Below are 71,628 nucleotides of genomic sequence, written 5' to 3'. Positions count from 1 at the left end.
ACAAAGTGTTCTAACACAATCATGTCAGATAGGACAAAACAGGTGGGACACAATTAGCCTGGGTACAGCATTAGGGTTAGAAGTCACAAGTTCTCAAAGTAGTACTGCTAAAGTTTGAACAGGATTTGGCTCCCAAACTCAAAGAAGGTGAAAAATGAATGTAGTTATGGTTTTTAAGACATGGACTGGTGGAAGGTCCTAAGATTATTGATGGAGTGCCCTTGGAACACACACAAGGGGATTGATTTAGGGCCTGACACAATGGCACAATTGGCTAATTGTCCACCTTGCAACAGGATTCCATATGGACTCCGGTTCTAATCCCAGCTGCTCCACTTCCCATCCAGCTCCCTGCTTATGGCCTGGAAAGTCAGTTGAGTACAGCCCAAAGTGTTGGGTTCCTGTACCCACATGGGAGACTCCTGGCTTTGATTGGCTCAGCTCCAGCCATTGTGGCCACTTGGGGAGGGAATCATCAGATGGAAGATTTTCTTCTCTGACTTTCCTTCTCTCTGTAGATCTGCCTTTCTAATAAAAATGAATATATATATATATATTTCTTTTTTTAAAAAGGCAGATTTACAGAGAGAAGGAGATAAAGAGAAAAAGAGAGAGATTCCTTTGGCTAGCTCATTATCAAAATGGGTGCAATGGCCAGGCCTGGCTGAAGCCAAGAGTATAGAGCTTCATCCAAGTCTCCAATGTGGGAAGCAGCAGCCCAAGTACTTGGGCCATCTTCTGCTGCCTCTCCATGCATTAGCAGGGATCTTGATTGGAAGTAGAACAGTCAGGATTCAAACCAGCGCTCTTATGAAATGCCAGTAATCTGTGGAACCACAACGCCAGCCCCCAATAATTTCTAGTTTAATAACAGAAACAACAGTTTTTATTTTCATTTTGTAACACAAACTCCTCCTTTCTAAGTTGTTAGCATTAAAGATCTTCTATCTTGGAGTTCTGTATAAGACTCAGTTGTTCATTTCAGCTTGTGTTGCCTGAAGGGAATTAAGATACCATTCTATGCAAAGAAAAATGTAAAAAGATTAATGCGTAGGATAAACTGTGATCTTGGCCTGGAAGATAAATTTGAAGGAAAATAAACAGGTTGGGAGTTGTGAACTGACAGATCTCCCTTTTTTTCAGTTTGGATTTCTCTGGTTTTTGTCATTGGGTATTCCAGTGAACTTGCCAATGACTCCCATAGCAGGTGTCAGAAACGTCCCTTACACGTGATGGTTTCTGGAGTTTAACTCTAAAAATGAAATCATCCAGTATTAACTGCAGCACTTAAGAAAAAGGGAAATTGTAGTTTTTAAGGATTCAATGCAGTTTACAGCAATACAATAAATTTCCTAAGAAAATAACAGTAGTAGAGTTGATAGTGGGTAATGTTGCATTTACTACTGAAATACAACTTCAGTTACCCTTATCTTGACCAAAAATAATCTCAGTAAGGCTAATTTTTCTTTTTGTAAAGCTAATTTTCATTTCATTCAATTCGGTTTGACTATTTATATAATGCAACAAGTATGGAAATCTTATGCATGTTTCAAACATCATACTTTAGTAATATCAGATAAGTTTCCTCTGCTTTTATCAGCCAAACTTAGCTTTTTCAAAGCTACCTGATAATGAGAAATTGCAAATCAGACTTAAAAAAAAAATTTATTTATTTTTATTGGAAAAGCAGATTTACAAAGAGAAGGAAAGACAGAAAGATCTCCCATCCACTGGCTCACTCCCAGAATGGCTGCATTGGCCAGAGCTGAGCTGATCCAGAGGCCAGAAGCCAGGAGCTTTTTTTCACGTTTCTCACATTATTGCAGGATTCCAAAACTTTTGACCATCTTTCACTGCTTTCCCTGGCCACAATCAGGGAGCTAGATGGGAAGTGGAGCAGCTGGGACACGAATCAGCGCCCATACAGGATCTTGGCGCTTGTAAGTCAAGGATTTAGCCACTGAGCCATCATGACAGGCCCTCAAATCAGACTTCTAAAAACCTCTCCAGGCCAAGGAGCCAAGCCAAAGCCTTGCCCAGTTCTATAGCAAGGAAAATTATTTCTATGGAACCCATGCAAATACCCATTTTACCTATAAGAATATTTGGTAAGAATTTTCAAGTTCTAAAGTAACAAAGGAGAAGGAAAAGAATCATTTGGGTTCAGGAAATTACATTTTATCAAATTACAATAAATTACATACAGCCTAAGAGAAAAAAGAAAGAAAGCTCCCAGAAATCCAGAAGGTATTAAAGAAACAGTACAGCCTCCAATAAAAATTTGTAAAATTATAATTATTCTCATTAGTTAATTCGGCTCCATACGATCCATTTTTGATTTGCTTGATACTTTCATGACTTCCTAAGTGTTCCATGAGAGTTTCGGAAAATTTGATCCAGCATAATAGTTTGACATCAAATTTATCAGAATCCTATATTTGCCGATCTTTTTTCAGTGTTGCAATTTTGTATCATAGCTTTTCTCAAAAGCATTCAGAACATGTCAATAAAACCATAACTGTTTGTAGGCGCCACAAAGCCTTAAAATGAACATAAAGAGCTTATGACAGTTCATTGTAATGCAACTGATAAGGAAATTGATAAAGTGATTTTTGTGGCATGTGGAAAGAATTGCCATTATGACATGACATTGCACTCTTCCTTTTGCATAGCCACAGCAGAACACTGGAGCCTGAAGATTGATTCTGTCGCCTGGTTCCAGAAGAAAGAAACCCAGCAGCATGACACCTGTCTCTGTTTGGGGACCCTGTGCTGTATTTTGTATTGACTTCAGGAAATATATCAGGATATGCCCCATAATTTCCTATGTCCCTTGTCTTTGAATATTTCCTTTATCATGGGAATTTTCTGCTTCTTGGAAGACTTTCTTGGAAGTTTCCATGGGGCCAATAGTGTGACACGGTGAGTTGTCACTGCTTGTGATGCCACTATCCCATAGCGGAGCACCAAGAGACCTGACTGCTTTGCTTCCAGTTCTGCTTCCTGCAAATGAGTGAGGGAAGGCAACACAGATGGTCCAAATGCGTGGGCTCCTGCCGCTTACCTGAGACTTGGATAAGGCTCCTGGCTTTGGCCTGGCTCAGATGTGGCTATTTCAGGAATTCTGGAGTGAGCCAACAAATAGAAGAGCTGTGTTGCACACCCACCCTTTCACATTAAAAAAAAAAATCTTTTATAAAACAAAAAAGAGCCATATAGATAGATAGATATAGAAATATATAGATATAGATATATAATGGAATCCAGAATTTTTTTTATGGAGGCAATAATCAGCCTTTCTTTCATTGTGTTACTTTGCTTAGGTTACCTCTTTCTTGAATCAAGCTTGGCCATTACATTTTACGAGGGCATCAAATCCTTCATAAGGATTTCCAAATGTGTTAGCACTGAGTTGCACACAGACGTTTAAAATGGCCTTATCTGTAGTCTTATTCCGGGCTCCATATAGTGGAGAGATTTAATATGACAAAATCTGAAGTCCAAAGGATGTGGGCCCAAGTCGTGGTGTTAGTACCTACTGCCACATGGCTTTAATTCAGCTGCCTTCTGGGAGCCTGCTTCCTGCACTGCAGAAAAGGTAGGACCGAGTTACTGGTAGAGCACAGACCCTAGCAGGTGAACCAGAGCCGGTGGTTGCTTAGCGCAGTGCCTGGCATACAGGACATTCTAAATGTGGTCTGGTTCTCTGTATTTAAGACAGAGTATTTCACCTCCCTCCGCTACCCTACTTTATTATATAGTGAAATGTTGGCTATTTGATTCTTGTTTTTGATCCAAGACCATGTATTTCATCTATTTTCCCAATTCATTTTTTTGTATTTTCTTTTTCATGATTTCCTTCAATGCCAGAGTCCAGCTCCAGCTAAGATCGGAGGCATAGAAAGGAAATGGACCACTACAATTTCATGATCATAATGGACAATGCAAGAAAGCTGTCCCCTTTATACAGAAGCAGTCACAAGTTCTGGTCAGTAACACATTCCTACTACAATCCTCATTCTACAGCTTAGTCTTGAATCAGTTAAGGAAGGAAGTGCATCACAGAAGGAGGGGGCTAAAGATCAAGGAAAGAAGAGATTCCCACTACACCTACGGACTTACCACCCTTGATTAGCATATGTTCAATGGGAGCAGCAGAGACAGCTTGAATAGCAAAAGGCCCGTTTGCTAAGACGTTATCTGCAGCAGCAACTTCCAAGCTCACATTGATAAAGGCCAACTTCCGTGGCAGACAATACCTAAATAGATTACAGAAATCTCAGCGGGTTGTCCGTTGTCCAAGCAAAGGAAGGTGGAACTGCCTTCAGGTGGATGCAGAGACATCTGCTGGGCCTTACCATGCAGCAGGATATTCCTTGCAGCTCTGCCTACTATGGAACAGTTCTCTTCACACCTTCGTGTCCTCCACACCCACCACACAGACCCCAGCACTTCAAACTACTTCATTTTCTAAGTCTGTAATTTTAATGTTTAGCCTTGTTTCTTTCATTTCTGCTTTTTTGATAATAAAAGCATTCGTTACTTTGAACTTACTTCCAATTACAGCTGTGTCAGGGTCTCATAGTATCGCAATCTATTGAGACCTCTGGCCATGGGCCCCATCTTTCATGAAAAAGTTATTTTATTTAGGAGAGAATTCCTATATTTTTAAGGGTTGGGTGTTTTTGTTGATGCTAGTCATATTAACAGCAGTTAGAAAAATTTCTGTGTTGAACCATATCTAATTAATTGTATTGTGATCTATATCAGAAAAGCCTGATTTTACGTTTAAAGAAGATGAAATCAGCCAATATCTATTTACTTGGCCTATTAATTCAGTCATTCAGATCTTCTATATCAGCGATGGTAAAAATTAACCGTGAGACACATATGTAACTTCCTAGGAACCACACTTTAAAAGTTAAAGGAGGGACTGGCTTTGTGGGACAGTGGGTTGAGCTGCTGTCTGCAGTACTGGCACCAATTTGAGTCCTGAGTCATCTACTTTCAATCCATCTCCGGGCTAATGCAACTGGGAGAATAGTGGATGACAACTTAAGAACTTAGACCCCTGAAATGCACATGGAGACTGGATGGAGTTCCTGACTCCAAGCTTTGCTCTAGACCAGCTTCTGCTGCAGCATCCATTGCAATGAACCAGAGGATGGAAGCCCTCTCTCACTTCCTCTCCTGGCTCTCTGTCTCTCTGCCAGTCAAATAAATAAATGAGAAGTGAAAGGAAACAGGTAAAATTGATTATAATTAAAATATTTATATACCCAAATATATCAAAAAATTAATTGTTTTACACATAGCCGATCTAAAATACACTGATGAAATGTTGCATTCGATTTTGCACATATGAGTTCTTCAAAATCCGTTGTACCATATCTCAGTTCAGATGCTAAATTGTCACTAGAAATACTTGATATTCATTTCGATTTCATAAAATTGACAGTGGAGAAAGTAAATGGTATTAAATATTCTTTGAAATGTCGCTATCAAATCCAGCATCATTTAAAGATCACATTTAAATGGATAGAAAGCAAATGAAATAAAAAATTCAGCTTCTCATTTACATGGGCCACACTTCAAGTGCTCAGCAGCCATGGGTGCTGCGTGCTGGATAAATTCTGCATCTTTGTTTTCATGTGCTAGATTTGTTCCACAAAGACATACTAAAATTTCCAGCTGCTTAAAAAATATATATGTATATATATATTTTCCTTGAAAGTCAGCTATAGAGAGACAAGGCGAAACCGAGAGGCCATCCCTCTGCTGGTTCATGCCCCAAGTGGTTGTGACAACCAGAGTCAGGTCAATCTGAATCTGGGAGCCAGGAGCCATAATGGGTCTCCCACTGGGTGCCATGGACAAAGACCATGCTGAGCTGCTTCCCAGATCATAGCAGGAAGCTTATTGGAAGTGGAGCAGTCAGGACATGAAGCAGCACCACAGATGGAGGATTATGGTGCTATGCTACTGTTAGTTATTTAAAAAGGTGTTAGAGTTCTAGTTCTAGTTCGTAGGATATTACGGTACTTTACGCCCAGCTAATTCCCGCAACCTGGTTCTTTACCGTGAGCTGAAAACACCAGACACAACGAGATATCTTAGGAGATTTATTCCAGCGGGAGAGGAACAGGGGAAGGGGAAGGGAGGAAGGGGGCCAGAAGGAGGAGAGAGGGGAAGAGCAAGGAAGAGGAAGAGCCGCACCTGGGGGGCCTTTTTTGTCTGCCAGGTGTGGGGGGTGGAGATTCGGAGGGATTGAGGTCAAGGCCCCAGGAGATTGGTGCCTGCAGGTGAATGCCTGGGGATGATTGGCGAGTAGGCAGGGTTGGGGAAGGGGGTGGGAGATGGGGGTGGGATTCTCAGATGGAATGCCAGGTCTGATTGGTGGATGGCTGGACCGGCGCGGATTTCGTGAGCTGTGAGGAAGAAGAAATGGCGCAGGGTCCAGGGTGGGATATTGGAATAAGCCCTTACAGCTACCATGTTAGCCCTTTCAACTGCTTTTAAGAAATTACCGATGCATTTTTAAAGAAGCGATCATGATATTGTATTTTGGAAGCATTCTTGTCCTTTAAAGTGTTTTTCATTGAAATTCATTGAGCTTGATTTCCAAACAACATGAGAGGGAAGGAGAAAGCGAAGGAATAGTTGAAAAGACTCTGCCTCTCATTTAGCCCGGTGGTAAAGATTGCAGCTGAGTTGCCTGGGTCTCAGCTCAGAATGCCCAACCCCGGCTCCAGACTCCAGCCTCCTGCTGATTAGACCCCAGGAGACAGGGACTGCCCAAGTGATGGAGTTCCTGCTGCACACTGAGGAGCTTGAAATTGAGTTCTTGGCTCCTGGTTCGGGCCCGGCCAGACCCTGACTACCAAGGACTTCAGGGTATGCAGGAGCAGATGGCAGAGCTCTTTCTCTCTCTCAATCTCTATCCCTCAAACAAATTCAGAAAATTTTTAAGACCCCACAGGCTCTGAATTAGTAATCTGTAAAACTTAGCGAGGGCCCAGCACAATAGCCTAGTGGCTGAAGTCCTCGCCTTGCATGCACAGAGATCCTTTACGGGTGCTGGCTCGTGTCCCGGCTACTCCACTTCCCTTTCAGTTCTCTGCTCCGTGCCTGGGAAAGCAGTGAGCATGGTCCAAAGCCTTGGGACCCTGCTCCTGTGTGGGAGACCCAGAACAAGCTCCTGGCTCCTGATCAGCTCAGCTCCAGCTGTTACGGCCACTTGGGGAGTGAATCAGTGGATGGAAGATCATTCTGTCTGTCTCTCCTGCTTAATTCTGACTTTCCAATAAAAAATAATAAATAAAAACTCAGTGAAGAGTTTGTGGGAATTCATTATACCGCTCTGTTCACTTTCAAATATGCTGGAAATTTTTCATAGTCAAAAGATAAAAAGTGAAAATGAAAATGGAATTGGTTTTTTTTCATATATGAATTGCTTTCTGTCGGATTTAGCCTAGATTTTGCTTTAGATGTTTTTAATATTTTGCCTTTTTTGTCATTATAATTTTCAACAGAGCTGAAAAAATTTAATGCAGTCAGCATGCTGTCTCTGTTGTTCTTACATTCATAATTCCAACCAACTGCAGGTAGAAAATGCTAGAAAATGTTGCCTCTGTGTTGAATCTGTACCAACAACTTTTCTTGTCCTTATTCCCTGAACAACAGACTTGCATCTATTCATAGAGCCTAAAATTTCTCAGTGGAAAATCTTTTCTTCTGATTACTCTTAGATTAAGAAGCATTTGCTCCACTTAGAGTCAGGCACCCCGTGTGTTGGAGCACAGGTGCCCACCGACTCTTCACCATCCTCTCTGGGGAGGAGAGCAGTCAATTGCTCTTCCTCTCCAGTTGGGCCTGACCTTGTCTTGCCCAGTAGAATGCGGCAACAGCACTGCTGTAGAACTCCCAAATCCAGATTTTTAAGGAGCCACATCAACTTTCTTTGTGCTCTTGGAACGTCTGCTGTTTGAACCCAACGGCCATGTGGTGTGAAGTCCCGGCCACCTGTAGATCATACAGCAGAGAACAAAAGTCCTGTGGTTGATGCCCCAGTGGAGGTCCCAGTCAACTATCCCATGAGTGCGAAGGTGCCATCTTGGCATACCTTGGCTGTCAGAGGGGCTTGGGGCACTTCTCAGACACAACCTGTGTCTCTGGTGCAAATTCCCAGCTACAGAGACCTCTACCTGGAGGATGGCATCCAAGGATGCCACTGTAGCCGCCTCACTGCATTTGGCAAAGGTAGAGGCACCTGCCCTACCAACAGCTAGGCCTGCTCTGTCCTACCATCGTCCTGCTTTGTCTAAAACATCCGGTAAAACGTCTCCCCTCCCCTGCATCTAGATTTCTTCATATATTTCCTACTTGCTTAGGGAGCAGGAGGGGCATAATAGAAAGATCAAAGAAGTATTACATTATTTTGGCAAACAACAGTTCTTGAATTAGCCATTGTCAAATCAGAAGTGGCTCAGGGCTCTGCCGGAGGGACATGAGGGGAACTTCTGTAGGGTGGAATATAGGGAGATGACTGGATTTAAGTCTGAGTAACTGCTTTATTTAGAAAAAAACAGGAGGAAGTTTTAAAATATACATATTTTTAAAGATTTGCTTAGTTTTTATTGGAAAGGCAGATATACAAAGAGGAGAGACAGACAGAAAGATCTTCTGTCCACTGATTCACTCCCAAAGCGGCTGCAATGGCCAGAGCCAAGCTGACCCAAAGTCAGGAGCCAGGAGCTTCTTGTAGGTCTCCTACACGGGCGCGGGTATCAAGGCTTTGGGCCACCCTCAACTGCTTTCCTAGGCCACAAGCAGGAGCTGGAAGGGAAGCGGAGCAACCAGGATACAAACCAGCACCCATACAGGATCCCCGGTACATGCAAGGAAGGATTTAGCCATTAGGTTACCATGCCGGGCCCTCACAGAGGGATGTTTGAAATGGTGCCACCAAAGCCCAGTTAGCCACCTGGGCTTCCCATGGCTCCCTCTACAACAGCCAGTCTCCTGGTTCTCACTTGATTCCCTCTACTGAGCTACTTGGCAAGTGACTCACCTGCACGAACCCATGATGCATTCTACCTAATGAAGAGCAAAGGCCCTGCTCACAGGGAAGCTGGCCTTGGGAGCTGCTGCAAAGAGGGCGTCCGGCAAGCATTGTTTGTGGTATGTAAGACTTGGGGCTCATGCCCCTTCTCGCCTCTATTGGACTGTCCTGCCTCTTCTGTCCATGGGTGCCATGGGTGTTCTCTCCTGTCCGGGTGTCATAGCACTGCAGCTCCCAGACCTCTGTCCTGCTCTCTAACCTTGGAAGCCTTGAGGCCCATGAGTCTCAAGGCAGCAACGTCCAGTGATCAGGTCATTGGGTTCTGGAGTCTAATTCCATTACCCTAGAACTGTCAGCTCAATTTTCAGAACCCAGTGTTGCTTCATTTGTTCCGTGGCAATAACTCTTGCCTTGTCCAGCAGGATGAGTCAATGCTGGGATGCGTGCTAGGGGAATCCAAGGCGATGCCAAGTAGAATGCCACAGGGGACCTCAGGCTGGGCCTCCCTGGGGTCTGATTGCAACTGAGAGAAGAGGAGAGTGTACTCAACTTTGGAATCAGCTTATGCATGGGCATATTTATGCAGGGCGTTTGTGTAACTCCCAGGGCACACTCTACTCCCATGAAAGAAGCCTGTAGCTTTGTTTTCAGTGAGAAAAATGGTTAAACCCAAGGGCAAAGTATTAGAAACCATCTTGTCATCCCTTGCACAAATCTAAAAGCTGCTCATTACAATCAACTTCTTCTGTAATAAAATAGATGACTTCATCTCCAACCCCCCATCTTCTGCCATATCATAGTTCTTTGTTGATGCCAAGTTGTATAGAGTAAAAAAGGAACATTTTGGACCGACTTCCAGAACACTGCTAGAGAATGCAAAATGACAACCTCAGCCCCAACAGGCAGGTGTTGGAACCCCTTTGGATCTTCTGTAATTACCCAGAGCCAAACGAGAAGGCGTAATTTTATTTTATGGTAGCCTAATATATGCTGTACTCATAGTCTGAACATTAGCCATGCCTACAGAGGGTGATTTATTTAGCGAGTATGACACATCAATGACATTAAGGCTGAAGCTAATGATTACATGATATAACCTAGCGAATCTGTGGATCTGCTCTGCCACTCCAGGCCAGAGCTAGCAGGCTGATTCTCTGAATGAATTAAGCCAACAGAGCCTCGGAAGGACAGAGGTAATGGAAATATGTCTGACTTAAACCATAGTATACACTTAGGAGAGTCAAGTTCTATATCATTTATCTCATGCTATGTAACAAGTGACCCCAGAACTTAGTGCTCAACAATAATCACCACATTGTTAGCTTGCTCTGTGATTAGCCACTCGGGATGGGAGATTCTATGCTGCTCCACTGGTCTCAGCAGAAAGGAGCTGAATGAATTAAGATTCAATCACATCTCTGGTCATGGCCTTCTTCCCATCAAAATCTTACCTTCCTAAGATTCTAGAAGACAGGATGATAACATCTGCCATACACCAAAGTAGTGGTTTTCAAGTGTTGATCAAAAGTTTGAGGATAAACTACATATCCTCATATACCTATCCTCAAAAATTTATTTCCTTTGCACCTTTTCTTGGATAGTCAAGATAGACTAGAGAATACAGAAAGTTTTTTAAATCCAGCAATATGAAATTGAGAAAGCAGCTGATCAAGCTTCGAAGAGTGGCAAAACCCAAGATGACATTTGCTTGAAAAGCTAAGAAAACCACCAGTGGATACTGGTGCATAGCAAGGGAAAGGAAGGGGAAGGGAAGGGAAGGGGAGGGGAGGGGAGGGGAGGGGAGGGGAGGGGAGGGGAGGGGAGGGGAGGGGAGGGGAGGGGAGGGGAGGGGAGGGGAGGGGAGGGGAGGGGAGGGGAGGGGAGGGGAGGGGAGGGGAGGGGAGGGGAGGGGAGGGGAGGGGAGGGAAGGGAAGGGAAGGGAAGGGAAGGGAAGGGAAGGGAAGGGAAGGGAAGGGAAGGGAAGGGAAGGGAAGGGAAGGGAAGGGAAGGGAAGGGAAGGGAAGGGAAGGGAAGGGAAGGGAAGGGAAGGGAAGGGAAGGGAAGGGAAGGGAAGGGAAGGGAAGGGAAGGGAAGGGAAGGGAAGGGAAGGGAAGGGAAGGGAAGGGAAGGGAAGGGAAGGGAAGGGAAGGGAAGGGAAGGGAAGGGAAGGGAAGGGAAGGGAAGGGAAGGGAAGGGAAGGGAAGGGAAGGGAAGGGAAGGAAGGGAAGGGAAGGGAAAGGAAGGGAAGGGGAGGGGAGGGAAGGGAAGGGAAGGGAAGGGAAGGGAAGGGAAGGGAAGGGAAGGGAAGGGAAGGGAAGGGAAGGGAAGGGAAGGGAAGGGAAGGGAAGGGATCTAAAAGGTTGGAAAACACTTCGGAGCCATTAGAAAACAAAATGGTGTTATTATTGTGTGTACAAAAGCACTCACAAAGATTTAGGAAAATAACACCAGGGTAGAATGCTGGTTTTGTGATTTATCATATTTCCCTAGCGATAAAAACGTAAATGTTGACTGCCTGGTTTGGAGAATGAGTATGCGATATGAAGAAGGTAGGAAAGGCTAAATTCCATCTGCCAAAAACCAGGGCTCTGGATGCATGGATCAAAAGTCATTCTGATCTCAAGTTAATTTTGGAACAAAATACTGGAAGAAAGCTCTAGAAGAGGTAGGAAGTGTGGCATCCACAGTGCTGGACAAGATTATGAGCAACGAAAGACAGCGTCATTTGCTGTAAACTCTCCAGGACTACTTGATTTTCAGCTTGGACAAAAATCATGTGAAACTTTTTCCAAGCACCACGCCCCACTGCCCCTGTCTGTCTGGAGGCGGAGTCCCAGCAGAGGACAGACAGCACCCTGACTTGTGCTCCATGCACTCTGCCCTCTGGTGGCTTCTCAACCCTGTCCTCAGACTCACCCCAGGCTACGACACCCTTGTTCAGCTTAGCCCAATAAAAAAAAATCAAAAATGAAATAAAGTTTAAGAAACCCTCCAAGGCCAGATTTCCCTTCCATTTCTTGGCCTTCTTGATTTGGCATTTCACTTGGAAAATACAGATACTTTTAGAGTTATAATAGGCTTATGTTGCAATAAACTAGTGAGTTGAAAAGATTCCAAGCCAAATATGCACTGACTACTCCCAGCCTGCGGATCTTCCTAGCTCAGCAGCAACACAGTCATCCATAAAGTCAGTGGTTGGGCCTGGCAAGATGGTTTTATTGGCTAATCCTCAGCCTGCAGGCACCGGCATACCAATTGGGCGCTGGTTTGTGTCCAAGCTGCTCCATTTCCCATACAACTCCCTGCCTGTAGCCTGAGGAAGCAGTGGAAGCTGGCCCAGGCCCTTGGGCCCTTGCACCCTTTGGGAAACCCAGAAGAAGCTCCAGGCTCCCAGCTTCAGATCAGCTTAGCTTTGGTCACTGTGGGCCTTCAAGGATGAATCAACAGATGCAATCTCTTTGTCTCTATACATCTGTTTTTCCAATAAAAATAAATTTATCTTTAAAAAATCAGTGGCTTGTTCTGATGATCGCATGACTGCTGGGAGCTGCCACTGCTGCCCCTGCCCAGGTTCCAAGGGCGGTTAGCACCGCACGTTGCCAGCCATGGAAAAAGTCAAAACGCAAAACTAGAAGTCATGTTTCTCCTGAAAGTGTGCCACTTTTACACTATTGTAAAATAAAAGTGACCTGCTATATAAAGGAGTATACCTTAAATACCTGCTGTGAGTGCCAGCTGAGGCATGACCATATGCCAAAGCAATCGCAGTAAACCAATGCTGGGCTAAATGTTTATACACATTGCTTCATTTTAAGAACAAATGGAGGGGCCCAATGCAATAGCGTAGTGGTTAAAGGTCCTCGCCTTGAACGCACTGGGATCCCATATGGTTGCTGGTTCTAATCCCGGAGAACCTGTTTCCCTGTGGCCTGGGAAAGCAGTAGAGGATGGCCTAGAGCCTTGGGACCCTGCACCTGCTCTTGGCTTCGGATTGGCTCAGCTCTAGCTGTTGTGGCCATTTGGGGAGTGAGCCATTGGACGGAAGATTTTCCTCTCTGTCTCTCCTCCTCTCTGTATATTTGCCTTTCCAAAACAATAATAATAATAATAATAATGATAATAATAATAAATCTTTTTTTAAAAAAGAGCCAATGGAAGCCAAGTATGACTGCCTTGTTTTCCAGAGGAAATAGACACTGAGAAAGTAAATATCAGAGCCTGGAGTAGAATCCAGCTCTCCAGGTCACCGCAAGCTCATCTTCAACATCACTGGGTGATGCTGATCCAGCCACAAGCACAGGCATCAGTTGCTCTAAAAACAGGTGCTCCGGATGTATACTGTCCCCGCACATTTTTAACTGAAATCAACTGCTCTGCTCTAACACTTAACTAGTTTGGCTGTCACCAAGTCATCAGAGTGACAGCACCAAAAACACACCCTTTCAACAGGACTTGGAATCCAGCACAAAGGTGACAGTATTCCTAAAAATGCAAAAGACTGAGCAAGCAGCCTTTCTTCTGTTTGTTAGTCAACCAACGAAGCTAAAGATGATGACATAGACAGCGTTGAAGGAAGGCACATGAGGAGAAGTTAAATCAAGACAATTTAGCCTTGCCTGGTGCCCCCACTGTCTTCATAGCAACACCTTTATGTCACCAGCTGCAGGGTCTGCATTGTGTATTTTAGTCACTCCACATAAGTCAAAATCCCCTTATGTTTGCTTTTAAAAGCAGAGCACGATAAAGAGATGACTCATAAAATAATTTGAATCTTATTTTTGTATTTATCAATTTTTAAAGATTTATTTTACTTTTATTAGAAAGGCAGATATACAGAGAGAAGGAGAGACAGAGAGGAAGATCTTCTGTCTGATGATGGTTCACTCCCCAAGCAGCTGCAATGGCTGGGGCTGAGCTAAACCAAAGCCAGGAACTTCTTCTGGGTCTTCTACATAGATGTAGGGTCCCAAGGCTTTTGGGCCATCCTCAACTGTTTTTCCAGGCCATAGCAGGGAGCTGGATGGGAGGTGGAGTAGCTGGGATTAGAACCGGCGCCTATAAGGGATCCCAGGGCATTCAAGGCTAGGACTTTAGCCATTATGCTACAGTGCTGGGTCTAATAATTTGAATCTTAAATGTTCTACTTAGACCGGTAATTCATAGCAAGTCTTCATGACAGTTTAGGAGAGACCCCAGGGAGGGAAAGAAAGGTTTATTGTTCTGGTAGCTATAAGGGAACTTGCTGTTACAAACTGTGTAGCCAATACCATGTCAACTAATTTCATTACGTTATAAATTGTTACTGATGTAATGTCAGGGGTTTTTAATTGATTGGGATGATACTCTGTCGACTCTACCTTTAGACTAGAGATGGTCTCCCCAAGAAACTGTTGAATTTATCTGGACAATAAGATGCTGGACTCTATGCTCCTAGATGCAAGGAAAGAATCTCAACTGAATTTGAACTGTAGTAATGCAATAAGAATCCACCATGGGAGGGGGGCGAGAAATTGTGTAGCTGTCCCTGCTGGTGGGTGCTAGGGAGAGATGATGCACAGTGAGGGACCACTCAGCCCCTCACCTCTGCCCTAGGAAGACTCCTGTAGCTCTGTAAATGAAAACCACACCACTTCTTGGGGTTTGATTGTCTTTTATTCCTTCCTTCCCACAACCAGTAAAAAAAAGAAGAAAAGAAAAAATGCAATCAACACAGGTACAAGCATCCAATCAGAGCGCAAAGTCGGCCTGAGCCGCTGTCTAGTTTAGCTACATATTTACAGAGGGTGTAGCATGTGCAGGGCTGCAAGAGCACACTCAGAAGGTAGTGTGTAACAAAATATACAAAGGTAGCCTTTTCTTTACATGTCATAGAAAGAACCCTTCCTCATTTCTGAAGGAGAGCACTACAACACACAAAACCACAGGTGCTATTTACTGTATAACTTATGAAAAATGCTGTACATGGTGCACGGCTATAAATATAAAGATCTCTGTTGGGAACTACTATCTATACAAGGGTGTCTGGGGAGGGCTCAGCAGTGTCCTAACCTATGAGGCTGGGAATAGGAGCAGGGTGGGCCACAGGACCTTGGCATGCACCTGCACCAACTCTCTGTCCTAGAGAAGCTGAAACTTGCCTAGGAGCACTGGACAGGGAGGAAGAGCAGCAGTGTGACTCACACAGGAAGAGAATCTAGGATGAGCAATGAGCACAGGTGGGCCCCACCATCCTGGGCCCCAGCCCTGAGGACACCCCAGCCATGCCTTGGGTTCCTCGCCCCGGGAGAAAATTGTGGAGCTTTGCATTCACAGAGAGAAGGCAGGGAAACAAAGCTCACTGGCTCACTGGAAAATGGTAGGAAAAATGTCCCAGTGGATGGATGGCTGGGAGCAAAGATGGCCCAGGAAGTAAAGAAGAGGCAGAGAGAAAGTGGAAGCTGTTGACACACAACACTTCCTGAAGTTCAAGGTGGACAATGGAGGAGGAAGGGGGCTTCCAGAATTCAATTCTTATAAGATTTGACAGGGGTGATTGTTATCTGACCAAGAGAAGGGCATCAGGTGACAGCTGCAATGTGTCTTCTAAATTAGCCCAGTGAAGAACCTGGGGCCCCTCCTTGGCAAATAAACAGCAACCCTGCCAAATGCTGCCCATCCCATACTGTCACCTTGCATCATAGACCTGGCTCGGGAACAGGACTCCCTTGTGCTCGGGAAGGTGGGAATCACAGGTGGGTAGTAACCTGAACCCCCCTTGGACTGCAGGTGCGACTGCCTTCCAAGAAACCTGGGGACTAGGACAGCACAGGTAAACTGCTTGGGCTAGCCATACCTGCCCAGGTGAGGAAGCCCTAGCAGGGGATTTGGGGAGCACTCAATGTGGCCAAGTCTCCCATATGGACTTCTCCAGGTCTCCAAGCCATTACATTCACTCTCTGGACCTGGGCCAAGACAGAAGGATGCCAGGAGGAGGCTGGGGGGGTTGGGAAGAGACAGATGCCAGGGTTGTCAGAGTGAAGGATGTTTGCACACACAGAACATTCACAATGACCTCTGCACCCAAGAGAAGCTCTGTAACCATCCCCAACATCAGATCCCCCTTTCCTTCCCTGGAGGGCAGTAGGAGTGGGCACGCAGATCCTAGGGCAGCTGCCATGTGGAAGGAGAGGTACCAGCTATCTAGCCAGGTGCCACGCGGATGTCCTTCTTTGTGGGGGAAGACGCAGAGAACAGGGCTGACAGCCTGGGCCCCAGAGGTGAGCGTCAGGTCCGAGGTGCACATGCTACCTGTGGGAACCACAGCCCCAGGAGTTGGAAGAGGGGGTTACTGAGAAGCAAAGGGGGCAGAGCACATCCCATGTGATGACCTCTGGAGCCTGGATTGGGTCCCTTAGAAAGCCGTGCTCTTTGTGACCAGGGTATCGATGGGGAGCTTGGTCTCGCCCTGGGCCTCCTTGCTCGTGACCGTGTCCTGGGAGGCCTTGATGGGGATGTCCTGGCTCTCGTGGCCCTCCTCCAAGTCCTCACAGCACTTGCTGCAGCGGCAGCACTTACAGCCACACAGCAGGCAGCACAGGCGGCAGCACACGCGACAGCAGCAGCAGCAGCGCTTCTGGCAGCAGCCGGTGAGCAGCGTGACGAGGTGGTCCCAAGGCTTCAGCGAGCGCATCCACAGGGGCAGGAAGCTCCAGTTCTGGAGCTTCTTGGGCAGGACGTGTGGACAGCGGAACTGCAGGAGCCGGAGGCACAAGACCAGGAGCAGCACCAGGATGACGGGCACCCCCACCCCCACCAGCACTGGCCAGCCGGCCAGCGAGAGGCCGAATACTATCAATGGGATCAGGAAGAAAAAGAAGACGATGTACACGATGGCGAACCAGCGATACTTGGCTGAGGTGTTGCCTAGCCACTTGGCCAGGCGGATGGGCAGGCGGGTGAACGGGATTGGGTACCACAACAGGATGCCAGAGACGTTGAAGAAGAAGTGGCACAGGGCGATCTACGAGACAGGAGGGGGACAGGTGAGTGGCCATGGGAGGCCGGCATAGGGCTTCCTTGTTTCTCCATCTCAGCACACAGTGGGACCTACATATTCCCCAAGGCCCTACTATGCATCTGGGGAGACTGGAGGAGGCACAATCCCAAATCAACTTTCAGGCCATGAAGACCATTAGGCACCAACAGTGGCTTTGCCTACTGTCACCCCAACATGCCTTATCCCTACTGCCTTCCTCTGGCAAGCAGAAGGGAAGTTCACTGGATCCTTGGATTTCTGTGTTCAATGGTTCATTCTCAGTCAGCACTGGGAGGGGGAGGAAGGGATGGCTAGAGTCAGGAAAAACACCACAACAACAGCAACCAATGAGGACACAGGCTATGGGCACCTCACCCAGATAAACACAGTTCTCCATGACACCTGTCAAGTGGCAGCCATTATTACAGATGGAGGAGGAGAACTTGGCCACTTTCCCATGCTCAGGGCTCTACTGGAACCTTGTCCAGTAGAGTAGCCACCAGCCACAAGTGGGACTATTATGCCCCCTTGGGATGTGCTAGCAGGTGGATTTGGAAGACAGCCATAATTCCTGGATCTCATCATGAAAGAAATATATATCTAATATATATGCATATATATATATTTATTGCATGTTGACATGATGATGGATTCATTATTAAAATGAGTCTCCTCATATGATGCTATACCCTCATGAAATGTCAGTTCAAACCCTAGCAGGCTTCAAATCCTAGCTCTTCTGTTTCAGATCCAGCTTCCTGCTAATGCACACACCCTGACAGGCAGCAGTGATGGCTTAAATACCATGTCCCTGTCATGCACATCAAACCTGGAGTAAGTCAGGCTCCTGGCTCTGGCCTGGCTCAGTCCTGTTTTCTTTAGGCATTTGGGAATGAACCAGCAAATCGAAGATAACTCTGTCTCTCTGTCATGCATTAAAATAAGATAAAAGTTTCCTTTTCTTTTTTCTTTTCTGGATAACTACATCAGTACCCTGAGGCAACCAGTGAGAGACCAGTGAGATAAGGTTGAAATCTGCCCATAACCACAGAGTCCCCTGACCCATGCCATGCTCTGACCTGGAGCGAGCTCTTCAACGTATTGCCCGGGCTGGCCAAGGCAGCCAGGATGGCGGTGGTGGTGGTGCCGATGTTGGCACCTAGCGTGAGTGGGTAGGCCCTATCAATGCTTATGACTCCGATACCTGGGGAAGAAACACAGAACCACACGATGTTCACCCTTGCATCCAACAGGACATGGCAAGTAGCCAAAGTGAGATGCCAGTGAGGAACTTACCGATCAGCGGGGTCATGGCAGACGTGAACACGGAGCTGCTCTGCACGATGAAGGTCATGCCTGCCCCGACGAGGATGGCCAGGTAGCCAGTCAGCCAGGAAAAGGGGAAAGGGAAATCTGCAAGAGAGAAGGACAGGAGATCATTCACAAGCCCACAGGGAAAGCCAGGTGGCTGCAGACTGGTGCTCAGCACCCTGGGGGCAGAGGCTGGCCTGGGCATGGGGTCATCCAGGTACTCACCCACCCTGCTGCTCACCCCAGCCAAGGTCTGAGACTGCTAGAGACTAGATTGCTAAAAACCAGTCTCCTTCGCTGTTGTCTTTCATCTTGCACATATAGAGGGTGAAGTCAAGGACACAGGGGAGTATTAGGAAGACATAAACATTCACTGGAGGCCAGGTGAGAGAGGCTAGCACAGTCAGACTACCAGCCTCCTCCTACACGTAGGCTTCCCAGCCAGCTCCCATCCTGGTCTCGCCATCAATTCTTGTTTTCCTCCTTTCCTTTCACCTCAAGAAACACCAAGCAAATGGAACAACCCTGCAGGCCCCTGCTTGCTGGTCAGTGTCCAGGGCTGCCCAGTTCATTCTCCCAACAACTTGGGGAGACGGTGTCTCTTGGATGCATCGCTCTGAGATTTCATGGACTGGCAATGTCAATGGCTTGGTCGGCTCTCACTGGTTGCCTCGGGGTGTTGATGTAGTTATCCAGAACCATACATCCTTCCCAGATTGAAGGGAAGTGAACATGAGGGTGGATACCTGATCTCTTTTTCCTGGGGCTATCGAAAACCTCCCAGGGAAGCCAAACTCCCAGCTCTCTGGAGTCAAGATTCCAAGGGTCTTGGCAAGAAAATCTGAGCCTGCACCCTTACATCATGCAGGACACCAAGGAAAATTCCCAGGACAAATGACATCTTCACTTATGTACTGCACACAAGACAGGAGTTCTATGTGAAGCCATTGCCAGATGAAAACTGAAGAAGCTTCCAGGGTGACCCTGGTGATGCCCAGAGCTGGCAGTGGAAAGGGCAGCACAGCTTACCAGTGTTGATGGTCTTCTTGATGACAACAGCCACCTGTCCCTTCAGCACAGAGCCCAGGAGCTTGACGATCATGATCAGGCAGCCGCAGAGAACCATCAGAGAGATGATCAGCAGAATGGAGCCCACAGCCGAATCCGGGAGGCCAAAATTCACAAAGATGTGCTGGCCTGAGGGACCATGAGCAATCTCATCAGGGTACAGACAGCCATCATGGCCTCAGCACAGACTTGGTCCCCAGCATCCTCCTCCTCACAGTAACATCCTGGCCATTAGCGACACACACACACACACACACACACACACACACACACACACACACACACACACACACTGCAGCCCAGAATCGGCCATGTTTTCCAGCCTCCCTTGCAGCTAAGTGTAGACTAAGTGTGGTTCTCTCCAGTGGACCTCATAAAACTGGGAAACAATGATCTCCTAAAATTGCCCAGCAAATTAGCCCTCCTATCCAATTCTGCTACCTCTACATCCTGCCTATGGCAGTAAGGGCAAGTTAGAATAGGTGATTTTGCTAATTTAAAAACCCCTTGGTTTTCAAAATCCCAGTATGCCCCTCATAATTCCAGCAGACTCCAGTTATATCAGCAGATGTATTACATAGCACCCAGGATAGACGAGGTACTAGGTTCACTAGTTCTGGAGGGCAAATTGCAGAGGTTCACAAAAGGGAATGCAGCGAATAGAAGTAAAAAATCTTAGGGGCAAAGATCACAGGGGTTGTGTTGCAGCTTGTTAAAAGAAACGGAGTAGGCATCTGGCACAGCGCTCGAGTCTCTCCTCCCATGCTCTCTACTTCTCACCCAGCTGCCTCCTAATGAGCATCCTCAGAGGCAGGGAAGGATGGCTCAGGTGTTTGGCTGCCTGTCACCCAGCAAGACGCCTTGGCAAGACTCCTTGGGACTGGTACAGCCTTGGCTGTTGTAGACATTTGGGGAGTGAATCAGTAAATGCAAGATTAATCTCCACCTTTTCCCTCAAATAAAATGAGCATAAATAAAAATTAAATTCATAAAAAAGGACCAAAACATCAATGGCACTCACACTTGGCAATGTTTTCCTTGTGGGTGACGTTCTTCAAGGTCCAGGTATCAACTCCATCAGTCCAGCAGAGGGAAGGGGAAGTGCAGTTGACAGGTGAGGGCACGGTGATGTTCATCTCAGCCTGAATGGGAAACACAAGAATGTCCAAAACTTTTTGTGTTCTTTCCATGGGAATGGCAACCAGGCACTGGCATGGGAGGTGACACACACTGGCACGTGCAATGGCTCCACACTATGTTCTCTCTGCCAGACTGCTTATTCCTCTTAATGGGAAAAGCTCATGGAATAACCACGAACAAATGACATCAACCTTTAGCCTTTGGTAGCCCAGGAAGATCAGACATGTGTACATTTAGGAGGCAGGTTGAGCCACAGACCTGCTACAAAAGCAGGATTGATAATGTCCTAATTGCACGAGGGCAAGAATGTGTGTGCTTTCCAGTGCCACTCCCACTCCCAGCCTCATGAATATTCAAGAACACTTACCACACTGGTTAAAGTTTGGCACCAAATCTTGATCATACTCTTGTTTAGAGCTGATTCGTCATTCATCGCAATTTGACTGATAATTTTTTTGTCCAACTGAGAGAGGCAATGGAGAGAAGAAAGTTAGAGATGATGTAGGGTGGGAGTGTCAGAGGCCACTCTGGAAGAACTTTAAGGAGATGGACTTTTAATCCTGAGACCCTATAGAAGTGAACTGGGATTCATCTAGCTGCACCCCAGGGTGGGGCACAGTACCCAGAGGTCAGCAGGTGCTTGGTGAATGAATGGTTCTATGCACAAAAGCTCTGGGGACTGGAGGCCAGGCAGTAGGGGTTGACTGGAAGACAGGAAAAAACTGGATATAAAAGTGGATGCACAAGGGCCCAAGGCAAAAACATCCCCCAAACCTTTCCTATGCATAAGGTGGACAAACACCAGGAACCAGGGCACAGAGACAGCTCCTCGGTCTTTTGGTTGAGTGGGACACTGTGAGCATCAGTGGTATGGGGGAGTAGTGAGAAGGCAGTGCCAGGAGCCCAGTGGAGAATCCTTGGTAAGTACGCAGCACTCCCCAGCCTCAGCCCCAGTAAGGTGGCACATGTGAGGGCATCAAGGCCAGACACACTAAGGTTTGACCATCTTTGGAAGTGCCCACACCTCCCCCCTGGTTAGAGTCAGTGGGATGGGGGCCATAGGGGCAGGCGGTTAGCTCCTTCTACTCTGGGCAGACTCGGGTACCTGGATAATGAGTTTCGTGAAGGGATCCGTGATAACTTTCAGAAGTTCTGGGGCATCTTCTCCATTCTGGAAGTGGAAGCTCTCCACCACAACGTTGGTCAGATTCTCGAGGTAATGGCTGATGACTTCCAGCGGCAGCAGAACAACCACTGAGAGCCAGTTGAAGAAGTCATGGACGGTGGCCCCAGCAAAAGCCCTGCAGCCCAATTAGAACCCCGACATCCGGGTGAGTCAACAAGCGAGAGTCATCTACCTGTGTCTCCTGTCCCTGGCTGAGAAGGTGTCACCTGTCTGTGCCACACAACAGGTGTGCAAATCTCATTTTATTCTCATGGCAGTCCAAGGTGGGTAGCAGTAATAGTCCCATTCAAAAGATGAAGAAACTGAGAGCCGGTTGGTCTGCTCAGCTTTGCACTGCTTGAAAGGGCTGCTTATGACTGCTGTGTGGTGAAGGCAGTCTTCCTTTGGGAAGGCAGAAGGCAGGTCATAGCCAAAGGCATCCATGTAAGTGAATTCTTAGTCTCCTGGAGACCATGGTGAAGGCCATGAACAGTGTCTACAAGGCTTGGACATCACAGTCCATATCCATCTGGAGAAGCTCAAAGATTCCTTCTGAATTCCTTCCAAACCCCACAATCACAAACCTTGCTACTTCACGTTAGCTCTGTTTTCTGCAAGGAAAACTCCTTCAAAGAACTTCTGCATCTCCAAGATGCTCAATACCCAATTGGATATGGGATGTGAATGGTCAACACCAGTTAATAATCCACAAGCAGGGCAAATGTTTAGCTTGACTCATAAAAGGAATTTATTGGTAAGGACAAGTTTTTCCCTATTATCTGAGCTAAATTAAAGAACACTTTCATATCCCACTGACACAGCGGAAAGTAAATAATTCTTAGTAGTATGGCAAGATGTTTTTAAAGTGCTTTATAAATATTTGATACAGTAATTACTACTCTAAGAATCTAAGAATACGATCCCAACAATTTGGGAGAGAAAGATACACTCTCAAAGATGTTCTACAGGGCCCGGCATGATGGTTCAGTGGCTAAATCCTCACCTTGCAAGTGCCAGGATCCCATATGGGTGTCAGTTCATGTCCCAGCTGCTCTACTTCCCATCAGCTCCCTGTTTGTGGCTTGGGAAAGCAGTGGAGGGTTGCCCAAGACCTTAGGATCCTGCACCCGTATAGATGACTCAGAGGAAGATCCTGACTCCTGGTTTCAGATTGATTCAGCTTGGGCCGGTATGGCCACTTGGGCAATGAACCAACACATGGAATCTGCCTTTCAGTAAAAATAAATAAATATATAGTTTTCCTTGCATATGTGTGTGTGTGTGTATACACATTTTTTAAGACTTTTCAAAACTGACAAAACAATGTTGAAAACATATTGAAATACCCCCAGCAGGGGTTGAGCGGAGTCATGCAATCACCCCATTAGAGTTCCTGTTTCCATCTCATAGACTACCTGGAGGCCAAAACTAGTGTAACCATGAAAAGCACCCAAGTCCAGAATAAGAAGACCTGCATGAAATCCCAGCTATGTGGCCCTGCCTGAAGCCACTCAGCTTTTGGGTTTCCAGGCTTACTAACAAACTGGTAGGGAAAAAATCTACTCAGCGTTTTGAGAAGATCCCAGCAGGAGATGCACTGATGTGTTATTATTGTGGCCCTCAGTGCATTTCTTCAGGAACCCAAATGAAGGGCTGCAACTAAGGATGTCCACTGACTTGGCCAGCTCGTCAGCAGATGGGGATGACGTTGGATGCCACCTGCCTGACTGCATGGTGACCACAACACAGAGACAAGCTGGGAACTGTCCCCATGTCCTAGTCAGCTCAGGAAATGCCCTTTGTGAACTGGGGGAGACTATCCCAGGAACCCTCGTGGTAGAAGAACAGTGTTCCCTCTGTCTACATTCAACCTGCCCGACTCTCAGGTCTTTCACATCCACCAAACCTACAATTTGCCTTTTATTGGCATGGAAGCGAGGAACAAAGAAGAAAAAAAAATAGCACACTAAATTGGCTCAAAATGTAAGTTTCAGGAAGTTATAATTATTTATGATTAGGTGAGACAGTCAATCTGACCCTAACTGGCGTAGTTTCAATTTCCCCAGCCAACAGGTTTGAAGTTTCCAGTCAGAGCTCACCTTTAGTGAGCCTTGACCACATGCCAGGTACTTTGCTCAACACCTAACTACACAATTGTATTTAATCCTTAAGATGATACAGATAATGGGGTCAGTGTTATGGCACAGCAAGTTAAGCCACTGTCTGGAATATCAGGACCTCATGAATCCTGGTATGTGTCCTGCTTCTAGTCCAGCTCCCTGCTAATAATGTGCTTGGGAAAGCAGTGGATGATGGCTCAAGTACTTGATCTCCTGCCATCCACCTGGGAGATGCTCATGGAGTCCATCTTCCAGGCTTCAAACAGGTTTGAGTTCAATCCATTGGTACAGAAGTGATCGCAGCCCCCATTGTCTTCCCCCCACCATGGCTGCTCCTAGAAGCACAAGCAGTGAGCCTGGCAAGCACATCCTTCCAGCCAGTTTAGGGCCTGAGGGTAGCCAAGGCTAGCTCAGCACCTCTGCTTACCTTCTGAACTCGGTCCTGTCTCCCGCCTGCATGAGTGCCACAATGGTGTTGGTGATGGAGGTCCCGATGTTGGCCCCCATGATGATGGGAATGGCAGCCCGCACGGTCAACACTGGCGAGAGGACAGAGCCGTTAGCAAGCTCAGTTAGATGGCCTCCATGTTCTGACTAACCCATGTGGTGGCCCTCATCCTCCGGGCCTCTGCAGGCTCATGGGCCTCAGCAGAAATAGGATGAAAGCTTGGGACAGCCACCCAGTCACAGGCACGTGCCAACCCCTAAACTCTCTGAAGCCCTGCCAGGGGCCTGTCTGAATTCCTCTCTCCTTTCTATTACTGATGCAAGGCCAGCTTGAAAGAAAGCAACCAGTAAGCAAAGACGCTCCAGGCCCCACAGGTACAACTGAGTCAGCCGGACACGGCACAAAGTATCTGCTTTTAGAAGGCGTTGTATGCAAGCCAGACATCAAACGTTTGTGTTTATGAGCCCAGTTCTTAGCAGGATCATTTCTTTCTCTAACAAAAATCAGTGTCTTGGGCCCCTGCACCCATATGGGAGTGACCCAGAAGCTCCTGGCTCCTGGCTTTGGACTAGGTTAGCTCTGAGATGGCTGTTGAGTACTTGAAATGTGACTCCTACAGCTGAGAAAAGGAATTATTTTATTTCAAGCCTAACTGAGGGTCATTATAATGAATTGGCCACATGTGCAGAGTGCTACAGGATCCAGATGTGTTTCCTGAGCTGGCCATCAGAATGGAAACTGGACCCACATTTGCTGGACACGAGAGGAAGGACAACAGTGCTGACAAGGGCTGAGCAGACCCAGAGTCAGTTCCAAACTGCTCCTGCCTGCCACGCAGGTACACTCACGGGAAGAAGACACCATGCTGACGACGACGGACGTGGAGGTACTGGAACTCTGCACCAAGACAGTCACCAGCACGCCGATCACCAGCCCCGACAAGGGGTTAGACATGATGGAGTTGTTGCTGAAGAACTGTCCGGCCACCTTTCCTGAAAAACAAACCCATGGCCATGACGGGGCAGATGTGGCCAATAAGAAGCCAGGCCTTTGTTTGAGGTCAGGTGGCTCCGGGGCGGGGGCTGGGGTGGAGAGCTCCTTTCTCGCTGCTGCCTGTGGGATCTGGCTTCCTCGTGGCTTCTGCTGGCACCATCCCGTGCCAGGGGAGATCCGGCCATTCCCATGTACCTATCATCACCATCTCTCTGATCTAGCTGTCCCCACCCTGACCCTGTGCCCCTGAGAGGCTCCTAGTCAGTACACCCTGGAACCCTCCCAGCTCCCAACCTTCTCCAGCCTTCTCTTAGAGTTGTAAGCTGGGCTAATGGGTACCAGGGAGCCACCTCTGAGTTCCTAAGTCCTCACCCTTTGGGATGTATTCCCAGGGCAGTTTATCCTCCAGCAACGGACCTCTCTTCCTTGCATCCCCCCACCAGCTGCAGCCTCAGTCCAGGGTCATCCTGGAGCTGGATGCTGAGAGTCAACTTTGAGAGCACGTCTCAGAGACAGCCAATCCACTGTCCAGTCCGTTACAGACAAGGCCAACAGATGCAAGGTGGCTCATCCAAGAAGAATCAGAGCCTAAAGCCACTGGCTGCCACTGCTCAGGAACCAGGGAATCAGGTGGTGTTCCTCTCAGCAGTATCCCACACCCACATCTTCCACAAAGATGGGAGGCACCAAGGGATGCAGAAACCCATGGCTCTGATCCAAGACTGAATCTGGACTATGAAGAAGCCTCTCAGGTGGGTCAGCACCGGGTCCCACTCCTCTGCAAATGTTGGCAACAGAGCCCTGAGAATGCCCCACTCACGGCACAGCCTCTTCCTGTGGCCTCCATGTGATGCTAGGGGAAAGGGCGGGTCACTCTAGTGACCTCAGAGCCACTCTGTTTGACCTGCCCAGCTTTGAGGTTTGCCCTGCCTTTGGCCTCAGAGGAATATTCTTTGTTCTTCTATAGTGTCCTAGAGTAGGGAGGCCAAAGGTGGCAGGAATTCCTCAGATAACTCTTCATATCAGAGAATTTCCTGCCTGGGGCTTAGCCGACACACACCAGGAGCTGATGGCTTGGAATCAGCCCCAGCCCGGACCTGAGCATTCGGAGCCAATCACAGCTCTTTTACAGACCTCAGTTTTCTTCTCTCTACAATGGGGGTGTAGCAGTCACAGGACGCTCTGCCAGGGGGCCTGAGTCCTAAGAGTCTCTGGAGGCTGCCGCTGAAAATGCTTGCTGATTTAGTCCCTGCCCACCAAGCTCATTGTCCTAGCTTCAGCCCCAAAGGGTTGGGCCTTGCGCCCCCTACCTCCAACCAGCTGGAAGGCACTGCTGAGGACATCCAGGGAGCACACGAACAAGTAGAGAAATCCCAGGAGCATAAGAAACTTCCCAATTCCTTGGAGGACACAGAAAATCTTCCCTTTGGTGTCTCGGTCTGTGAGGGGTGGGAGTAAAGACACAAAGACTTAGAGCAAAACATTGGTGATGAGCTCCTATGTACCCTTCACCCTTCGTGGGTCCTGTAGGTGAGGCCAGGCCAGGCTAGGTCAGCAAGCTGCTAGCCGGCAGCTCTTAGGGTCCTTCTGGCTGCAAACCATTTAGCTGAACGCCCTGGGGAGCCTCTAAAAGGATTTGCAGGCAGGAGGGAGCCCTGTGGTCTGGGTTTGAAGCTCGACTTGGCTGTACCAGGCTGTCACTAAGGGGGTGAATGAGGGTGGTAGCCAGGTAAGAGCTCTCAGCACCTGCCAAGTGCAAGGTCAGATATAATGGCCCTCAAAAGCCCCTTCACAAGAGCTCAGACAATTTTCTAGAATGTGGCTGCCGGGTAGCAATCACAGCCTCAATTTGTGCCAGGTTTGGGGCCTCAGATTTCCTGGGCTGCTGCGTTTTCTCACTCACTGGTAATGGACGTTTCACCTTCTCCCTTCTCCCAGCTCCTTCCCTGACTCCCACCCTCATTTTCCCCCAGCTGAGCGTGGCTCATCTCCAGACACACCTCCTGCCTTGTATTTGAGATTGTCACCCTTGCCGCCCCCCCAGCTGTTCTGAATGCTCAATGCTTGCTTTCCTGCATGCCCAGGGTAAGATGAGAGAAACACCCGAACAGCTGTTAGTGGACCTCGTCTGTTCCCAGCTGGATCCACTGCATCTTCCACAATACCCAGGACTTGGTCAGCATGCAGCCCTGGTGCCTGGCACCTCCCCTGGATGGCAGAAGGAACAAAAGATTCACCCCCTCTCCAGCCCACTCTGTGCTTGGATATCAAGCCTCAAAAACAGAGGTGCCATCCCTAGCCATGATCTTGGTTCTTAGGGCATTGAAACTAATAAAGAAAGGAGGGGGACACTGGGTACAGGATAGCTCGTCCCCTGCTCACCTGACCACTTGATCCCCGTGTCTTGGAGCTCAGGCAGGTTCCAGGGGTCATTGTCCTCGGCAGGTTCTTCTATCAGCGCCACAGTGGAGTAGGATGGCAAGAGCTCGATCTTGGTTGAGGGAGCATTGCTATCACCTGATCAAGCAAGCAAGCAACAAAGGCCATGAGAAGCCAGGCCTGCAGCTCCTGGGGGCTTGTCTGCAGCCATGTTCAGAGTACTTACTTTTGTCTTTGTCTTTGGTTGGTGGAGCGGGCTGTTGATCTGCAGCCCCCTCGATATACTTGTTAGGGTCGGACTGTGCATTTTCCGACTCAGGCCAAGGGGCCATGATCTGTGGATCAGAAAAACATAGCTTCAGAAACAGCTATTGTAGGCCAGAATTGTGGCATAATAGGTCCTATTCAGGAGTGCCTGGGCTGCAGTTCTGCCTCCACTTTGGATCCAGCTTCCTGCGGATGCACCTGGGGAGGCAGCAGATGGATGGTGGTGTGGTTTCCTGGGAGCTCCTGCCCCTACAACGATGGGGCTCCAGGTTCTGGCTCTGCAGCCATTTGGGAAGTGAACTCGTCAATGGAAGACCCCTCTGTGTCTCTCTGTCACTCTTCTCAAATAAATAAAACATCAGCAGCCACTGAGAGGAGGCGCCCCTTTGCCAAGAGAGGGAGACAGCAAAGCTTCCTGGGAGAGAAGATAGGGAGGGCATCCTGCTCACTCCTTGCACTGCTGGATCCCAGTGCCCTCTTCTACTCCCTCAACCCTGTCCCCAGGCTGTCATCAAACGAAATGGCTTCTTACAAGGTTTTTCCACTCAAGTCTTGAATCCAGGCAGCTTGTTGTGCACCCTTCAACTTCTGCCTTAACCTCTGTGTTGGTGATGCAAGTTTCCCCTCTAACATCTCACCCTATGCCACAGCCTCCCAATCCCCCAGGGGAGCCCTATTTGTTTGCTACATGAGACAGGATCGACTGCAAACCCTCTGCTGGTCTTTTGTGTAGCTTAACATGCACACATATACCGGTGGACTTCTGCCTTACCTGCCGTCTGGGTGTTCTACAGTGCACTATACACCTGCTTTCAACTCCAGCAGTGCCACTCACTGCTGGGAAACTATTTAGCCTAGTCCCTTTATTTATTCCCTGAACAGCAAGTATCAGCTTCCCTGTCTACAAAATAGGGCAATTCCTCATACCTCCCAGGGGCCACGAGACTAACTGATATGGTTTGATGAGATGGAGGTCTGGAAAGTTCCTGGCATACAGCAGGCCTCGGATTAATTGTGGCAACTATTGCCATGTCATGCTATCTGGATTAATGACCCTTTGTCAGAAGCACACTGTTTCTAGCCTTCAATAGAGACTTCCTTGTAATTCATTTTCTCCACAAAGCCTTTTTCAGGTACTTGGCACACCTGGAAGTGTACACCTGGCAGCCCTTGCCTTGGATGTGCAGAAAACAAAGCAATTCGAGTAATAGAACATAACATTCCTAGAAAAGCAGAGTACAATGGTTAAAAATGAGTTTGGCCTCATTAGCAAGCTAAGATATGCAAACCAAAACAACTTGCAAAGTACTCCCCCCCAAAAACACCTTTACTGCCATAATACGCTCTGAGATGACCAATGCTGAAAACTTTTGAAAATAAATGGTAAGATGTCTAAGATGCCTGTCGCCCACCTGTGACGCAGGAAGTCCACTTCTAGGAATTCAGAATCTAAGAATGCTAGATGTGTTAGGAACTAACTGTCTCGCTCTGCTCCTGTTCTTCCGAGAACCTATGTCTGTTCTACTCCTTTGTCTTTCTCTTAACTCTCTTTCCTGCCTCCCAGAATGCGAGTGCTACCAGAAGGAGGCTCCGTCTTGCCCTTTGTTGCATCCCTGGAGCCTGGAACTCTGCCTGGCACATGAACAACACACAACAAATCCATCTTGATAGAATGAACACAAGGCAGATCGCAAGGTCGCCCGCTCTCTCCTCTCACCAAGCTGTTAAACCCAGGCAGGTGCCATGAACACGGTGCAACACCAGGAGTATCCTCTAGTAACCAGCTTCCACACGGGAACCATGTAGGACTTGCATTTCAGTTGAAGACACACCCAGTGAACCCTATGCCATAATATGTTTTCTGACCTAACAGCTGTTACTGAGCCAGGCTGTGCCACACATGGACTCAAGGCCACACACATAGGGAGGGCCTGCCAACTACTCTCCCATAGTATGGCAGTTAAGGAGATACTCCCAAGGACCCCCACAGTGGCTTGAGCCTTGGACCCAGATGGGTTTGATGACTTCTTGAGGGTCTTCCCCTGCAGTGAGCTGAGGGCCTTTGCTTCTGGGGGTCCAGGAGCACAGCTCCTTTCCCATTTTCTGATCACAAAGAGTGAACTGTCACAGGGGTTCAGTGCAAAGCTGACTCTGCCACAGAGCTTCACCACTTCACCCTGCTTTGTGCCTCTGTTTCCCATAAGAAAATAAATTTGATCACAATGCCTTTCATGTCAATTTGAACGAAGAGCTTAGATCAGTCGTCTGTTGGATTCATTGGCTTAGGTCACTGCTAGAAACCTTGTGATAGGGTGCTGTGACTCCCATTTTATGGATGAGAAAACTGAGCCACCCTGAGGGGGAAGTTACTTGGTTCCAGGCCACATTGGAGTTTTTCTGACAACAGATGCTATGTTTGTCTCTCATTTCCTCAGTAGGAAACATCTGAATGAATGAAATGTCAGAAACGATTGAGTCATGAATTAACGGCAACAAAAATGAGAAGGCATTAAAACCCGGCAAACATGAAGATGTTGCATTGAAGCCGTGGGAAGCGAGGGAGACCGGAGTGTCCTCAGCCCCGGCTCCTGCCTCATACACATGTACCATGTGCAGCACATCTGGCTTGCATACAACTCATGCTCTCTAAGCCTCAGTGCCCAAGAACCACACCCTGCGGCCATCATTTCAGACCCTAACACATCATTGGCCAGCACCCAGCTATTCTCCATATGTACAACTCTGCAATTCCTCCATCACCACCCCAGAACCTCAGTCAACTCTGGCCTCCTCCAGTTCCAGCTAGCACCTGGACCTGTGGTTTCCACCACCCTGTGCTCTCATGAGTCCTCAATGCTGGTCCCACCTTCTTGGCCCAGGCCTCCTTGACTCCAACCAGACTGATGCAGTTGCCTGCTGAACTGGTCTCTCCCCAAGGTCTCTCCTGGGTTAACTTTCCTGATCCATGGCTGTGCTGTGGATGGAATCTGCCTATCCTTTCATGTCTGAAGCTCCCTGAATGATCATTCCTCTCCACTAACATTCCCAACCTGGAACCCCTGACTACTTCCCAGGAGCCTAATTTCTGCTCTCCCATGGGCCACACTCCCATTCCACCATTCTGTCCCCACCCCGGGGCTCAGCCCCATCTCATTCCCCTCTGCCTGTCCTCTTTCCTCCCTGTCCATGCTTCAAGGGCCTCACCCTCCTCCATGCTCCCTGCATGAGCTGCTCCTGTGACTCACCTGCCACTCCATCACACACCACTGTGACAGCTTTTAATTGTTCCTAAAAACAACGGCAACTGCCACTTCATGAGACTCCACTCCGAGAGGAGCCAGATACTGGGCTGGTGTCTGGCTCACATTATCTCACCTCATCTTTATGCGAAAGGGATCACTACCAAACCTACTAACCAACAGGAAAGCCAGGAAAGCCTGGGGCCCTAAGGGCTGAAGTGGCTCCCACATGGCAGTGCAGCAGGCGAGCCACAGGCCTGCTGTAAACGTAATTCAGCCTGTTGCTGAAGCTGGAACCCTGGGCTGTGACATAGCCATGACCTGTCCTCTCAAATCATCAGATTTAACCCATCTAATTGGGGAAGGAAATGTCAGTCATTGGACTGGTAGATGATTTACATTTGTGATAGGATCTTGACAGAATGCTCCACTGGCATCTGCAGGTGGTTCCGGGGGTGTGGCGATCCTGTGCCTGAAGGATCCATGGCAGCATCCCTTGCCTCTGCTGCCCACAGGTCGCCAGCTCTCCCCTAACCCACAACCAATGCTGTGTCCATACCTCACCCAATATCCCGTGGGGGCTGGGAGCCACTGTCCCAGAGGCTGAGTGATTCTGCCCTGTGACTTTGTACTAGTGCAAGTGTCCCTTTGCCTCAGTTTCTCCACAGGGAAAATAAGGATGTTTTTGAAGGATCATTATGATGATTAAATGTGTTATGTGTTAGTTCTCAGAAGGACAAACATTGTGGCACTAGGTGTAAAGCCAGGATCCAGTCTTACTGGTTATACCATGTGGGCACCAGCTCATGCCCCAGCTGTCTTATTTATTTAAGATATATCTATTTTTATTGGGAAGTCAGATTTACAGAGAGGAGAGAAAGAAATATTCTGTTTCTCTCTCTCTCTTTTTTGAGATAATATTTTTACTTTGCGTTGAAGTCAGGCTTAATGGAACTGTAAAATAAAGAGCCAAATAAATAGAAGACCATTATGCAGCAATGAAGTAGGCAAGAACTGGAAACAAGAATCAAATGAGATGCTCAACTTCACTTACAAGTAAATTTGACAATACTCAACAAAATCGTTAAATGCAATCCCCATTGCTTGATTTGACAAAGGTTCTATTTGACAATAATCTATTTTTAGCAAAAGTGGTAGTATATAGGTATTCCTTTTTCTTTTGAAAAAATGTTGCAATATTTGTGGTATTTTTCTGTGTCTGGCTTATCTCACAGAAGACACAATCGAGCAAAAGGTGATTAATCATGCATCTTATATCTGACTGACCATGGATTTCCCTAATGGGACTGTATAGTCTCTTGCTCAGGCCAAGAGATATGACCAACTCAACCTGCCTGTGTCTGTGAGGGGCAAGCCACCTGCCAGAGACTCAGGCCTGAGATGCCTCACATTTAGGGTTAAAATGAGCCAAGTACATTCCTTCACTGAACTTTCTATGGCAATTTTTCTATTGTACATTCTCCTGGGGGCTACATGGAAATAACTAAGTGATACCTTCTGCCCTCTGAGAACTTCAGTTCTATTTGGAAAGGCAGTATAAGTATGCCTAAAAACTAGGAAAAGAATTTTAGATTAAAAAAAAAAAAAGATTTATGTATTGATTTGAAAGGCAGGTATTCAGCGAGAAGGAGGAACAGAGAAAGATTTTTCATCTCCTGGTACGTTCCCCCAAGTGGCCACAATAGTCGGAGCTGAGCTGATCGGAGGCCAAGAGTCAGGAGCTTCTTCCAGGTCTTCCATGTGGGTGCAGGGTCCCAAGGCTTTGGGCTATTGACCACTGCTTTCTCAGGCCACAAGCAGGGAGCTTGATGGGAAGTAGAGCAGCTGGGACTCAAACCAGTGCTCAGATGGGGATTGCAAGACTGAAGATTAGCTTGTTGAGCCACTGTTTGTTGTTGTTGTTGTTGTTGTTTTTGTCTTGTTTTGTTTTTTTGTGGGGAGGGGCAGCTTTCTCTGCTTTCTCTGGCTCATTAACAGGGAACTGATACAGAAATGGGACAGGGACTGGCACGGTAGTGGCTAAAATGCTCGCCTTGCATGCTGGCATGCTTGCATCCCATACAGGCACCGGTTCTAATCCCAGCTGCTCCACTTCCTATCCAGCTCCTTGCTTGTGGCCTGGGAAAACAGTGCAGAATAGCCCAAAGCCTTGGGACCCTGCACCCACATCGGAGACCCATAGGAATCTCCTGGTTCCTAGCCTCAGATCGGCACAGTTCTGGCCATTGCGGCTACTTGAGGAGTGAGCCAACAGATCTAAGATATTTCTGTCTCTCCTCTCTGTAAATCTGACTTCCCAATAAAAATAGATATATCTTAAATAAATAAATAAATAAATAAGACAGCTGGGGCATGAACTGGTGCCCACATGGTATAACCAGTAAGACTGGATCCTGGCTTCAGATCGGCATAGCATCTGCCATTGTGGCTCACTTGGGGAGTGAATCATGGGACGGAAGATCTTCCTCTCTGTCTCTCCTCCTCTCTGTATATCTGACTTTCCAATAAAATAAATTTAAAAAGAAAAAAAGCAGAAGAAAGGGAAATGGAGACAGAGGCACAGGAATTGTTTTAAAGTCATACCAACAGGGCCAACACCATGGCTCAATTGGCTAATCCTCTACATGCAAGATGGCATTACATATGAGTGCCGATTCATGTCCCAGCTGCTCCACTTCTCATCCACCTTCCTGCTTATAGCCTGCGAAAGCAGCAAAGGATGGTCCAAAGCCTTGGGACCCTGTACCCACACAGGAGACCTGGAAGACGTTCCTGTCTTTAGATTGACTCAGCTCTGGCTGTTGCAGCCATTTGGGGAGTGAACCAACAGATGAAAGGTCTTTCTCTGTCTCTCTTTCTCTCAGCAAATCCACCTTCCTAATATAAATAAATAAAAATCTGTTTTTTTAAAGTTACACTGATGCTACACTTTCCAGGAGAACTCCAATCAATGCTATCCGGGTTCTCAAGGTGTGCAAGGGTTCAAGCCTTTAGCCTTTCCCTAAGAGGTCAATGCTGACCCTCCCACAGCTTCCACTAGCCACCCCAGGGGAATGCCTCCAAGGCCATGGTGCTGTAGTGACAGAGAGAAGAGGCATGTCAGACGGAGGAGACAAGGACAGTGGCCTGAGATACAGGTGAGTGGCTCTGGTTTAGATTTTGAGATGTTCTCAGTCTTAAAGACACTGTCCAGTCACTTTCAACTTGAGCCTGATGACCAAACACAACATCCTGGTGCACTCACAATGTGTCTATAAACTTCAAAAGAAACCCAAATCACTTACTTGCCACTTTATCAGTTATTTGGCATTGTATCAGAGGGGTCACCAGAGTTAAATGTGTCAACCTAATGTCCTGCCAGCTTTGTGGCACTTTCAAATTGATCCCCCTAGCCTGCTTGCCTGCCTACAGCTGCTCCCTTCATCCTGTGTCCAGAATGGAGGTGGGGATGGGGGTCAGGACAGCAGAAAATGAGTTTAGATTCCAGTTAATTCCACATCACTGACTTCCAGGGCTATTTTGCGCATCCAATGGAAGACCGGCTATTTTTATGGCCACTTTGCATCTACCAGCACGAACCTGATGCCCACCCTCAGACCCCTAGGGACTTGTTCTGATGAGATGGCTGAGTGATTTTTTTCGGTGGGGGGGGTAGGGGAGGGGGAGCGGCAGGGACTCAGAAGGAAGGGGACGATTTGTTTAGCACCTGAGAGAAGCAGTCACAAAGTGTGCCCTTCTTGCCACCCATGTACCAAATGACACAAAGTAGACACAAGATCATTATCAGCTGTCAGGGGACAACAAAAGAGCCAGTCTTTGAACAGTGAAACAATGGTCGGTCCCAGGAGGCACTGCTTTCCCAATCCCCAACAGAGAGCAAGCCAAAGAGCTCCAGGCAGGGGCTGGGGGTAGGGGAGGCAAGCAGACAGATCAGGTCAAGAGCAAGGAGCCTCAAGACAGAGTTCCCCTGAGCAACCTGAGCAGCAGGAAGAGGGGATGGAGCCCCTGTGACTGTGCCCCCAGGCTGTCTAGCAGACACAGACCAGAGATTTCAAGTCCAGTGTCAGCCACATCAGTTGACCCCAGAGCATGCACCCCCTCCTCTTTCTGGCCTGAAGATGCCCAGTCCCCTAGGCTAACCCTCTGCACACACGCGTCCTTGCACGATACCCTGTGGCTCGGAAAACTCTCAACCACGAACTCTGTCCTCCCAACACTGCTCAGCGACAGGCCCTATGCTGGGACCCACCTGCCCCATGGAAACTCCAGCAGCCAGGTCTGTCCCTTAGTCCTTAGATAAACAGCTCTGCAAACAACCCCCTGGGGCACGTGCCAGTCACACTGGGGGCATCCTATCACCTGGCCATCACTACCTTTTAAGGACAGGCAAGCCTGACCCACCCCATTCTCCTTGTTAGGGGAAAGGCAACCCAGGGGCTCACAGCGCCCCGCGCTGAGCCCGACTGCTAGTTAGTGGCCAGCCCAGCTGTGTTCCTCCTCTGAATAGGATCTCCAAAACATCCCTCACCCTGGAACGTCCAGGTGTGGCTGGCCAGCACCACCCAGCAGCAGGAGTCGTCCTAACAGCAAACAGTTATGTTTAGAAGGAAAATAAAGCTGAAAACTTCGAAAGGGTTTATTATATTATTGTTGTGGTTGTTGTTGTTGTTGTTGTTGTTTTCCCTCTGTCTCTTGCAGTCCACAGCTAGCCAGACCAGCATCGAAGGACAACTAAAAGAGTGAAAAAGTCAGTGAAAAGTTTTCAGGGAGCGCCCTCGCCCCAGCGGCTACTCACCAGCGCTCCCTTCGCAGGTAAGGGACTGGAGGAGGCACCAGGTGCAGCGGCGCGGCGCCCCGGGTATATATAGCCAAGGTGTTGCGCAAAGAGGCCGGCGGCAGTCGCTGTCATCACGCCCCTCGCACATTCCAGGCCCGCCTGCCGCCGCCGCCGCCGCGGCGGCCCGGGCACTGCCTACCTGCCGCCTTAATGAGCCCATCGCGGCGGCCGGTAGGGCTGCGGGCTGCGGGAAGAAACTTCAGACGGCCTAGCCACCGAACGGCCCCGAACGCGCCGCGCGCCCTCCACCTGGCGGCAGGCGGAGCACACAAGCAGGTGCAGGGCTCTCTGCCCTAGCCCCTTTGAGGCTAGGGGAGAGGGGAAAGGGTTCCCCCAGTCCCAGAGACAGAAAGCCAGTGAGAATTAAGAAGCCAGACCTGCTCCCCTCTACTCCCAGCAATGCCAAGATTGTTCAGGCCCTCCTGAGTCTCTGGGCAAAGGGATGGGTAAGCAAGGCAAAAGAAGGGTGAGGGGCTGCCGTGAACACTCCCTCCAGGAGGGTGGACTGGGTTTGCCAAACTCTGCTGTGACTTCCCTTCTTGCTCAGCTCTCTGTGTCCCAAGCGTGAGTGCCAGGACAGCCCATGATGGCAGCTGGGGGAAGGGGGTTACATGGTCAGTACTGTTGGGCTGGCAAAGTTTCCAGTGGGCGCGTCCAGCCTTGCCTGGGGCCCCAGCTAACCTTTCTGACTGAGGTTAGAGAGTTTAGGGAACATAGACCCAGGATGACCCAGGATTTGCTAAGCAAGGGAAGGCCCACCAGCTTCACTCCCAAACCCAGACTGCTTCCCTGTGCTATTCTGCCTGGTTTTAATAGCTAAGCAATGCCCAGGAGCGCAAGTGCCCTGCTGGACCTGGTTGATTTCATTCCAAAACCAAGGGCTCTTTCCAACGGGCAGAATCTGGCACCTGGAGCCCTGCTTCCGGGAAATACAGAGCCTGGCTGGCTGTGGGTCAAAGGGTGGACAGCTATGCATCCTGACTCTGGAGCCAAACTGATGAGAATTTCTCATTCTGCCCCCTTTGCTTTCCTGCCTCCATTTGCTCATGCGTAAAATGGGAATAATGGTGGTCCCTGTTAAAGTAAAATGGAAGAATAGCTAAAGTACATAGAACTGTACTGAGCATGTGTTGAGTGCTTCTGGTTTTCACAGGGAAATTCTGGGGTCGGGAGATTAGTGGGAAACCAGTTGGATTCATCCACGGGTGGGGGTGCTGTCTACATCAAGCCACGGCCAGAGGATGGGGCTTGGGGAGTGGGCAATGGCAAAACAGAATCCATCTATTTGTTCTTACAAAGATGACTGGGTGCTGGACTTCCAAGTCAACCCCAGACAGTAGCCAGCCAAGCAGCCAGTGCCCTCTGGTCGGTGCCTACTGCAGCAGGGTCCGCCGGTCATGGAGTCCATGCAGGCAAGGCAGGCTGCAGACACCCCGGGCTCAGGGTTCGCTCATGCCGACTTTCATCCCCACGGCCTCCTCACAGCTGCTGTGGACCCTGATGCTGGGTCGAACCCTAGGTGCTTATGCCTTGCCTTGACATTGCTGCCAACCAGGAGCTCAAGGAAGCAAGACCAAAATGTCCAAAGAAACTTGGAACAAGAAAGAAGAGCTGTCTTTCTCTGCCTGAATTGAAAAAGCAAAAGTCAGGTTTGCTCCCAGAGATAGTTTTTTCTGTAATGTCTGTGGATCTCAGGAACACATTGAGAATGCTGTCTGATTTTGGTTTGGGGTTGTAGTTTTGGGTATTAATTTTTACACAAAATGTAGAGGAAAGATTGATGAAGATGCTGGTGCTGATGTCCGTGTCATCCTGTAATCTCTCCCTTAGGGGAACATAGTTTGTCGAAAAATGATTTCCTGTTTTTATTCCATCTCAAATACAAAATTTTATTTCTGGTTCCATTTAGTGCCCTATTTATATATACAGATACTCTATGTTTATTTGCTAACTTCTAAAACAACTTGGATTCATCACAACTATGTATCATTTTCCAGAATCATGCTTCCTTAGTGTCTGTTGTCCTGGGTAGAAGGTGGAATGCGATGAGATGACATGGTTATCATTAAATAAGGGAACTGAAACCGCAAAGCCCAGCAGTCACAGAGCTTTTACAGACCCCAGCCCCTGGCTGACCCTGACACCTGACAGGCAAGATGGAGGCACTCCCGTAATGAAACCCATCTTGTAAAATGTCTGAGTATTGATACTGTAACAGCTCAGGTTAGTGTTTGGCACCAAGGTAGTTTGTTATCAATACTGAGTGCTCCCGTATGCAAGTACTGTTTTACAGTGTAAAATCAGCACTCCCTATAGTTCTGTGTGCTTGCTATGAAGACCAGATAACAGTAAACTTCCATCATGCCACAGCACTTAAAAGTGTCACAGCCAAGATGTTAGAACTGACTGATGTCGTTGGTCTCAACTACACAATCAACAAAGTTTTCCTTATTTTCTTACAGGAGTAGATGACCCAAAATACACATATTGTAAATATGTGGCTAATAACCATGGTAGAGCAGCAGAGGGTAGATAATCTGCAGTCAGACCTGGCACAGTAGCCTAGCAGCTAAGTCCTCGCCTTATATGCTCCCGGATCCCATATAGGCGCTGGTTCTAATCCCAGCATCCCCGCTTCCCTTCCAGCTCCATGCTTGTAACTTGGGAAAGCAGTAGTCTAAAGCCTTGGACACTGCCCCCATGTGGAGACCCAGAAGAGGCTCCAGGCTCCTGCTTCAGATCAGTGCAGTTCCAGCTGTTGTGGTCACTTAGGGAGTGAGCCAACAGATGGAAGATTTTTCTGTCTCTCCTCTCTGTAAATCTGACTTTCCAATAAAAATAAATACATCTTAAAACAAAAAAAGATAATCTGAAGTCAATAGATATCTAAAAGAAAACAAGTGAAGCTTGATCCCAGACTTCACACCATAGACATTAAAATATATCTAAATATCAAAGACAACCGAGAACTCCTGGAAACTCAGGGTGGGAAAAGACTGCTTGCACAAGCATATAAAAATGCAGAAATTTATGATGCAAAATTTTAAGAGACAGAAAGATAATCTAGCATGGAAAGTGAGGTATGTCTACTCCTAGGAGTACATGGGAAAACTGGGCATGTGTATTCACCAAGAGAATTCCTGGACTGTACATCCCAGCAGCAGCTCAGATATCCATTTCCACGAATAGAATGGGATCATAACAGGAAAAATCCTTTGTGAAATACCTTCACAAAATCACCATTTTTGCAGACAAAAGTGGCCAGATAATACACAACCATGCATCAGGAATGATACCTTGTTGTGATAGAACTAAACAGATGGGTCTCACAGCCATGCTGCATCTAAGAAGTCAGACCTTAAGAGCTGACTGCATTTCTAGGAGATGGAGAATGAAACAAGTCAGAACTCTTGAGGAAGGCATGCATAAAGGGTTACAAACTCGGGAGAAAAGAAGCAAAGGCTTCTCACAGAAGTCACTTTGTCGGGAAAAAGGCAGCGGTAAGATTATAGGGGCAGTGGGGGATGAATGAGGCCCAAACTGTTTTCTCTTTTTGCTGTTGTGCTCATTTGCACTGTAGTAAAACTGAGTTGGACTCGATTTTATGTACTTCCAAAAATGAACTCCTCACAGGGACCCAGCACAATAGTTTAATTGCCTAATCCTCAACTTGCAAGCACCAGAATCCCATGTGGGCACTGGTTCATGTCCCAGCTGCTCCAATTCCCTTCCAGCTCCCTGCTTGTGGCCTGGGAAAGCAGTGAAGGGTGGTCCAAAGACTTGAGACACTGCACCCATATGGGAGACCTGGAAGAAGTTCCTGACTCCTAACTTTGGATCTTGCTCAGCTCTGGCCATTGTGGTCATTTAGGGAGTGAACCAGCAGGTGGGTGATCTTTCTCTCTAAATCTTTAAAAGAACAAACTCGTCACAATGAGAAAGTTTTAAAAATTGAACCATATGCAGAGGGAAGGAGACAACCAAGAAGGCAGCTGTGCTATTGTGTATTAGCCTGAGTTTGAAACTGGTTGAAGCCAGTTGGTATGAACTGCTTACTGCAACACGAATGCTTTGGTCTGGCCACCACAGATACCACTTAAGTTTTGCTTGTCCTGTGCCAATACTGTTGTAAGTGCCTTTCAGGGTTTGACTCATCTATTCCTGCAAGAGAAGTGTTCTATCTCCATTTGATTGATGCAATGTGATAACTGATATAAAGATGAATTATTTTATACAAGGGCACAAGCTAGTAGTAAGTGGCATAATCCAGGTCAGTGGGTACAACATCTGTCCTTAATGAAAATCTATGCTCTTTTGCTAAATCTGCCAATAGTCCTCCAGATTAAGTAGAATTTTTATGTGTCACATAAATGTTTAACCAACGATGTGATAAAAACCAGAGACACGTTTTCCTGCTGGAAGCAACACCCTAATGACCCAGGATGATTGCGGGACCCAAGAACAACTCTCTAATTCCGATAGCGACTCTGGGCTTTTTTGCTAAGGTCCTACACAGGCATACCACATTTTCTTTATGTATATGCCAGATGAGTGCTTCAGAAAGTTCGCAGAAATGAAATTAAAAATGTATATGGTGTCACAGTGTTCTCATCATGTGTGTTCTCCAGAAGCTTGAGGATCCCTGTATACACAGATTGAAATTGTTCATGAAAATACACTTAGATCTCTTAGTTCCCTTTTCCATGAAGTTTTTGAGGTTCCCAGGTGTGTGTGTGTGTTCATGAATATTTTCTGCCACCTTTTTAAAGCATTTTTTCTATTCTTCCCTTGGTAATAGTGTCATACACTTGAATTATGACCTGATCTATAGGGAACAATCATCTCCCTTGCTTTATCATTCATCTCCAGTATTGTTTCTGCCATTTATCATTTATTGTAAATTAAGAAAAGAGTTTGTCTCTTTATCCATCCCTTAACTGACTGTGTAAAGAAAGAGTAAGTCAGCCTTGGACCACTGGATCAATTCATCTTGTCTTTTCTTTTACCACCTAGCCTTAATAACACCTGCTTTTGATAATCAGGGACTGATTACTCCTATATGGTATGGGGCTAGGTTCCATGTGCTTGAGCCACTGGCTCTAAACTCCTACTTGACAAGTACTTGCCAGAATACAACAAAACTGACACCCATACGTCTTAGAGAAGGCCCGAGATAGCCCATGTTGCACCTTGTCTTTGCTCACAGCTTGGGTGGTGGCCAGGAGTTGAGGGCAGAAGGGGTAGATTCTCTGGCCCCTCATTTAGTTTCCAACGCCTGTCCCTACCCCAGGGCTGTCCTCTCTCTAGAACATTCACCAAACACTTCTGCAGCCACTGTCATTTCATTTTTATTCCACTCATAAATTATGATGTGACTTTTATTTCCCATAATAGACCACTGCAAAAAGCTGCTAGGGTGTCAATGTTGCTCCCTGAATATTCTTTTTACCTTTTTAAAAATTTATTTTTATTGGAAAGACAGATTTACAGAGAAAAGGAGAGACAAGAGAGAAAGATCTTCCATCTGTTAGTTCACTCCCTAAATGACCACAACAGTCAGAGCTGAGTTGATCCAAAACCAGGAGCCAGGAGCATCTTTCAGGTCTCCCCAAAAGAGACCTAAGGTCTTAGACCATCCTCCACTGCTTTCCCAGGCCACAGGCAGGGAGCTGGAAGGGAAGTGGAGCAGCTGGAACATGAACCAGTACCAATGAGAAGCCAGTGCTTACAAGGGAGAGGATTAGCCAATTGAGCCATCATCAGCCTCCTCCATACCCCCTACTCTTCCCCCATTTCACTTTCTTAAGACAATTTTAACCACAGGAATAAAAAAAAGCAGACGCTGTAGCATTTTATCATATTATCTAAAGTTAGTTCACATAAGTGAATAAAATTAATCTTATCTTTCAGATAATTTCAAGTGAACACACAGCTCCAAGCCATCCACCAGCTTCGGATCTCCCTCCTGTTCTTGGAGTCTTGATCCTTCAGTGTCAGAGTGACATCTCCAAGTGGCTTTCAAGACAGTACTGACTCCCATCACAGGTACCTACTCCCACTGCCTCCTGTACGACCAAGCAAAATGCTAGCACTCAATCTGGAAGGAGCTGTGAGAAATGAGAGGTGGGTGTGAATGTGTGACGTCATTAGCCCTGCTCCCACTCCATCTCAGCTCCCACAGCTCCCAGTGACCCTGCTGCAAAGCTATGTTGTATTAGATGCTGCTAGTGTTTAAGAGGTAGGAGGCAAATAGTTGGAAACACAAATGAACATGTAACAAGCTTAGACTTGGCAGCCTTACACTGCAGGGCTCCTTGTCTCTGCCCAGGTGACCCCTGCCCAGCCTCAGGACTCCACAGCAAGAAGGTTATCAGCAAGTGCAGCCCTTCTTACTCCAGACTAGACTGAGCCGAAATAAGCCTCTTTGAGCCTTATCCAGTGTGTAGAACTGTGTTACAGCAACAGAGAAAGGATTAAGATAGTGGAACTAGTCATATATTTGCTATTTTCTTAAGTACATAATGAATCCTTGTATTAAGGCAATCACGAGACAATGAGAACCACTGAAAAACACCAGAGCCATAGGTTTTACAGATTTAAAAAAAAAAATTAAGGAGGCCAGCATTGTGGTGCTATAGGTTGAGGATGCCCATGATGTGGCATCCTATATGAATACCAATTCAAGTTCTAGCTGCTCCATATTTCATCCGGCTCCTTGCTAATGCACTTGGGAAAGAAGTAGAAAATAACCCAAGTGTTTGGGACCCTGTACCCATGTCAGAGATCTGGGTGGAGTTCTACGCTCCTGGCTGTGGAGTGGCCCAGCATCACGCATAATGGCTGTATGGAGAATACTCTCACTCTCCATGCCTGCCTCTCCCTCTTTCTACAATCCTGTTAAGTAAATAAATAACATATTTTTTTAAATTAGAAGACAAGGATAACCCAAAGATGAAATATTTCATTGTTGTGTTGTTATGTTATGTTATGTTATGTTATATTATGTTATGTTATGTTATGTTATGTTATGTGTACATGTTATGCTTACTATTATATTAGTGGAAAGGTTCACGTGCAATTTTGGAGTCATAACAAGAGGTTTAAAGGCATTTTCTACCCACCCATACATTTAGTTCTATTACTGATGGGCAAAGGAAGCCACTTCACCTGATTCCAATTTTCTCACCTGTTGGATAGGGACAAGGTTCACCCTCACCTTACTTAACTCATACACAGGTGAGAAAATGCTGGGAGACACCTAACGAAAGAATTGCAAGGGCATATGCCAGCTGGTCTTCATCGACATACTATGCGTACATGCGCACCATTAGGTTAAGTACCTGGGACGTGGGTGGCCCAACTTCCGGGTAACCTGTGATGTACTGATGCACACCCAGGAAAAGGGAAGCATGGCCGGCGACAGAGATGTGTTGCCCCATCACTTTCCTTACGGGAAAATGCTTTTTTTCAGCAAACATTCACCCCTCAGCTAAGAAGGAAGCCTTTGAGACTTTTTGCCATGCAAAGTGTCCCCTCCGTCTCCTCCCTTAAAGGTTTACCATGCTCCCAGCATGATGGCCCAATGGCCATCCTCCCTTTGCAAACACTTAGATCCCATATGGGCACTGATTTATGTACCAATTGCTCCACTTCCCATCCAGCTCCCTGCTTGTGGCCTGGGAAAGCAGTGGAGGACGGCCCAAAGCCTTGGGAACCTTCACCCACATGGGATACCCAGAAGAGGCTCCTGGCTCGTGGCTTTTGATTGGCTCTGCTTGGCTTGGACAATTGCCACTTAGGGGGTAAACCAACAAATGGAAGATCTTTCCCTGTCTCTCCTTCTCTTCACAAATCTGACTTTCCAATAAAAAATAAATACATTTTTTTAAAAAATATATCATTTTCTGGAAACCCAGCAGCCTAAGAGAGTTGGCCTCCACTAGTGTTGCTACCTTTGGTGTTCGTGACAAGCAACAGGAAAAGAAACAGGCCTGCTACTGCCTTGGGGAAACTCAGCTGTGTGTCCTGCTCCTGAGATGTGGAGCCAGACTCAGTGCCTGGAGGAGGCAGGCAGGTGGCAGGCAAGGAGCTTGCCATGATGCCTAAAGAAAATGTCTGTTGTAGCCAGCTGCTCCTTAAGAGGAATAAGGGATGACACTCTTACTGGGAAGTGGCTGTCCCAGCCGGGAGAAAGGCACCCAGGGGGCTCGCTGTTCTCTCCCTGGGTTCCCAGCCCCACCCACTGAGTCACAGCACCTGTGAGAATCCAGCATTCATTCAAGCAGATGGGAAAACCCTTGCCTTTCCCTGCTCAGAGGCAGCTACAGAAGCCAGAAGAGGGGAGGGGCGGGCTGCTGCACCCTGGACCCACTTGCCCACGGACCCCCACTCCCTGAGGCCAGAAGTGACTGTGCTGCTTGCGGGTGCTTTTCCTCTGGGCTGTAGCTGCCGCAAGAAAGGAGGCAAAGTGCACCTTGCCGCATGAAAGCCCAAGAAAGCAGCTCCAAAAATAACACCTGAACAAAACGGCTTTGAACTCCTGCATTCATTAGGGCTCCTCAAGGCCCTCTGGCAGCATTATAATTTTAGAATTGCTCAGTCAAGTCCATCTAACAGGAAATCTAGCCCCTTGCTGTCGGCCAGAACCCAAGACATGTTTAATAATGTGTTACATCGTCACAAGAAAGCAGTATAGACTTCAAAGAATCAGGTTCAAATGGAGGATCGCTCAAGAAATACAACATAGAACTAACATAATTACAGGTTAGTTTCAATCTCACTTAAATATGAATATTGAGGTGGACATTTAACCTAGCAGTAGAGATACTCGATTCTCAAAATTAGAGTGCCTGGCTCTGGGGCTCCAGTCTCCCATCCAAGCAAACCATGGAGGCAGTTGTGATGGCTCAGACAACTTAGTTCCTGCCACCTTGGGAGGATTGCACTGTGTTCTTGGCTCTGGGATCCAGCCCTGTCCAATTCTGTGTGATGAGAGGAGGGCTCATTTTGCAGAGGGAACTAATGGAAACCATCTACATCTCTCAAATAAGAATTTAAACTACATTTATAAATGTGCAGAGAATACCAGGAAGCAATATACCAAAGTGCTTAGTGTAGAGTGGTTACCCTGATAGTAGGAAAGAAAGAACTGCACTTTTCTATTTTTATAAGCTAATCTGAAAAGGAAGGAAAGTGGTTTGCAAATGGACCAAGTACAATTGATTCAGGAAAGAGACGAAGAGCGATGCAGGACCAGGAGATGGAGGCCAAAGCTATGTATCAGATGGAACCATGTATGTAACTTCTGGCCAGCTTCCCAGGGTTCAACTGCTGCTGGAGTTAAGTCAACCCTGGCCTTTTAACTTTCTAATCATCAACAGAAAAATACGATCAGTTTCTAAAACAAAATATGTCTATCAGGTAAAAATAAAATAGATGCATAAAACTTTCTTGCTATATTTTCCTCGACTTTCTTTTTTGCAATTAGAGAATTTTTGAAGTAACTCACGCTGATCTTGAGTCCTGAGTCTTACAGATTTGGAGATGGAATACTCCCTGCTCCACCCCCTTTGCATGTTCATGAATATCAAGCGCTCTCACAATGTCAGATGCATAGTAGGAGCTCAGTAAATGTATCAAGCTTTTCTTATTATGGAACTGTTACCACTAGAGGCACATGCAGAACCTTAAACTCAAGCCATTCTTGCTCGCAAGCCTTCCTGCTCTGCCTATGTACCCACTACTTACCTGTTCCATGAAGTGGGGCCTCAGTACCTGGGAAGCTGTAGCCAGGAGCTGAAGCAGGTGCCTGGAGGTCATTCTATGTGGGGCTGGCCTGATGGCTCAATTGGCTAATCCTCTCCCTGCAGGTGCTATTATCCCTTGTGGGCCTCAGTTTGTATCCCGGTAGCTCCACTTCCCACCCAGTTCCCTGCTTGCACCTAAAAAAGCAGTGGACATGGCCCAAAGCCTTGGAGTATTGCACTCGTGTAGAAGACCTGGAAGAGTCTCCTGGCTCCTGGCTTCAGACTGACTTAGCTCCTGCCATTGTGGCCATTTGGGGGATTGTCTGTAAATCTGTCTTTCCAATAAAGAAATTCTAAGTACTAGGACAAATACCTCCTCCTCTGAAATATTTTTTTTTAGATTGTAAATGTTCTCCTACAGTCACCTGCTTGCCTTTCTTTCACAGCAACGAATTCATCATGACCAATTCCTCTTGCAACCTCTCCTGTGGTTGTATCTCCCTGTCCCTTCTCCCTGGTCAAGCAGCCCAAGATCCTCCCGCAGTCACTGGTCAAAACACTTTCATTGAGCACCTACTGGCAGTTCCTATGTCTGCATAGGAGAGGAGCTGAAAACTTGAGCCCAGCAGACTGTCTTGCAGTTTGAACTGATAGAAGTGCCAGAGGTTCAGCACACAGCAAACACTAACCAGCAATGTTACTGCTAGCTACTACACAATAGGACTTCAAAAAGCTCACGGAAAAGGGGAATTAAGTTAACTTCGGTGCAGAAAAACACATGTGTAGAGTGTGTCCCTGAGGACACATGTCCTGTCCTCATGCAGTCTCTTCAAACGCACTGGACAAACTGCTCAGAAATGGAGTTTAGGGCTCACTTATTGTGCTGCAGTTTTCATGATGCACATTTTCCATGAACCTTTCACTGCGTACCTTTCTATCTACTTTGTATGCAAATATTTATTTTTAAATTTTATTTTCTGGGCCCAGCGCGATAGCTAGCGGCTAAAATCGTTGCTTTGCACGTGCCAGGAACCCATCGGTTCTAATCCCAGCAGCCTCACTTCCCATCCAGCTCCCTACTTGTGGCCTGGGAAAGCAGTCAAGGACAGCCCAAAGCTTTGGGACCCTGCACCCGCATGGGAGACCTGGAAGAACTCCGGGCTCCTGGCTTCGGATTGGCTCAGCTCCAGCCTTTGCAGATGCTTAGGGAGTGAATCAGCAGACAGAAGATCTTCCTCTCTGTCTCTCCTCCTCTCTGTATATCTGACTTTGCAATCAAAATAAATCTTTCAAGAAAAATTCTATTTCCATGAATGCTTAGCAACCCCCTGGTCTTCTGTTGCCATGGGGAGTGTTGCATTTGAGAGTACTTTCCCAAAACCTTGAACCTAGACTTAAAAAGTTTTGAAATTTCACCTAGACGTCTTCACGCCTGGCTTCAGATATGTGAGAGAAATGGCAAGATCTGCCCCAACGCTGGAGGCATGCAATCAGCCAAAGCTGCGGCTGCCCTGTGAAAAGGAAGTCAACAGGGTGGCATATCCCTGCAGAAGTGTCCTCTCAAATGTCACTTGAGACCCAGAACTTGGCCACTGTTCTGTGTCGGCTCACATGGACCTACACCTGCAGCATGGAGGCAACACTGAGCCACTTTACAATGGCACTGTGGCTCAACAGACATCAGACGACGGGCCTGGAGGCCTACCTGCTACTCCCCTCCTGCAGCTGGGCACTGCAAGCTCTGGGACCTTCAAGGAACTCAGGAAAGCTGAGATCTCTTCCTAACCTGCCTGGAAGCTTTTATTTCCTGAGAAAGGCCACAGAGACCCTCAATTGTTCATCACTCCTGCCAACTGCTATACTTCATGCTTTCCGATAGGATCCTTGAGTCACACATGGGAACAAGCCGATCTCATTTCAGGAAGTAGACCTCTCCCAATTGTGGTCACTGTAAAAGTCACGTAGTCCCTCCCCTTGACAGTCAAGCTGATTGAATTTCATTTCTTTCCAGAAACTTACGGAGCAATCCCTTCTCCTCCAAGGGCTGTGCTATCCAATTTCCCTCTCACCTGTCAGAGCACACATGCCTCTCCCCCAGGCATGTAAGGTGACATCCTGTGTTGATTCTAAGGAAACCATCATTGTGCTAGTGCTACAGTCAAGTCCATGATTCATCTAGGTAACACGGAGGTACAATAAGACAAGCCTGAAAAGTGTGCAGCCTGGTGGTTTTCTCAGCACAACGGAAGCCGAATGGCTCGAAACCTGAGCCTCCTGCCCCCGACCCCTTGTCTTCTCCCTGACTCCCTCCCTGCCCTGAGTCAGCCTGGAGCAGCTGCGCTGGGCGTGGAATGGGAAGGAGCTCTGGGATAATCTGATCTAATCTTTGAATAGAGGGGACAGCCCAAGTGCATACTTCCGAAAGACATCTAATCATCGTAGAAACTATGAAATTCCCAGAAATTCACATCCACAGTGAGCAGCTACTATTTCAGTTAGGGTGCATTTCCTTCTGGTTTGCAGTTTATGTTTTTCTCTGCAGAAGGGTTTAGAGGTGACTTCATTAACCAGGGCTGAGGCCTGTGGCAGCAGCAGAGCAAGCTAATCCTTTGCCTGCGGCACCAACAACCCCGCATAAGCATCGGGTTGAGTCCCAGCTGCTCCACTTCTGATCCAGCTCCCTGCTGATGCACCTGGAAAAGCACAGGAGGACGGCTCAAAGCCTTGGGTCCCTGCACTGTTGTGGGAGACAGACTTATTGTGATCAGCTGCGGAGTAAACCAATAAATGAAAGAATCTGTTTCTCTCCCCTCTCCTCTAATTCTGCCTTTCAAATAGGAAAAAGTAAAGCTTAAAAATATAATCAGAGGGCCCAGAAGCATGGCCTAGCAGCTAAAATTTACCTTGCCCTGAATGTGCCACTGGATCCCATTTGGGGTCGGTTCTAATCCCGGCAGCTCCACTTCCCATCCAGCTCCCTGCTTGTGGCCTGGGAAGGCAGTCGAGGACAGCCCAAGGCCTTGGGACCCTGCACCCGCGTGGGAGACCTAGAGAAGGTTCCTGGCTCCTGGCTTCGGATAGGCACAGCACCATCCATTGTGGTCAATTAGGGAGTAAACCACCAGACGGAAGATCTTCCTCTCTGTCTCTCCTCCTCTCTGTAAACCTGACTTTGCAATCAAAATAAATAAATCTTTTTAAAAAATGAACAGAAAAACACAGGCTTAGTCTCCAAATGCTTTCAAGTGCCTCTTAAAAAAAAAGTTTGAGGCCAGTGTGATGGCTCAATTAGCTAATCTTCCAGTTCCAAGCACTGGGATTCCATATAGGCTCCAGTTCCTGTTCTGGCTGCTCCACTTCCTATCCAGCTCCCTGCTTATGGCCTGGGGAAGCACCAAAGGATAGCCTAGAGCTTTAGGACCCTGCACCTGTGTGAGAGACCTGGAAGAAGCTCCTGGCTTCAGATCGGCTCAGCTCCAGCTGTTGTGGCCTTTTGGGGAGTGAACCAGTGGATGGAGACTTTTGTCTCTCCCCCTCTGTTAATCTACCTTTCCAACAAAAATGAGTAAATCTAAAAAAAAAAAATTAATTAAAATTACTCACTTGTTTGAAAGGAGGGTTAGAGGAGGCAGAACAGGAAGCAGATCTGTCATTCTTTGGTTCATTTCCCCAACAGCTGATGTGCCAGATGAACCAGAGTTTGGAACTCCATCCAAATCTCCCATAGTGTGGCATGGACCCAAGCACTTTTTCTAGGTGTATTAGCAGGGACCTTAATGAGAAGCGGTATATCCAGAATTCCAGCTGGGGCTCATTTGGGATGCTGGCACTCCAGAGTGGCTTAACTCACTGAGCCTCAATGCTGGCTCCTAGAAATGCCTCCTCTAAGTTGACAACATCCTAATGTGTCAGCACCAACCTGGGCCAGAGCTTTGCCCAGAACCTCCAACTGCCTACTGGGCAGCTACTGGGGGCTTCACAGAGAAGCCCCTTCAGCCTTTCAGATCTGACCTTTCCCTAGAGCCATTCCCAGCTTTCCCCCAGCCTCCCCCAATCAGGAAGGACTCTTCCAGGCACTCCAAGGGAAAACTAGGGAGCCCACATTTGTTTCCCCTGGCTTCTTTTCTCACCTCACATCTAACACATCAGAAAATTCCTCCCCATTGCTCTATCCTCACACGAGCCCTGAAGGCAGCCTCTGGTCCCTCGGTGCTCTCACTGGACCTTCCGAGGATGACCAGGGCTCTCTGCCTCCAACCCAAGCCCTCTCCAGCCTCTTCTCCCACACAAGAGCCAGTACGCGCGTGCTCATAAACTAGGTCGGGTCCTTTCTACTCAAAACCTCTGCATATCTCCCCTTCCCACTTAGAACGCAAACTAAAGTCTTCCTAAAATCAAGCAAGCCCGCTCTAACCTCATCTCTGACCTCTCCATGCTGTCGGACTTGCTCCTGTTCCTCAAACTCAGCAAGTGCGTTCTGGCTCCGCAGCCTTTCACCCTTTCTCTCCCCTAGAGGCCGCAGGTGTTTGCACTACTTGCTCAAATGACACCTCCAGAGAGCTCCCTGCTGACTACTTTGGAGACATCTCGCCCCTTACTCTGATCAAACTGATCACTATAGAACATGTGTAGGGGTATTTTTCAATTTTTTAAAAAGATTTATTTTTATTTTTATTGGAAAGGCGGATATACAGAGAGGAGAGACAGAGAGGAAGATTTTCCGTCCGATGATTCACTCCCCAAATGAGCGCAACGGCCGATGCTATGCCGATCCGAAGCCAGGAGCCTCTTCCGGGTCTCCCACACAGGTGCAGGGTCCCAAAGCTTTGGGCCGTCCTCGACTGCTTTCCCGGGCCACAGGCAGGGAGCTGGAAGGGAAGCGGGGCCGCCGGGATAGAACCGGCGCCCATGTGGGATCCTGGGTGTGCAAGGCGAGGACCTTAACCACTGCGCCACCGTGCCGGGCCCGTATTTTTCATTTTTTTCCATCATCTCTGAGACCATCCAGGTCTTCTGAGGTCTTGGCCACACCTTCAGGTGGGCGGCACCAGCATTGCCCACCCATTTCCTAATTAATCAAGAGACCACCAATGGGGAACATCTCACCTGTAGGTTCCCCGCCCAACTAGGAGGGGTCAAGGAAGGCTTAAAACCCCAAGACCCTTCCTCAAACCTTTGGTGTCTCTCTCTCCCTCCTCTTTCGAGAGGCACCCCACCTCCCCGCTTCTTGTCCGGAGGTGCTTCCCCTTCCTTCCCTTCCCTGCTCCCCTGGTCCCTTCTCAAATAAACTTTTCTGTTTGTAACAGATTCCCGGCTTTTTATTTCTATACTGAGCTGAGGAAAGAACCCACCAGGCATTTCTGGTAACAATCTCCCTAAAGGGGCTTTTGTCTTATTCACAGGATCTAGCAAGCCAGCACCTGATACATAATACATGATGAATATTTATCAACAAAATAGATCAAATTCCAATGCTGGGAGTCCAATCAGTCAAGATCTGCAAGGCCAGATGACAACCAATAGGCTTTAGTGAGGGTTTAAGCAGAGTGGCAAGAATGCCCTAAAACCTTCCAAGTTCACATGCAACAAAACTAACCCAAAATACCCCTGCACTCGTACAACCTGGATCTTCCCAAAGGTGACCAATGGGGAGAGGTGGGGATATGGGGACTGACTGCAAACACTGGTGGAATGTTAGAGCTAAGAATCTTTGAGACCACCTGCAGACAACTTGGAAACCTGAGGCTCAAAATTGCAGCTGGCTGGTCTGGGTTATTGCTCCAACTCTAAACGTAATCCAGGCATTGCCTTTTGACCTGGGAGAAGCGTTCTTTAAAGAGACCTTAGAGAGGCCATGTGGCACAGCAAGGTGTGTGGCAAGCTATGCCATCGAGGCGTACTTGCCTCGCTGGGGTACCTGGAGATGCACAGGGCTGGAGGAAACTCCCACCCAACTGAATGGCACGTTTGCAGGCATTTTTCTACTTGGAACTGGAGCTGCCTTTGCTAAGATTTATGTCCACAAGGGCAAGCCAACATTTAACTCCAGTCAGTGGAACTTTTTATTCCCATATCACCCTCTGTCAGCTGAGACCAGTAGATCACATCAACCCGGTCCAGGGCTGGTGATCCTGCCATGGAAGTTTCCTGAATAATCAAAACTACCAAGGAAAAAAGGCATTTATTTTCTAAAAGAACCATAAAGGGATCACAAACACTTTTGTATCAAAGTCAGCAGATCCTTTCCTACGCACTTTCAAAAGTACGCCCTGTGTTTGGGCACCACCACATATGGTAATGAGACAGCTTATAGAAGATTTAATCAAGTTCTCTAGTGACAGACAGCTCAGTTACACACAGCTTGATATCCACCTCAGCAGGCCTGGAGATGGGACCCCTCACTCTATGCTAGCATAAACAGAACCTGTGGCGCCCCCTGCTCACAGCCCACACACGTCACACATGGCCCTACTCTCTCCCCAGCGGCTACCTCTGTCCACCCACAACTTGGGGAAACAAAGTACACTAGGGCAAACATTCTAGATCCTTCAGCACCCCCGCAGTAGTCCGCCTACCTGTGTCTGAAGGCTCCGAGGAACAACTGGCAACTCCAGGATGCTGGCGGGGGAAGGCAAGGCCCTGGCTTTATAGGAACGGAGCAGGAGGAGCACAAACAACCCCACCCAGGCCTCCAGCCTCCCTAATCTGCTTGAGCCAGCTCCACCTAGCCATCATCCAGCCCTGGGGAGGACAGCAGCCTCCCTAAACTAATTGAATGCAGCTCCATCTCTGGGACTGGCTTAATCCTCTCCTGGCTGGCTCCCTCCTACTCATCTGAGCTACTTGTCCTGTTGACCTGTCAGGGGGCTACAGAGAAAAAAACACATGAGCCAGTCTGTCAGGGAACCCCAAGCCAGGATAAAAGATACAGCATTGGTAAGATAACCCTAAAATTCAGGCGAAGGTTGGTGTTGTGGTACAGTGGGTAAATTATAATCCAGCTCCCTGATATTGAGCCTGAGACAGCAGAAGATGGCCCCAAAACGTAGGACCCTCCCACACAAAACGTAGGACCCTCCTACACACAGAAAAGACCCTGATGGAATTCTGTGCTTCTGGCTTAGGGTTGAACCAGCCCAGCTATTTTGGGAATAAACCAGCAGATGGAATCCCCTCTCTCTCTTTTTCTCTCTCTCTCTCCCTACTCCCCCACCCCCCCGTCTGTCTTTTTCTGTGACTCTGTATTTCAAATTAATAAAGAACCAAAACAGGGCCTGGCATGGTAGCCTAGTTGCTAAAGTCCTCGCCTTGCATACACTGGGATCCCACATGGGCTCTATTCGTATCCGAGATGCTTTACTTCCCATCCAGCTCCCTGCTTGTGGCCTGGGAAAGCAGTGGAGGGCGGCCCAGACCTTAGGACCCTGCACCCACGTGGAGACCTGGAAGAAGCTCCTGGCTCCTGGCTTCTGATCACCATGGTGGCCACTTGGGGAGTGAGCCAGCAGACAGAAGATGTTTGTCTCTGTAAATTTAACTGTGCAATATAAATAAGCAAACCTTTAAAAAAGATTAAAACAAAAACTCATGTAGAAGAGTAGGAAAGATAAGCAAGCTAAACTTCAAAAGAAACTGATTCTGTAAGAAGATAAAGTACAGGAATGGAAGATCGCTATCCAAACAGATGTCACACAGATCATTGAGATGAATTCTCAGGTAAAATGGACTAGAAAGGAAGCCCCGCCAGCGCCTGATAAAGAAGGCATCATAAACAAATCCTAAACTTCATAGGTTACTCCAGGAGACACATCCAATTAGGAACTGGTGGAAGACTGGGGAGTAAACATATCTTCCATCGTATGTCAAAATTAATTCTAGGAACACTTAATTTTTAAAAATATTTACCTCTTTTTGCTTCAATGGCAGATTTACAGAGAGGAGAGACACAGAGATCTCCCATCTGCTGTTTCACCCACCCAAAATGACCTCAGTAGCCAGAACTGCGCTGGTCTGAAGCCAAGAACCCAGAGCTTCCTCCAGATCTCCCGAGTGGGTGCAGAGGTTAAGGCTTCGTGCCATCCTCCTTTGCTTTCACACATATTTTACTGGAGAGCTGGATCACAGAGTGGAGCAACTAGGACTCGAACTGGCGCCCAGTTGGAATGACTGCACCGCAGATGGAGGCTTAGTTAGCATGCCAAGGCACCAGTCCCTGGAGATAGGCTTTAAAAGCCAGAAAAATCATGGATGAAAGACAAAAGGAGTTACAGATTTGACTTTATGGTCACGTAAAACTAAGCAAAAGTGTTAAGCAAGCATCCCCACTGAATCTAGGAGCCAGCAAGTGGAGCTCTTCTCTACTTGTAGCTTGTGGAAATTAGTAAGCCAAACATGAAGACTTCTATAAATAAAAGGAGTAATCAGAAATTCCGACACAAAAGACTCTAGCTTACTAATTCAATCCTGATAAATGTCAACATATTTTTTGAAGTACCTATTAAAACTGTCAAGAGGACATTTCTCCCTCCCAGACAAGCTGCTTGAAATATGAACATCTTATGATCACCGAGGAGCATTGAAATACATCTGTACTGTCAGAAATTCATCTCAGTATCATCGTTGGGAAAAAGTGGAAATATACATTTATTAAGAGTCATTTTTGGGCCCGGCGCGGTGGCGCAAGTGGTTAAGTCCTCACCTTGCACGCTCGGGATCCCATATGGGTGCCGGTTCTATCCCGGCAGCCCCTCTTCCCATCCAGCTCCCTGCATGTGGTCCGGGAAAGCAGTTGAGGACGGCTCAAAGCTTTGGGACCCTGCACCTGTGTGGGAGACCTAGCATTGGCCGTTGCGCTCACTTGGGGAGTGAATCATCGGACGGAAGATCTTCCTCTCTGTATATCCGCCTTTCCAATGAAAAATAATAAAAATAAATCTTTTAAAAAAAAGTCATTTTTTGGGGGGACCTAGTAAATATATTCTCAGAAACCTACATTGGAGACAGATTGAAAACATGTTTCAGACTGGACAACTGGCATTGTGGCGCAGCAGGTTAAATCAACACCCACAATGCCAGCAACCCCAGAGGGTCAGAAGTTCCAGTTTCAGCCACTCCTCTTCTGCTCCAGCTGCTTGCTAAGGGGCCTGGGAAAGCAGCAGAAGAAGGCCCAAGTGCTCCCTGCACTGACCTGGGGGACCCAGAAGGAGCTCCAGGCTTCAGACAACAGGCCCTGGAGAAACTCCTTGCCATTTCAGTCACCTAAGGACACAGCTACTGGATGACACCAGATAGTAGACCCCACCCACCCCCGAGCTGCCGGCAGTATGCATGGGGGCCTCCAGCCCCCAGAACAACAAAAAAACTTCTGCATAGAAGACTAGAAGGGGGAAAAAAATAGAGGAGATAAAAAAAAGATGACAAAGCAAAAACAGCAAAATACACCTTCAGAGTGTAAGGATTCAAAGGAATTTTAGAAGTATTTGGTGTTTTCTCTGACAGTGTTTTCTTGAACCAAGATACTGTAAAACTTCTCATCCGATAAATGGGGATTTTAACAAGTTCACAGAGGAAACTATATAGGTGTTTGGCACAGCATTTAGGATGCTTGCTTTTAATTCTAGTCTGCTAATGTGAATCGTGGTGGGGGAGGGGGACAGCACGGGAGACTGGATTCTAGACTCTTGGCTGTGACATAGCCCTAGATGTCACAGGCATGTTGGCGAGTGAATGTGCCACTGGAGGGCCTGGTGCAGTAACCTAGTGGCTTCGGTTCTTGCTTTGCTTGTGCTGGGATCCCATGTGGGCTCCAGTCCATGTCCTGGAGGTCCTGTTTCCCATCCAGCTCCCTGCTTGTGGCCTGGGAGGGAGGTTGAGGACAGCCAAAAGCCTTGGGACCCTGCACCTGCATGGGAGACCCAGAAGAAGCTCCTGGCTCCTGGCTTTGGATCAGCTCAGCTCTGGCTGTTGTAGCCACTTGGGGAGCGAACCAGCGGGCAGAAGATCTTCTCTGTCTCTCCTCCTCTTTGTATATCTGACCTCCAATAAAAATAAATAAATCTTTTTTGTTTTTAAAGTGCCAATGGAAGAATTCTTGTCTTTGAAACAAATATAGTTTTTTAAAGAAGTTCATGGAAGGGCCCGGTACAGTAGCCCAGTGGCTGGGGTCCTCACATTTCACGTGCTGGGATCCCTTATGGACGCCAGTTGGTGTCCCAGCTGCTCCACTTCCCTTCCAGCTCCCTGCTTATGGCCTGGGAAAACAGTGGAGGATGGCTGAATGCCATGGGACCCTGCAACCAAGTGGGAGACTTGGAAGAAGCTCCTGGCTCCTGGCTTCAGATCAGCTCAGTTTCGGCTTTTGTGGTCACTTGGGGAGTGAATTGTTAGATGGAGGATCTTCCTCTCTGTCTCTCCTCTTCTGTAAATCTACTTTTCCAGTCAAAATAAATAAATCTTTTTAAAAAATTCATGGAAAAGGCATATTGTGAGAACTGTGTGTAGATTTCAAGACTTTTGGCACCAAAATAAACCTAGCTGTTTTGTAAGTTTTATTTTTAGTGATTGAGAGGCAGGGGGGAAGAGAGAGGGAGATTCCACTTACTGGGTGACTCCTCAAACGCCCACAATGGCGAGGCTGGGACTGACACCAGGATGTAAGAACACAGCCCAGATCTCCCATTCAGGGGGCAGGAGCCCAATGGCGCGGACCACACTGCATTCTGCAGCCTCTGGAGGCGGGAGCTGGAGCCAGGGGCTGAAGCCAGGCACTTTTGTTGTGGGTCGGAAGCTTCTTCATGACTCGACCAAATGCCCACCTACACTCTTTGTTCAATTCCAATTTTCCACATAGTTTTTGGGGGACTCTCATATTTTTTTAAAGATTTATTTTATTTTGATTAGAAAGTCAGATAATAGAGAAGAGAGACAAAGAGGAAGATCTTCTGTCTGATGATTCACTCCCCAAGTGACCACAACGGACGGTACTGCGCCAATCTGAAACCAGGATCCAGGAACCTCCCTCCTGTTGGTCTCCCACGTGGGTGCAGGGTCCCAAGGCTTTAGGCTGTCCTTGACTGCTTTCCCAGGCCACGAGCAGGGAGCTGGATGGGAAGTGGAGCTGCCAGGATTAGAATTGGTGCCCATATAGGATCTTGGCACATACAAGGCAAGGACTTTAGCCGCTAGGTTAATGGGCCAGGCCTGACTCTGATATTTTCAATGCAAAGACAAAGAGAAGAAAATAAAATGCCACAGAAAACTGAAGACAGAAAAGAATCAAGATCAACAGGGTGGAGCCGGAAATGCAAATGGAGCATCACCGCCCTTTCCCAGGAGTGAGAGAAGACAGTGATTGCAGCAGGGTCACAGCCCGGAGGTGGGATATGCAAGGAATGTGGGATCAGCAGAAGCCAGATCATCCCATCTTCATGATTTGCTTTACTTACTTGAAAGGCAGAATGACAGAGAGGGAGAGATTTTACATCCACTGGTTCACTTCCCAAATGGCCTCAATGGAGGGAGGTGGGCCAGGCCAAAGCCAGGGCCCTGGAACTTCACCTGGGTCTCCCTCATGGGTGGCAGGGACCTCAGCACCTCGGTCAGCTTCTACTGCTTTTCCTAGTCGGTGAACAGGAAGCTGGCTCACAAGCGGAGTTCTAGGGCTCTCCTGTGGGATACCGGAGTTTCCAGCAGTTACTTAACCTGCAGATAAGACTTTTTCAAGAAGTATAAGACAGATAAAAATCCAGGATGGGAGTGGCTGCTGTCAAATTTTAGACATCATAACATATTCACTCCTGCTCAAAGTTTAAAAACATTGAGGTTCTGTGTAACTTCTCAATTTTTATCTTCCATGGACAAGACACGATGTGGTCTGAACAAAGAGAAGCATTACATGTTGCAGGTGAACAATGGCACTCCCCAGTTTCTCTGGACTGGCTTCTCCTCTGCAGCCATTCCCATGTCACACCAGCCCTGCCACCCGGCAGAGGAGGGCCAGCAGTGATCCGCCGACTGCACAAAGCATCTTCCAACTTACGTTACTAACAAGAAGGTTCACGTTGCTAGGTATCGTTAATATTAGATATTACTAATAGCTTCGATTATTGCTTGCCTTCCGTGTACCTCACTGGACTCATTCTTCGCCTATGCTATCACTTAATCTTGGCAAGGAGAAAAGCTGGAATTAGCACTGTAGCACAGCACGTTAAACCACTGCCTGTGATGCTGGCATCCGCATGCTCTCTAGTTTGCATCCCAACTGCTCCACTTCCAATCCAGTTCCATGCTAATGTGCCTGGAAACAAAGAAAGAAACAGAGGGAAAATGTTTAGGCAGGTTGCGCATGGCTAAACTAGTCACAGTAACAAGAACTTAGACTGCATTTACTGTTCAGTCCTCACAACAGCCTTTCTAAAGATCTGATGGATATGCACCATGCCCAATTTTGGGGGAGACGGAAAATTACACAGTTGGTTCAAATAGCTGCTAGTCATCATGTCAAAGGCGAGGAAGCCAGGGCTCCTAGAAACGCAATTTCGTATCCAAGACCCTGTGGTTGTGGAGGCCAGAGCCGGGTGTACAGACAGGCCTACCTAACAATGCTGCCAGATCAAGGCCTCTCAGAGTAGACCCACTTATTTCATTACCATTTATTATTTAAACTGGTAAAGAGTTGACTTAGATTTGTGAATTTTTAAAATGTTAATGTATCTTTATTTACTTGAAAGACAGAGAGAGAGCTCTTTCACTTACTGGTTTACTCCACAAATGGCCTCAATAGTTGGGGTAAGGCCAGGCCAAAGCCAGAGGCCAGAACTCAGTGTGGAGGGCAGAGCCCCAAGCCCTTGAGCTATCTCCCGCTGCTTTTCAGGGTGTTAATCAGCAGCAAGCTCCAATCAGAAGGGGATCCGGGACTCAGACCCAGGCCCTCTGACATGGGATAAGGCATTGCAGGAGCGTGCTTCAGTGCCGAGTCAAACAGCCATCCCTCTACTGTTCTTTCTTAGTTCTGTTGATTTCTAAAGTTACTTTGAATTTATTGATCTATTCTACTGATTCTATTGGCAATTCCTAAAATTAAAGAATTGGTTCAAAGCTTCATTCTCCTTTAACATAAAGATCCAAAGTGACTCAAACTCTAGCAGTTCTTCATCCCCTGTCCCTGTCTTGTGCTGTGTCTCCCAATCCTCCCTTCTTCCCTGTACCCCTCACACCTGCACTGGCACAGCAACCACACTTCTCCCAGGCCCTGTGTGATGGATGACTTTTCCCCAACTACCACTTGGATGTGTTGTCCCAGTCCCAAAACAACACTCAGTAGCTCCCCACTGCTTCCACGGCCCATTCCATCCCCCAGGCACTGATGGCCTGAGTCAAGCTCTGCAAGCTATACCAGGACACGCCTATGTGCCTTGCTCATCCCAGCCCCCAACCTTCCACGCAGGGGAAATGCCCTTGAGGAACCCTTCACTTTGCCAAAGGACACACCCCATATTCCTTCAGGACCCACCAGATCCAGGGAGACTCAGGGTGCTTCCCTTGGCCCCTCATTACATGTCCTCTTCTGCTGTGTCTGTCCTCTGGTCCCAAAGTACTCAAAACTGCTTAACAGGGTAAGAATGGGGGACATCTGTTCCTGTACAGTTTGGCACCCAGTGAAAGCAGGTGCCGCTTCCTTCCCCTAACTCAGGGAGGGGTCAGCCACTGTGCACCAGGCACCACTCCAGGTCCTAAAGGATGAGCAGAGAGAGAGACAAGGAACAGTCCCTCTTTGGAGATGTTCACATTCCAGGGAAGGCCAAGAGGGGATGCAGGGCCATGGACAGACAAAATACATACAATTGTTTTAGTAGTGACCAGTCACCTGTTATCTAGCAACAGAGAGTGCCTCCGACAAGGGCATCCTTAGGTGACCCTGCCGTGGTGTGAGCAGATCTAAGTCAATCGCTGATCACAGCCTCTTGTGCCAATCAGTAAAGAAACAGGAGGGACTGCCCATGTAACACAGCCAACAGTTTCACAGGAAACTTCTTCCTTAATAAGCAGAAGGAGAGCACAGTAAAATAGTGAGAAAAAGTGTAGCGTGCTAAATAAATGAAGCAATCAGGTGCACAGTTGCCTATTGCCATCACCAGCATTACACATTGTACAGAAAAAGTGCTAAGTTTTTTTTCTTCCAGATTTATTATTCACAAGGCAGAATGACAGAGAGGGAGATCTTCCACCCACTATTTCACACCCCAAATGGTCACAATGGCCAATGCTTAACCAGGCTGAAGCAAGGATCTTGGAACTTCATCTAGGTCTTCCACATTGATGGCAAGGGTCCCAGTAGTCAGAGCATCAACCACTGCTCTGCCAGGCACATTAGCAGGTTCTTTTTTTTTTTTTTTTAAAGATTTATTTTTATTATTTTTTTCATTGGAAAGGCGGATATACAGAGAGGAGAGACAGAGAGGAAGATCTTCCGTCTGATGATTCACTCCCCAAGTGAGCGCAACGGGCCGATACTATGCCGATCCGAAGCCAGGAGCCTCTTCCGGGTCTCCCACGCGGGTGCAGGGTCCCAAAGCTTTGGGCCGTCCTCGACTGCTTTCCCAGGCCACAGGCAGGGAGCTGGAAGGGAAGCGGGGCTGCCGGGATTAGAACCGGTGCCCATATGGGATCCCGGGCGTGCAAGGCGAGGACCTTAACCACTTGCACCACTGCGCCGGGCCCACATTAGCAGGTTCTTGAGCAGAAGCAGAACAATTGGAACTCCTGGTGCTGTGACATGGGACATCAGCTTGGCAAGCAGAAGCCTAGCTCTGGCCACACTGGCCCTGAGGCTAAACATTTATGATTATAGTACAGGAGGTGTGTGCCCCACCATCACCAGCAGCCGTAAGCAATGTGATGTCACCATGATTACGAAGTTTTCAGCTTCCTTATAAACCTGCAAGGCCATCGTCACATATGCAGGTGACAAACATGATGCAGTATGTGACAAGACATCAAAAAGGCAAATCAAATTATGGGACAAAGAGGGCAATGGAGTTCTAATTACTCATCCACTTTAGTCCTCACTAAAGCAGGAGGCAGGCTGTTAGATTTGGGAGGTCTTTCCTGAGATGACAATACTTGCATGGAAAATGACAAGTAACAGGGCCCAGGTGGAGACCCTGGGACACTGCACCAGGGCAAGAGGGACAGCACAGGTAGCCTCAAGATGAGAGAACTTGGCATGTTGCGGGGTTGCTCTGGTTGAGTCAAAGAGGAAGTACAAGGTCAAGCTAATCACACGGGATGTGCTGAGGGCTCCTGGGGGTGGGGGTTCAAGTGCATCTCAGCCTCAGGCAGAGGGTGCTGTTCTGATCCACCTGTCCACAACCCGGCTCTGCTGCTACATGGAGATTGCTAAGAGTACAGAGGAAAGCAGAGAGGCCAACAGGAGGGTATGGAGTGGTGACCATCAGGGAGGCATGGCCAGGGATGATTGGGATGACCAACAGCAGCAATTTGGGACTAAGGCGCTCCCTGGGATATGTTAACATGGGGCTGCCTGGATGCTCTGTCACCCTAGGCTACCAAGGCTAGAAGCCAAGCCTGACTTACTCACTAATAGGTGGGAAGGGAGAAGAGGAAACACATTTAGGGGCTGGTGTGCTGGCTCCTTTCGTTAATCCTCCACCTGCAAGCACTGCCATCCCTTTTGGCCACTGGTTCATGTCCCAGCTCCTCCACTTCCAATCCAGCTTCCTGTCTATGACCCGGGAAAGCAATACAGAATGGTCTAAAAGCCTTGACATCCTGTACCTGCATGAGAGATCTGGAAGAAGCTTCCGACTCCTGGCTTCTGATTGGCTCAGCTTTGGCCATAGTGGCTATTTGGGGAGTGAACTAGTTAATAGAAGATCTTACTTTTTCTCTCTGTAAATCTGCCTTTTTAATAAAAATAAATACATCCTAAAAAAAAAAAAAACACCAGGGAACACATCTGTGGTGACTGATAGGGTTTGGGGTTCTCCCATGGAGTCTAGTAATTGTGCACTGACAGTCACAACAGAGCCCTTCTTCCTGGAAAGAGAGGACAGCGCCACTTCCCTGGCTTCTGGGCCACGCTGCGACAGATCCCACCCTCTGTCACTCGCCGTGGTGGCAAGTTTAATTCAAGATGCACGCAGACTCCACACCGCAGTTCCAGTTCTGTTCTGTCCCCTCTCTTCCACGGTGGCTTTCTCCTTCCGGTGCCTCATGTCCTTCAGCTCTCATACACTCTCCCCTCACTGTGTCTGCCCTCTTCGGATTTCTGCATTAATTTGTGTTATTTTGTAAATATTACATTAACATATTGTTTCCCCTTGAACATTGAGATCTTTGCATTTTCCCTAACTTTTGTACCCAAAGCAAGGGACTCACTCCATCCTAGCTTGGAGCCCTCTAGTGTGTCCTTCCCACAAGATTTGACTTTCAGATTTCAAACCTTATCATGATCACTCTAATCAGGCCTCAGCCAGCTGCAAAGAGAGTTGCTTCACTTCTCCCCCTGGCTGGCAGGCTGGGTCTTGTCTGGGATACCAAAGGGAATGAGACTCGGGTGCTGTGTCCCGCCAGTTCTCAGAGCTGGGCTTCTGCCCACAGTCTCAGTGGTTCTGGAATGTGCCCAGCCTGGCTAGGATTCGGGAGGAATTACCTGAAGTTGGCAGTTTGCTTCAGAAAATCCCTTGCACTGTCCCAACCTGTGCTCATCAGGCAGGCTCTTCCAGAGGAAGCCTGGGCCCTAACCTGCCACCCATCACTGACTGCCTTGGCAAGGGACCTGGGCTGGGAGCAGGACTTTCACTCACACATGCCCTTTCGCATTTTTGAACTTGGAGTCATCTGAATATATTTATTACCTATCCAAAGTAAATGTTGATGTTAAAGTTCAAACTTTTTAAAAGAACAGGCAAAGTCCCATCTAACGTGATCTGACCTAGATTCCCAACTCTGCCTCCCATTACTCCTGTTGGGAAAACTTCCACTCTGGTCTGATTTACTTATTTGCCCTTACAAATATTGCATAGGGTCTTGTCCCCTTCTTCTGTTTATACTATTTCCCGGGCTTTAAAAAAAAAAACCATCCTAACACCCTTAGAGGAAGTATAGGTCCCCTTAGACTCCAAATTCCATCTCACTTTTAAAAGTTCAATATGAACTGCCCAGTGGGAGGGATCCCTCACTCAGACTCCCTATCTCATCAAATGTTGTATGAGGAACATGAAAATTCAATGGAAAACATTATAAAGCCTCTGCTGTTACTGTCCCTAACTGATTTTATTCACTCTTCTGTGTTGTTGACTGTAAATTTCTGGGTGACACAGAAACCCTTCTAATCCCGGCACTCTCTCACGGGCTTCAACAAAAGCTTTTTGAGCTAATGAGCATCCATTTCTGTAATCCTAACTTATCCTTCATGAACTAGAGGTGGGCAAAGAAAAGCTCTGGATTAAGTCAGTAAATGCCACTGCGAATGTCACAGCATTCCTGCACACATAGATGGTAAAGAGAACCTCCTCTTCCCCAAGCTTCAAGTTATCTTTTTAAAGATTTATTTATTTATTTATTTATTTGTTTATATTGTAAATATACAAATATACTGTCTGCTGATTCACTCTCCAAGTGGCCACAATGGCCAGAGCTGAGCTGATCCAAAGCCAGGAGACAGGAACTTCTTCCAGGTCTCTCACATGGGTGCAGGCCATTTTCCCAGGCCACAAGCAGGGAGCTGGACGGGAAGTGGGGCCAACAGGATTTGAAATGGTGCCTGTATGAGATCCCAGCATGTGCAAAGTGAGGACTTTAGCCACTAGACTACTGCGCTGGGCTCACAAGTTTCAATTTAATTTGCATTTAGATTAATCTCTCAGAAATTCGATCAACTCTGCAGCATCCCTTAAAGTCATCAATGAATAGGACAGCTGCATAGGTGCTTCGATGCTGGCAAGGAAAGAGCTGATAGAATAGCCAAATGGAGAGCAAAAATGACACAAAAGGCAGGAAGGGCTAAAGCTTAAACAATCACGGTGATTTTTTATAGAGGGAAAAAAAAAACTTCCTGGATTCAATCGAACTAAATGATAGCCCAGTATCATAGCCAGTGTCATGACAATGCCCCTGATTCATACAGAGTGAGATTAATTTTCTGATTATCTCCTATCTGCAGATGGTATGAAATGGAATAACTCATGCTAGCAATCTCTAACCCAAATGTCTATATTTTTTAAGTATGAAGCACTGCAGAAAGTTCACACTCAGAGGACTGCTATACTCCTTCATTTTCTCAACAAAAGTGAATGGAGTGCCCACTGTAGGATAGGCGCTGTCCTCGGTGCTGAGGCTGGAGGGTGAACAATTGCACTGCGAGTCTCAGGGTTCACGTTGCAGATGAAGCAGACCTCAAGCAAGAGACATTTAATAAGAAGGAAACACACACACATACACACAAAAGAAAATTTTAAAAAAGAAAATAAAAACAAAAAGAAACATTTAAAGAGCAAGATAATTTTAGATAGCAATCAATATTGTAATACATATGGACATACATCACAACGCTATGGTGGAGGGTGCCTATGGTCAGGGATGACTAGACCAGATGACAAAAGGCCTTGCTGACAAAGAGACATTGAAGGTCATTGCCTTCCCTACTTCCAGCACTTCCATTCCTTCCTTCTGGATCCTAGAAGTGCCTCTTTCATGCTGGAAGATTCTAGAAAGACATGCACAGCTTCCCTGAGCCGGGGAGAAGAAAGAAAACACAACCACATTGCTTTGTGTGAGAGCTCAGGAGGCCTGGCTTGTAGGAAGAAGCTCCAGCCGGTGGAAGAGCTGCAACCCCTGTGCAGGCTGGGCGGGACCCGGGAATCCCTGTGCAGGCTGGGCGGGACCCGGGAATCCTGTCAGCAGCAGAGGAAAGCCTCAGGGGAGAAAGCCTTTCTGTGCTCTGAGCTGTAGTAACATAGTTCTGTGTTTCCACGGGAAAGCCAGTAACTACACTGCGGCTGTCAGCAGCTCGGCTCTTTAGTCCCAAAGTGCCTAATCGTCAGTCATGCACAGTTCGTGGAGGACAGCCTCTTCTAGTCCCTCAACGATTGCCCTTGGGGACACAACTGTCCCAGCTTGGCTCCAAAGTACAGTCTGTGTCTCCATCCACCCCCCACCCTACTGCTCCAGAACTCTCCAAAATCTGACTATTTGGCATCTTCTCCTAAAGGCGGTTATAAAACCTCCACCTGCCTCCAGAAAAGAAAAAAAAGAAGTTATAATAGGTTCCAGTTTTGCTTCATAGGCCACAGGAATGTGAGTAATCCCATTTCCCAAGGTGCTTGATTAAGATGCTAGAAGCTGCCTCCATCTGGTCATTCTTCAGTGACTAGCGCAGGGCCCACCAGAAGGAAGCACAAAACGCTGTCTTCGTGGATCAGTCTGGCATGGCAGGGTCTAACACATCAGGCTGTGCCCCCATAAGCAATAAGGATGGTTATTCCCAGGCATGAAATCCTCAAGGCCGCTCAGACCATACACTCCATGAGACAGCTGCTGGCCTCTGACAAGAGCCAAGGTCCACAAGGCTGAGAGGAGAGAATGACTAATGTGTACATTGTCAGGTCCCACTGTGGAACTCATCCTCCCAGCCACTCCAAGGTGCACTTGCAAGGACTTGGAAAGCACATGCACTGAGCCGTTGGTGCAGGATGGCAGCATTCAACAGCAGATGCATAGAAAAGTCCCTCTGTCTTCGCACACCAACAGCACAAGCCCAGAGAACGAGGTGGCTGAGGCAGATCTGGTGCCACAGCCCAGCTCAAGAAAGCATGCAGCTAGAGGGGTGATGCTGTGGGGTGCAGGGGCCCGCAGCTCAGCCCAGGAGCTAAGGACAGGTCTTGGATTACTTGAAAAGAGGTGTGTGTTTCAGGGAACAAGAATTTCCTCGCTAAGTTCTATCAAAGGGCTATTTCGCCCCAGGATTGTAACTGGTGTGATTTGGTATATCTGAGCACCTGAATAGTTTCCCTTGATTACTGCTGAGCTGGAACTAAAGGGCCCATAAAGTGTGAAATGAGAAATGGACAGGGAATGACTTAATGCTAATGACTGCATAGGTGAGGGGCCGGGCCTTCCCACAGGCTCCCTGTTCCTGAAATCAGCATCTGATTAGTGACTATTTTAACACTGCATTATGAAATCTGCCCAAAAAGCCTCCTAAATAAGGAGAATGCCACAGGCTGCCACCCATATTTTTCTTCTGTAAATCACTGCAAGGACTTGTGTTGTGTACACAAGGTGACTATAAAGAGATTCAGCTGGTCAGGACTTTTTTTTTTTTTTAAAGAATCAACTGCAATTGAAAAGGATCATCTTTTCCCACCATTCCCCTCTCCTTTCAATTTAAGAACCTAAATTCATGCATCATACTGCTAAAGGTGTAAATAAAATAGTTTCTAAATAGCCTGGTGACAAAAACTAGGAAAACTGTTTTAATTAAATTAAAAAAAAAAAAGTTTGTGTTAGAATGAACTTCCTTGGGGTTTGCATTGTAGCATGGCAAGTTAAGCCACCACCTGTGTAGCTTCCTATTTGAGCACCAGTTCGAATCCCAGATGCTCCACTTCTCATTTAGTCTGCTGCTAATTGCTTGCAAAAGCTGTGGAAGATGATCCAAGTGCTTGGGCCCCTGCTACCCACTGGATAGACTAAAAATGACATTCCTGGCTCCTGGCTACTATAACCATTTAAGAAGCAAACCAGAGGATAGAAGATCTCTCTGTAACTCTGCCTTTCAAATAACTAAATAGGCAAAGAAAGAGATAAATAGCTCGTCCATCTGCAGTTTCACTCCCCAGCTGCCTGCAGTGATCAGGGCTGGACCAGGTCAAAGCCAGGACCATCCTCTGGGTCTCCCGTATGGATACAAGGGCCCAAACATCTAAGCCATCTTCCGCTGCTTTCCCGGGCCATCAGCAAGGAGCTGGATTCAAAATGGAGCAGATGAAACTTGAACCAGTGCCAATAAATGGCTTTGCAGGCGAAGGCTTAACTTACTACACCACAACGTCAACCCCTCAATAAATCTTTAAAAAAAAAAAAAAAATCCCAAGATTGTCCTCGACTACAGAACTAGGGATAACTGTAAATCCTAATTTCCTTTCCCCAAGATAAGCAACTGTGATTGCTTCAGAGGTAGATAACCAGTTTGTTCATATTACTTCTCTTTCTAGTTTTCTGATTCAGTCACGTTTCTATTAAAATGTGAGGGACTCTGTGGTTTTGCTTGTGTGCGGAAGCAGAGGTGCTGCGGGGAATGTGGCAAAGGATTTAGTGTGCTGTGGCTCTCCTAGCATCTTCAACAGTTTCCACAATTATTAACAGCATGCATAATCTTTTCCTCCAAACAAGTTTTCTCCCCACTCATTTGTCAGCCCGGAGTCAGAGCCAATCAGCCACCTTTGAGTCTCCTTTCAACTTCAATTCCGCCTTTCTACCTAATTCTGTTCTTTCCAGTCAGTCACTGACATACCTGGATCCCATCTTGGAACTCACTCCACAGTTCACCCATCCTCCAGATGCCAATTTCAGTGCTGATGTTCAGGACCCACCTGCCTCTCTAGAGCAGGGAGCAGCACCCAAAACTGGCTTCCCCGGCAATAGCCTACGGTTCCCTGTATCCACCCCACTCCCATCTACAAAGTCAGTGCTCCTTGAAGTGGCCCCAAAGGGTTCTTTCTTGCCTTCCCCAGGCCCGGTTGGCACCACTCTCCCACATACAGTCCTACTAGAACTACCTGGTCTCAGCACTCATGTTGCACTTGACTGCTTGCCATCCAGCTCCTTCACTTGGCTGCAGGCATCTTGAAGGGTGGATTAGCATCATAACCAGTGCCCCACATGGAGGAGAGCCCACTTGTTTGGGGCTTCATTTATCCTGGTCCACAGAAATTGCATTGCCATGCGCCACTGACTTTTTGGAATGAAGAAGGGGTTTGGTAGCATGGCAGTTCCCATGAAGTTCTCTGTTGTGTAGGGGAAATCCCTGGTGGCAGGGCCAGCCTCAGGTGTGTGTGACCTGTGCAGTCACACAGGACGCACCCTCAGAAAGTCCTCACGCTTGGGTTAACACTTCACTGTTACCATCTATTTTTAACCAGGAGCTTGCACATTGCTTTAACACGGAGCCCTGCAAATATAATGGAGAGAGACCTGCCTGTGCAGAAAACCCTCTCAACTGGTGGCTCAGGTCTTCCTTCCTTGTTCCTATCTCATGGGGACAAGATGAAGACAAAACACAGCACAATGAACCCAGCACAATGGCTCGATTGGGTAAATCTCTCCCTTCAAGCACCACCAGATCCCATATGGGTGCTGGTTCGTGTCCCGGCTGTTCCACTTTCCACCCAGCTTGCTGCTTATGGCCTGGGAAAGCAGTCAAGGACAGCCTTGGGACTCTGCATCCATGTGGGAGACCCGCAGGAAGCTCCTGGCTCCTGGCTTTGGATCAGCTCAGCTCCAGCCCTTATGGCTATTGGGGGAGTTAACTAGAGGATGAAAGATGTTTGTCTCTCCTTCTCTCTGCAAATCTGACTTTCCAATACATAAAATAAGATAAATGTTAAAATAAAAATAAACCAGTCCCTGTCCTCTTTTGTATGTTCACCAAGTACTCACTATCTGAAGACTGAGGAATGCTTTTTATTATCTACTGATCTTTTCCAAATCCATTGTCATGGATAAATTTAAGCAAATACCTCTTTATTAGCAAGAGTCCATAAATTCTGGGAAGGACCTTGTGCACACTAGTTAAGAAATACCTCAGGGTGGCTGGGATTGCATTCCAGCCCCACTTTTTTTTTTTTTTTCAAGATTTGCTTATTAGCCTGGTGTGGTAGCCTAGTGGCCAAAGTCCTTGGCTTAAACATGCCAGGATCCCATATGAGTACCAGTTCTAATCCCGGCAGCCTTACTTTCTGTCTAGCTCCCTGCTTGTGGCCTGAGAAAAGCAGTTGAAGATAGCTCAAAGCCTTGGGACCCTGAACCCACACAGGAGACCTGGAAGAGGCTCCTGGCTCCTAGTTTCAGATAGCATAGCTCCGGCTATTGCAGCAGCGTGGGGAGTGAATCATCGGATGGAAGATCTTTCTCTCTGCCTCTTTTTCTCTCTGTTTATCTTTCTTTCCAATAAAAATAAATAAATCTTTGTAAAATAAAGATTTATTTATTTAGGCCCCGGCATGATAAAGTAGTGGCTAAAGTCCTCAACTTGAACACACCAGGATCCCATATGGCACCAGTTCTAATCCCAGCAGCTCCACTTCCCATCCAGCTCCCTGACTGTGGCCTGGGAAAGCAGTCAAGGACGGCCCAAGGCCTTGGGACCCTGCACCCGCGTGGGAGACCAGGAGGAGATTCCTGGATCCTGGTTTCGGATAGGCACAGTACCGTCCGTTGTGGTCACTTGGGGAGTGAATCATCGGACAAAAGATCTTCCTCTTTGTCTCTCTTCCTCTCTGTATATCTGACTTTGTAATAAAAAGAAATAAATCTTTTAAAAAAAACAAAGATTTACCTATTTATTTGAAAGAGTCACAGAAGGAGAGGGGAAGACAGAGAGATCTTCCATTCACTGGTTCACGCTCCATATGGCTGCAACAGCTAGGACTGGGTCAATCTGAAGCCAGGAGCTTCATCTTGGTCTTTCATGTGGGCAGCAGGTGCCCTGACAATTGACCCATCTCCCCCTGCTTTTTCCAAGCCGTTTCAGAGGGCTGGTTCAGAGGCAGAGCAATATGCACTTGAATCGGTACCCAGAGGGGATGCCAGCATTGCAGGTAGCTGACTTGCTGGCTAGGTCACAATACCAGCCAGCCCTGGTACTCACTCAGCTTCCAAAAATGTTTCTGGGAAGTCACCAGATGATTGTGCAAGCGCTTTGCTCCCACCTCCCGTGTGACAGACCCAGACTGAGTTCCTGGCTGCTGACTTCAGCCTGGCACTGTAGCAGCACCCATGGGCTGTTGTGGACACGTAGGGGGGGCCCAGGACATAGAGCTCTCTGTCTTTAGACCTGTCTCTGTCCATCTGTTTCTGTTTCTCTGTCTTTCAAATAAAAAATAAAAACGTTCAAATCTAAAGGATGTCTTCATTTAGATGAAAAACATTTGTGAATTCTAAGTGGCATTTTGTTATTACTTCATGGGGTCTTCAGAAGCTCATGGAAATGCATATTATGAGAAAAAAGAGGGGGGAGATTTGAATTTCTTTTTAAATAAGCAATGATTTTCCTTTTTTAAAAAAATATATTTCTTTACTTATTTTTTGGAAAGTCAGATCCAAAGAGAAAAGGAAAGACAGAGAAAGATCCTCCATCTACTGGTCAACCCCCCAAGTGGCCACAATTGTCAGAATCATGCTGATCTGAAGCTTGGAGTGAGGAGCTTCTTCTGGGTCTCCCATGCAGGGTCCCAAGGCTCTGGGCCATCCTCCACTTCCATCCTAGACCACAAGCAGGGAGCTGGAAGGGAAGTGGAGCAGCCGGGACATGAACCAGGGGCCATATGGGATCCGGTGGTGCATGAGGATTCAGCCACTAGGCCATCGTATTGGGCCCAAGGCTTGGAGTTTCAAAAGCAATTTTTGCATGAAAATAAACTTATCTGTTCATTCCATTTCCTTGCAAACTTTCCGAAGTGCCCTCATACAAATATTGTGCAAAAGGAAGTCCTGCTTGAGTGCCAGCATGTCCTTAACACATCCTGGCACTTGCCAGGCAGGCATTGTCAGCAGAAGAAAGAAGCAAACAGGCCCAGAAGCCCCACAAGGGGGAACTCTCTGAACTGCACACCTGCTTTCCCCACGCTGGGAGCCAGGCACGTGCAAGCACGATTACTTGGGCATTCCTTCCTAGCATATGAGGGGGTGGCATGAGTCACTCCCAGAGGGACCATGACTATGGATTCCAGCAGAAGTCAAGGACAGGACAAGGCCATGGCCTCCAGAGCTTCATTCCAACAGCTTCCCCTATCCCCAACACCCACCTCCCACCACACACACACCCAGCTGCTCCTGTCCATTTTCCCAGCCAACACTTTCTGGCATCTACTCAGTGCAACCCCCCCCCCCCCACAAATTCCCAATAGGTTAGTTGGCTATTTAAGGCAGCAGGGTGGGCTGTTGCTACTTAAAACAGGGAGTTTCCCTCTTAAGGAGTTATAAAAATCAAAGCTGATTTTCCCTGTAGATTTTTCCTTCTTTCACTTGTTCCCATGACATTCCTGACCACAGATAACACACCTGCCTTCAGGAGCCCAGCCCAGCTATGCCCTAGCCCCTGGCCCACAAACAAGACACACTTGCCTTCTGAATGTGTGGAATATTGTTATCAGCTCTCCTCCCCCACCCCTGCCCTTCCTAGCTTGAACAGCTAAGGATTACTTCTAGCTGGCCTAGAGAAGCATCAGGGAGTGATCAAGAATAGAGCCTAGAGTCAGAGCCTTGGCTTTGAACTTCGTTCCTGTTATTTGTAAGATATAGAACAAAGGGACCCATCTCCATCACTGTGGAAGCAAAGTGAATTGGGGCAAGTGAAGGAACTTCTAGAAGTTTGTGGGAAAAGTGCAATTAGAAGAGACATTTATTCTGGTGCAAAAACTAAGTCAGAGTTATTTTAATTGCTTTATGATACAATTCAATAGGCTCTGGGATTTCCTCTTTCCCGCTCCTCAAGTCCCCTCGCCCTCACTGATTTCCCCTATACTACAAAACAGTACAGTCCTTCAAAAGTGTTAAGTCCATCATTCTGCTATTTGAA

The 71,628-nt window shown here is 47.5% G+C and overlaps 1 protein-coding gene across 1 annotated transcript; it reads right to left on the bottom strand.

The window, feature by feature from the left end:
- Positions 1-16,451: 16,451 nt before the first annotated feature.
- Positions 16,452-28,031, bottom strand: SLC34A2 (solute carrier family 34 member 2). Its single transcript, XM_040966325.1, has 12 exons — positions 27,926-28,031; positions 27,703-27,837; positions 26,631-26,759; positions 25,176-25,319; positions 24,307-24,418; positions 21,700-21,895; positions 20,962-21,057; positions 20,476-20,596; positions 19,416-19,583; positions 18,372-18,488; positions 18,155-18,279; positions 16,452-17,060 (listed from the first exon to the last, which is right to left on the bottom strand). Exons 1-12 carry the CDS (start codon positions 28,029-28,031, stop codon positions 16,452-16,454), a joined length of 2,058 nt encoding a protein of 685 aa, XP_040822259.1.
- Between the last annotated feature and the right edge of the window lie 43,597 nt (positions 28,032-71,628).

The sequence above is a fragment of the Ochotona curzoniae genome, unplaced genomic scaffold, assembly GCF_017591425.1.
Source record: "Ochotona curzoniae isolate NIBS_2020 unplaced genomic scaffold, NIBS_Ocur_1.0 scaffold_4505, whole genome shotgun sequence".
NCBI lineage: Eukaryota > Metazoa > Chordata > Mammalia > Lagomorpha > Ochotonidae > Ochotona > Ochotona curzoniae.
This window is presented reverse-complemented; position numbering and strand designations above follow the sequence as displayed.

Excerpts from the sequence above, each read along its gene's own strand:
- SLC34A2 (XM_040966325.1), bottom strand. The coding sequence starts at position 28,031 with ATGGCCCCTTGGCCTGAGTCGGAAAATGCACAGTCCGACCCTAACAAG. Across the intron at positions 27,838-27,925 it reads AACCAAAGACAAAGACAAAA|GTGATAGCAATGCTCCCTCA; the intron begins GTAAGTACTCTG and ends TTGCTTGATCAG. Across the intron at positions 18,489-19,415 it reads CAAGAAGACCATCAACACTG|ATTTCCCTTTCCCCTTTTCC; the intron begins GTAAGCTGTGCT and ends TCTCTCTTGCAG.